The sequence below is a fragment of the Ciconia boyciana genome, chromosome 3, assembly GCF_034638445.1.
Source record: "Ciconia boyciana chromosome 3, ASM3463844v1, whole genome shotgun sequence".
Taxonomy (NCBI): domain Eukaryota; kingdom Metazoa; phylum Chordata; class Aves; order Ciconiiformes; family Ciconiidae; genus Ciconia; species Ciconia boyciana.
In genome coordinates this window covers 14482292-14554380 of record NC_132936.1, presented here as the reverse complement: position 1 = coordinate 14554380, position 72089 = coordinate 14482292, and positions in this window count along the sequence as shown.

Here is a 72089-nt window from a genome sequence, read left to right as displayed (position 1 = left end):
ATTGGAAAAATACTAGAATGATCTATCAGAATAGTGTGTGAGGTGGCTAATTGCACTAGGACCATATTTCAGCTAAAAAAAGTGATATGTCATATCGCTTTATGTTCAAGTCATTTATCTAATAATGTCTTTTAATAATACATTTTTAAAGAATGTAGAAATTGCAATAGCATTATTACATATCATACATCTGTGTACAGAGAAAAACAACGTAGTGCTGAAATGTAGCACTAGCAAAAACTGTCAAGGGGTAACTTTTGGGTCACAAAACCAAAAGATTCTAATGCCAGAATAATTTGTGTTTCTCAGACTGTGATATGTATTTAAGAAACAGCAAGCTACAATAGTTTTCTGCGTCAGTTCATAGGATACAGATTATATTCAATGTACCAGAGGAAAGTAGTGAACTACATTGACCTTTTTAGTAATCTGTGTCTACATAGTACAGTCATTCCACATTTTATTTCTAAGAGTTTTTATAATTATTATTATATTTGCATTCTTCTATTCTGGCTCCGTAGATGAGTTGACACACAGCAGAGAGTCTTGGTGAGGCTGTGACACAAGCTTTTACAACAAATCGCCATTTACTCAAAAGGGCTGAATGGATAGAGTTGTGTAAATAAGAATTTCCAGGCCCCTGCTGTTCACACCAGGTTGTGCTGATGTCTTTCTAGAGCAAGCTGATCCTGTCCTGCTGCTCAAAAAAATTTCTTGCCCAGCACAGCTTGGAGAATTTCCTTGCATAGAACAAAATTTCCTTGCTATAGACAGTGTGTTTAGGAAGTGTTAACAGATAGTGCAGCATAGGCTTTGGTTGTTTTTCCCTCACCTGAAAACAACATTGGATATTCCACTGGTGACTGGTTAATATATCATTTGTTAGCTACCTTTGGGGACTAGAAGAGTAACACATGACTTCAATATTTATGACTGCCACTTTCTTGTTCTGTTAGTGATAAGACCTGAGCCCATGTTCTTTCTCTATAATATATTTGAGGTAATTTGCACATGAAAGAGCTGTAAACTGTCCCATATTTGTTATGCAGTAAGAGTGTGCAATGCAAATGTGTCATATATTGAATTACTTTTCAAAGATGCAGACACTTCTAAAATACTTGTAAGTGCCCTGTCTATATCTTTGGACTTCTGAATTCCATGTTAGTTTAGCCTAACTTCAAAGAGAGAATAAAATAGACCATAATCATGAAAATAATATCCATCTACTAATTACAAAATTTAATCTCTGCTGATCTTCTTTTTATCTTTGATTTAATGTCTTCATTTAATTCACCATTTCTTTAGAAAAAGAGAACATTCGCATCATTGTCTTTATTGATAACACCTATTAACATTTAATATTCACCATTCAGATACCCAAGGACATCACAAATCATAGCTACCACTGAGATGCAGTCACTCTGCCATGACGCTCCTCAGTAACCTATAGTCATGCTGCATTGTGAAGGAATACCTCATTTAACCCAAAATATAGGGAAGTTTAATACAACTGAAAGTCAGGGCTGAGCACTATCTGTCCAAAACTGAGCGGCAAAGAGGGAACTCTGATGAAAATAATCCCCTAGACTAAATCCTCTCACATTTGACCCAGATTGGCTCAATGGAACAGTTTACAACATGAATTAATGGACAGCTCTACAGGTACAGTGGAGGGAACACTAAATTGAAGAATAAGGGCAGAATAAGTGGCAGAGGAAAGGAGGGCAGGAATTTTCTAATTGGCTTTGTCGCTGAATATGGCTTTTTCTACAATGACGGCCAAGGCTGTGCTCAACTTTGTCAGTGGTTTATAAGCCTGGTTGTTCTTTATATACCACCCTAGCCTCAGCCTTGAGAGCTTGGCACACACACCAGGCATGTGTATTCTCAGATTGTGGGAAGCTATAATCTTATGCGGCATTCAAATCTTATTAAAAATTAAATATTTCCAAACTCTCTCTGATAATATTGTCTGGGGAACACTTCCTAGTCCTTAGGCAAGATGGCATAGTGCATCTTGCATCCACATAGCTAAACTCTCTTGGTCACTAAAACAGGGTGGTTACATCCATATTGCACACAGGGAAGTTCGGTGGCCAATGCTAATTCCTCAGGGAGTGCTCGCTAACTCAGGCAAAACCCTTATTAGGGAACGGGCTAACAATTTATCAGCTAGGACTATTATAAAACAATTTTTGAGCCTACGCTCTGACTGTTTATTTTAAAAGTGTAGATGTAGCTACCTGGTTTGATCTCCCATCTCAGGGTGAAGTTGTCTTACTGCACTAAACCCCATTATTGCTCATTCAGTTCTAAATCAACATAGATTCATAGGAGAGAGACAAAGCTCACCACAAACCTTCACTTCACTGCTCTGCCTTCCTTTTCTCTCCATAACCAGCCCCAGTGGAGCACAGAAAAATACAGGTTTCAAGAACCTAGAACTGGATTCCTTTTCTGATTTGTGATCAATGGAGAAAAGGGAGCTCTAGGACTCCTTGCAAGGTGGGTGGGAGCAAACACAGGAACCAGCTGTGGAAGGTGAATGGTATTCACTGAGCAGGGGCAGCTTCACAGACCTTTTCCCAATAAATTAGCTGAAGCAGAAGGTACATGATTTTTCCTTTACATTTCTCTGAGAAACTATGAGTCTCCAAACAGCAAAATTCCTCTTTCATTGAAGGGAGGGGAGAAAGGGGAAAAAAGAAGTGATTTTTTTTTTTTTTTTTTAGAAAGCTGGTTCTTTATTAGAGTTTTAGTCAGTGATCTAGATTTTCAGAAATCATCCTTTTAAACAACCTCTCATAATGTTAGGTGATCTAATGCCTGGACCTCTAAAGCAGAGCTTAGCAATGGCATGGGATACTTACGTTAGCTAAGTGTTCCTCCAACTCACAGTGCATTGCTCCAACATTTTCTTTATTCTGACTGGGTGGTTCAGTTTAGGTGGATTTGAGTTGCAAATTTAGCTAAATTTTTTTTAAAAAAAATCTTTACTGAGCACAAAAAAATAAGAGATTTCTCACTTTTTCATCAAGTTTTGTAGACTTGATCCCACTTAAAGGATATTCATAAGAGTGATAAATCATTTATTTTTTTCACAGAAAAGCAACTATAAATTTAAATTTCTTCTTTCTACAAATGAAGGTGCTAGACCTTCTTTAAAAATGTTTGCAATAATTTTTATAATATATGAAAACAATATTTCTGTATGTCCTATTGTTAGGAAATGGAAGAATTGATTTTGTTGAAGCAAGCAAGCAGGAAATCAACCTTATGCAGTCGTTTGGCAAGTAAATTTTTAGCCCCTGTGGTTACGCTTTGTCAAAGTTACAGGCCTTTGAAAACAAGGTGTTATAATAGAAAATGTCAGTCAACCTTAATAATAGATAGACTTAATAACTCTGCCTATAATGTAGAAGATTGTAAAAGAAAGAAAAGAGGAAAAGAAAGCAAAACAAGATTTTAAAAATAATGTCAACTTACAGATCTGAGAAACATTTTGAAATTCTCACAGGATCTGTTTAGCCTCTGGGCAAAAACTAATACTAGAAAAAAAAATTACTCTCTCATCTCTGTAACACTATGAACTAAATTTTTAGCAAAAGCTTAGACTAACAGAAGTGGATGGCTCTCAAGAGGATGTGAAATGTACTTTTGAGTCTCATTTTTCAAAAGGAGGGTTAAAAAGCAGAAGAGATCCACGATACCAAGATATTTTACCTTGGTAGCTATAAAAATATTCAGTGTTTCCCAAACATTTGTCATATTTTACTTGCTACGTCATACAAATAATATCCAAGACATATTAACAACACCTGGAGTGTGGTAAGCCGTGGGAACTGAAATGAATTTCCTTTCTAGAAAGGTAGAGAGATCCTTCAGCTGAGGCAAAAGAATATTAGATAATTTGGGAAATTATGTACTATTACCCTCCAAGCTATAATTTCAGCTGATCTGTAGCCCTTAGTCTCTGAAATTCTTAATCTGGAATGGTATAACATTTTTGTGAAAAAAATAACTTGCAACTATTTTTGGAGGTTGAACTTTTTCACTTACTGTTAGCTGAAGAAGTTCTTAGAGAATATCAACAACCTTGTTTAGGAAACTGAAATTAAGATCAAGGGACTAAATATGTATACTTTGGGTAAGAGATTTCCACAATTATAACATGTGTCATGAATGAGAGGAACTATTTTGTGCAGTCTAGGAAGGTACAATTAACAGTAATCAGAGGTCTGAAGACAGGGAAAAATTAGACAACTTCAGATGATAAGTTAACAGTAATATCCAGTAAGTTCTGGATCAGAAATTGAGGGCAATCCTATCACTGGTTCCTTTATTCACAAAATGAACAAAATACTGTAAATCTTCCTGCAGATGAAAGTTACACACTGTGTGATTTTCTCTGGATTTTAGAAGGGCTCAGAACAATGCAAATACCTGTGCATGCTAAATGCACATAAATGTGTAGTTAATTTCATTGATTTCCCCCAAAATGATGAGCTTTACTGCAATAAAAGGGATTTACATCAGCCATTTCAGGGGTAATGATACCTGTCTAAGGAATAGATTGCCAATGTAGTAGATAGCAACATCATCATTAAAAAGGTTTGGGGTTTTTTCCTTTTTTTTTCTGAAGGAGGTTAGACAAATATCTGATAGGAAAAGCTTAGCTGTGGTTGATTCTGTCTGGATACAGGGAATCAACTATATGACCTTTATGATTTTTTCAAGAGTAATTAATGATTATGTAATGGTATAATTCACAATAATAGTTGCACTAAGAACTTGCAGATGTGACAAGTTGCACCTTTTATTTTGGTATTCTCTTGGACAGCTGAGCTGTGAGAGTGACAGAGAACATGGTAAAAGGTGAAAGGCAAGCTGGAATTTCTGTCTGATTGTGCTGGCAAAGTACAGCACTGGGTCATACCATAGAAGAAGAAAAGAAGTAATAATGATATAAACCACTAAAATAGGAGAAATTGAGTCAGTAGGAAGGGAAAGCAGCTATTGAAATAATATGTATATAAAGATTGCAATGATATCATTAATATAAATTAGCAAGTGGAAAGAAAATAAATATCTTGATACCAAACAATGGTATATATTTAAAACATCTAGAATGTAGTGCTAAATTCCTCAAGTATTAGTTTTCTTCTGTAGCTCTGAGTTTGCTGCCTACACAGAATCATAGAATCATAGAAAGTTTTGGGTCGGAAGGACCTTTAAAGGTCATCTAGTTCCAACGCCTCTGCCATGGGCATGGACATCTTTCACTAGATCAGGTTGCTCAAAGCCCGGTCCAACCTGACCTTGAACACTTCCAGGGATGGGGCATCCACAACTTCTCTGGGCAACCTGTTCCAGTGTTTCACCACCTTCATCATAAAAAATTTCTTCCTTATATCCAATCTAAATCTACCCTCTTTCAGTTTAAAACCATTGCCCTTTGTCCTTTCACTGCAGGTCTTGGTAAAAAGTCTCTTCCCGTCTTTCTTATAAGCCCCCTTTAAGTACTGAAAGGCTGCAATAAGGTCTCCCTGGAGACTTCTCTTCTCCAGGCTGAACAACCCCAACTGTCTCAGCCTTTCCTCATAGGAGGTGTTCCAGCTCTCTGACCATTTTCATTACCCTCTTCTGGACCCGCTCCAACAGCTCCATGTCTTTCCTGTGCTGAGGGCCCCAGAGCTGGACGCAGAACTCCAAGAGGGGTCTCACAAGAGTGGAGTAGAGGGACAGAATCACCTCCCTCAACCTGCTGACTACACTTCTTTTGATGCAGCCCAGGATATGGTTGGCTTTCTGGGCTGCAAGAGCACATTTCTGGGTCATGTTGAGCTTCTCATCAACCAACACCTCCAAGTCCTTCTCCTCAGGGCTGCTCTCAATCCATTCATCACCCCCCCATCTGTATGACGCTGGGGATTGCCCTGACCCAGATACAGGACCTTGCACTTGGCCTTGTTGAACTTCATGAGGTTTTACCGGGCCTCATGAGGTTTTCATGGACCATTGTTTGATGTTTGATAAGTACATTGTTTGATAAGTATGGTATCCTGGGCAGTAAAGAGTCAAATACAGACAACTGGCCTTCTGGATGAATAACTATCTAAAAGGTGCAACATATAAACTGTAGGGAATCCATTTGAAACTGGACACACAAATTAACTTCAAGGAAGATAAATAAATGGATTAAAACTCTTGCGTTCTCGTGAAAGGATGGATACTAGACAAAACAGGGGTAAGAAGTTAGTAATGAATACAAGGAGAGGAGATAGTAATGAAAGAGGGGAAATGAAGAAAAGGAATGAAGGGAGTTAGATGTAAAATTAGATCATTTCATTTTGAAACAAACAAACAAAAAAGTGTTCTGGGATTTCTAATGCCCTAAACAGGTGTGAAATGTCATCCAATTAATCTAATGGAACTGAGAAACTGCACAGTCAATTTGCTGGTGTAAACATCAGTGCAGATTTGTTAGCAGAAATCATGACTGACTGCTCAAGGACAGCAATACAACACATAGCCTCTCTCCTTTCCAGCTTATGAATTTACAAGATTCTGAGCATGAAAGGTGAGAAGAGAAACGAACGAAGGCATCTTTTAATATACAACGTCCCCCCCTCTGAAGTAGGTGAATTCTGAGAATGATTAGATAAAATATAAACAAAAAAAACCCCAACAAATTCAAGACATAGTGAAGTAAGCATAATAGCAGTGCTGGTTTGTAATGGCATTTCAGCAGTCATTTATCACTCAAAATATATTCTTACACCTCTGCTGCACCATTACACCTCAGTTCAGTTGCTACAATGGGTTTATAATCACTGAGGGGGTGTGGAGGGGAAGAGAGGAAAATTTTTTAAAAAGTGACAATCTAAAAAAACCTCCTTTGTTCCTATTCAGTACACAGTGAAAAGAAAAGAAGAAAAAAAAAAATCTATAGAGAGAATAAGAAATAAGGAAAGTAATAATCTTATTATAATCACTGTATCACGGGCAACCCACAACCTTGATTAGCTTTTCCAACATCAAGACAACAGGAGACATAAGGAATTTCATATCACTCAAAAATATTACCCAAGAATTTCAGTCATCGTATATCAAGCCCTACAGAGTTGCTAACCTGAGCTTCACGTAATAAAGCAGCCCCAAGTCATGTGTGTGAAAAAATCTGGCCCCTGTTACCTACTCCTCACTCACACACTGATTCGTCATATGATCCTGAAAAGAGAACTAAATGAAGCTATTTGCACTATTCTCAAACATAGTTTATCACAAATGAAACCCATTTGATCCTCCCCTTTCCCACATCTGTTTGCTTAAGGCTCTGTAGAGGTACCAGCTTGGATTATGACTACATGGTGCAGGTTTTTTGAAAGTTTTTATTTATTAGTACTGTGTTCATAAGGCTACCAAAAAATGTCACTTTTAGAAAATAACATCCTTTGAGTCAGGTAGCTCCTACTTTTACAGACTCTCAAAATAAATAATAATAAACTTACTCTTATTTTCCTTTGAAATTAAAAAAAATTCCAGTTTGGTAATTTTGATTTTATTTTCTTACTGGAAATTGCAGAGTCAATTGTGGGGACAGGTGTACTAACTCACTAACAGAGCCCTTTATGCAAAGTAATGATTAGCCACTTAGAGTTTAAGGAAAAAAAAAAAAAAAGTAGAGTTTAAACTTCAAACAAAAAGATAGTTGGGAAACATATTGCCTTTGGAAGTACCCCCATGGTAATATATGGGGCTGAACTGGATGGTTCAAACTGATTTTTAAGTGGATGAAGTTAGGTCAGAATAATTCCCACCTCTGATGACTTGGTTACAGAGTAGAGGAGAGAACCTGACAAGATCTAGATGAATGACAATCTTTTAACGGTCTGTTAAAATGAAACTTTTTTCCTCTCTCTTAAAAAAGTAGCTAGAGAGCTGAAACATTAATCAATTCTATTTGTATGGACATGGTGCTCAATCTCTACTCAAAACACCTAAGTGGCTGGTGACTTTTAGTCCCTCCCTGTTTCCCATGCTTACATTGTTAATTAAGAACCTCCACAATGAGGTAACTCAGTAGCCAGGCAGTTATGGAGATCGTTGTCGATAGCCACATGATTAAGCCAGTCTATAAAAAGCCTATTCCTCCCTTATTTTCATACCAAAATTTCATACCATAATGCCAAATTTATATTAATTGCTGATAATAAAGCATGAAACAGCTGCACTTCTCCATTCCAGGAGGTAAATAGTTTTGTATCTCTCAGTCCATCTCAGATGTAAGGGGCCAAATTATAGCCAAAGGTTTCAGTTAAATGAAACATTTTCCTAATCTTTTTGGTACTGTGCCTTATTACCCTTTTTAATGAGAAACTGGCTTTTATCTCTGTGACTGATAATTGATAAATTGATAATTTAAGCAAATGCAGCTAATCTCAAGTCACTACAGCAAAGTCTGTTCATTTGGAAATACATGCAGTACCAGGTTACACAATGCCTTTATCCAGTCTTGGCAAGTTGTGAGCAGGTGAAAAGTTAAGTTACTGACAGCATCTTAGAACTTTTAGTTTTCTCAGATAGAAACTATTGGGCTTTACAGTAGTGGTAACTTTCAGGTGCTCATGTAACCAATGAAAACCAGGTGCTTTCTGTGAAGGCTATGCTGTGGGACATGCCTTTGCTGCGCTGCCCATGTCCAGTCAGAGACAGAGCATGTATCAGGAAAAGGCAGGAGGAGTGCCATGATTTCCTTGCATATAGGAGTGTAGATTTCCCCTGGGATACTTAAGACAGTAGGTTTTAATATGTCTCTAAAGAGAAAACAGTTCTGATGGATGAAGCCTGTCTGTGTGAGAAGCAGAAACATGCATATGAATTAATGAAAGACACACCGTACCTGCAAGCCAAAATTTATGCTGATGGGGAAACTGTTTTTCTGCCATCACAGATGTTGGAGTGATCATGGAATGGAGACTCAGTTGCTGCTGACCTCACTCCCTGACTCACCTGACCTTGCTGCATGACCAGGGTACATCACTTCTACTCTCACATACTCATTCTTAGAGAAGTAGGTGACAATATTTACTATACTTGCTGTGGTTTTTGATGATGGAAAACATAGTAGCTGACTACCTGTGCAGATCATCAATAGAGATTCACCAAAGTGGGGATCAAGGGGATCTTGTCAGCGTCAACAGCTTCAGGGGCATTTTTATATCTGAATATGATCCCATCAAATTTACATCACGCATAAAACAAGGGGGAAAAATACACATCTCTGTATTTATACACAAAAATTTTACCCTTATAAATCAAATAATCTTTCAATTATCACACAGGGATGCATGCAAATGTGGACTGTTGTTAACCCAAAAGAGCAATCTTGACAGGAAATATGATTCCAGTATGAGTAAAATGAAACAACACTATCTTTGATATCACCGGATATTTTACCTGACTTTATTGTGGAAAAAACATTTGCCAGACTTCCCAGTAACAGTGAGGAATTATTATGTAAGAGGGAAAGAATCAATCCGTCCTTTATTAAAGATTGTAAAAACTTTCATACAAGAAAAATTTTAAATCTGGTGTTTTCTTACTCATTGATGGTAGTATGGAGTTGTGTTCTGTCCTTACCTGAAAATGATCATTTATGGTTTATACTGAAGTAGTACTTGTGTGACACTATGGTTCATCAGAAATATACAGAGAATAATGTTTGAAACTTTTTGAAAATTTAAAAAAGCTTTACATTCTAGAAAGTATTAGTAATTTGTTAAGCAAAAAAAAATGTTTTCTAAAGTAAAGGGGAAAATCTGTCTTGGGTGAAATATTACACACTCAAGGTACAGCATCTAAATAATGGTACTAAGTCAACTTTTTTTTTTTTTATCTTTGTCAAATCAATCCGGTGTAAGTTACATGTCAGACCACAGAATAAAGTAACTAACTCACACTGGGTTTGTTTCTTGTGAGAGTTAATTACAAGCATGGGATTTTCAGTTAAATAATAACAAAAAACTCTTTCCATTGGGCATTGACCTTATCTCATACAATCCCCATAGAAACTGAAAGGAAAGGTGTGAGTGTCATCTACTGCTTCATGCATGTCACATAACCCAGGATTTTTCCATGTGCACAGTCTCTTTCATCATTTCCAGTGTTATGTTTTCATTCACCATGGCTGGATTTTGTTCCTATATTCTAGGAAATAGAGAAATGAATGAAAGAAAGTGGTGTCATCTCTGTCATCAGCCACAGGAAGCTAGGCAGCAAATAAAATTATCAAACTAGCTTATAATAGCTCTTTAGACTGTGCAATAACAACTAAGAAAGATGATCAAGCAGAATGAAGTTCATACCTATTTCTTATATTGCAGTTTCATACCATAGAAAGGAATTGGTGTTACGAAATCATAGAGTATCTTCATTTTTCCCTTCATGGAGATACACATACACTATTATTCTCACTTTCTACCAGCTTTGCTTTTGCTGCACAAATCATTTGAGATTAGAGAAACAGCCCAGGTTCACAGGTATAGCTGGATGTTTGGTTACCAAATGCCCCTTTCATTCTCTTGACAGCCATTCCCACAACCTGCTCATTTCACTACTGTGAATTAATAGCTTCCTTTCCTAGAGCAGCAGTGATGATGACAAATTTGGCTAGCCAAATTTCCCACAATTCGCAAACCCCTCTCACCACCTCTGGCTATGGTCCAGGCCAGTGAAGACTCCACCAATGTGCAATAAAGAAGCAGAAATCAGTGTCTTTCTGGAGCAATGCTTCCCACTTTGCAAAATTGCCTTGTACTGCAATATCTTGAAAACCAAACAGCAACATTCTATATCTGAAATTCCTGAAATATGTTTTATTTCAGTTGGCATTAATTCATTTTAACATTGAGTAGGTGGTGTATGTTAAAGAACATACTAAACCAAAGAATAAATAGCTCAATAAATATTTACCATTAAAAACAGTCTTTGTTTCACATCACCTCCAAAGCTCCTCTAATCAGTCTCTGATTTATAAGTCAAGAAGAAAAAAAATGCACCTTGTCAGCTCTTACTGCACCAGGAATGTGTCTGATAAGAATGTAAAGAGTGCTGGTCTAAAATTATTCTTTACTTATAAACCAAGTGAAAGTACATTATAGGCACTTCTTTTATCCCACTACAAGCTTATTTCAGGTCACCTGGCACAATATCTTTCAGGTCTGATGAGGGTATCACGCTGCTTTTTGTACTTGAATAACTTCACTGACTTCAGAGAATTCTTTCTGATTTACACCCAAGTAACGGAGCAGAAGATCAGGCAGCTGTTCTTTCCCAAGAGACTAGAATTAACATTCCAATTTCAGGGAAAATCTATTGCAAGGCAAGTAAAGACCTTGCAATGTCTTCATGTTAATGTGCTGTATCCCCTCCATGCTAATCATACCAGAAGAGAGTCTCAGCTGCTGCAAACGATTGTAGCTTTAAGATTTCACCTGAGTTATACCCTTCTGACTAGCTGAAGATGCAGCTAATCATTCTATAGTGTAGTACGCAGCACACCAGAAGGTGTATAATCAACTCTTTACATAATTAAATGGCAAAAAATACATTAATGGAGCATTATGGCTATGGTGTTATGCACACAAAAGACAACATATTTAAAATTATAGTCCCCCAAGCAATTTTAACTCAGCTGCTTTGTATAAATATATTAAAGCATTAAGGCTAATATCATGTGCTGCAAAACAGAATGCAACTTATGTGCCAGGGGATTGAGGTATCATCACAGTGGGAACTGTAACTTTTAATTTGGTGATTTTGGTGAAAATAAAGGCTAACCTTTGGCATTATTTTCCTTTATTTATTTATTTATTATTTTACCTTTTAAGTTTTATTATAATTATTTCTCCTTTACTAGGAAAAAATTGTCTATTGATCACACACTTTGTTGCCAGCTCTTCAGAGAAATTTCTTTGATGTAAAAATAATTTATACAATGTGAACATGGAGGATAACTCACAAATCAGCAACACGTCAGATACTGGAATACAGCTCTAGGCAGAAAAGCCAAAGTCATATGGCCCTTTTCAAGTCAAGGTCCTACCAGCAGCAAAATTTAATTCTTAAAGACCAGTGGTATTAAATGCTTTGTTTCTAAATTGTTACTAGTCTCTAAGACAGCCTAAGTTGGGGAAATTCTCTGACAAAATCAAAGCAATTAGAATTTAATCTTTACAGATTTCAGAAAATATTTGTAGTGCACAATATATTATGCTAATTCATCTAAGACTCATTTCCACTGAAGAATGTATGAAAATATTTATGACTCAACATGATATAAAGTTATGTGGTTGCCATTTATATTGAAGAAAATGGCAATAAAAGATTCTTTTTTATTATGGAAAGCAATAAACATGGAAACTTATAAAGAACGATTTGTGGTTTGCATGCAGAATAAACTCTCACAGAATCAGTGCTCTATAACCTTTCAGATATCTTTTATCCTAAGTAGCCTTAAGCAAAGATAAACAACCTCTTATAAGTTAAAAAAAGAATTTATTCAGTTCAGCAAATTGATGGATGATACAGGGCTACAAGGCAACTAATTATTAACTGTAACATTAAACAAGTAGTTAACAAAGATTAATCTTCAAGTCAGTTTACAACAAGCACAGATAACTCATTAGATTGTTGTATTTTTTGTGCCAGAATAATAGGACTGATGCACAATTCTCATTAATGAGGATGTTATTTCCTCTCTTCATGAAGACTTCTGGTTTTTTTTTAGTTTGAACATCATGTTTGATATGCGCAAAAAAGGCTATGAGCAGATGGATCTTAATTGGACAAGAAACTAGCATTTAGAGTTAAACATGAATTACTAATTACTTTTCTTTTTTAAGATTAGCCTTTTCTGTGTTGCTCTGCAAGATTGTAATTTCCGATTAGAATCACCGTTTTGTCATGTTGATGAGATATTGATTCAGTGTTTATTCAACAAAATTTGTTTTTAAGTGTTAAACATACAGATCCACATATTATCATAGAATCTTTCAACAATCCACTGAAAGGTACGCTTTGCACCTGGAACAAAATAATAGCTTTGAAAATTTGTTGTCTTCTGAAATGTTTTGAACCATAAAATGGATTAAAAATATCATTCCAATACTATTTTTACAAAATTTTAAATGTGTAAAGGAAAACCTCTAGGAAAATCATCTAGATATGGAAACTGTTCTAAAAAAAAAGAATGTCTTCCTCTTAAGAAAAATAATTGCAACAGTATAATTCTGTTATAGGATGGATAGATTGCAACTATTTTTTCCTGTCTCAAAACACAAATATAATACTATGACAATAGGCTATGTCTATGATGTTGAGCTATTTCTTGATGTTCAAAGAAACCATTTTCAGTAGTACCCTTCTGCCAAGTTGACACATTACAATACATTTATCCAGTAGTTCAGATCGTTACACAAACTATTTTGCTGCTTTTCTGCTTTGTACTTTTCTAATCAACAGAAGAAAAGACTCTCATTTTCTTCCTTTTTTTTAAGCAACTTAAACACAATTAAGTCATGCCTGAATTACAAAAGTCTAGGAAACAGTTCCTATCAGATAACGCTTTACTGCATAGGTTTTAATGAATTATTTTTTAAGACAAAATAAAACTATTTACAGAAAACTATTTATCTACATGTGTGACCTGGACAATTCAATTTGTTTCTTGGCTATATGGACACTCTCCAGCTATGCTTCAGATCCATTCTCAGAAGTGCCTCTCATTTAAGATTCCCCCGATTTTAGTCTTAACCTCTAGCTCAAGCTGAGAAATATGTCAATTGAGAAGAATAAGCATGAATAAGTCATGGGCATGTCAGTAAGTTTGCTACATACAGCATATGGCACAGCTAAAATTTAGCAGGCTGTCTGAAATTAAACCTGCACCCACATCCTTACTTAACGTTTCATATTGCAAGAGTTAGAACCCAAAGAACACAAAACATTAAATTAGATGGTACTATTATACAGAGATAATGTCCTCTACTCCTCTTTACCCAGTGGAGTGCAACCACTGATATACTACAGTTTCAATCTTACAGGTAAGGAAATAGTTCTTCGGGCTTGACTCGGAGCATCCAGGAAACTGTATCAACCATCTGTAGGACATATAAGAGCATAAGAAAGTTTGTAGAAGAAAAAACAAAGGTCTCTTTAGCCTAGTCTCCAGTGAGACAAGGCCAATGAAAGGGAACCAGTCTCTAGCAGTTAACAGCTCATGAACTTCCCAAACCTGATTTCAACTTTTGTAATGTATCATTACATGTTTTTCTCTCCTTTGAACCTTAGTTAGCTTTTACGATCCAAAATATCCTCTGACAAGCATCTCATCTTGACTGCACATTGTGCAAAGCAATTTCTTCTTCTGTTTGTTTCTGATGAGATAAGAACTGTTGTTCCCTTTTCACTTTCTCCATGCCATTCATGATTCTACAGATTTCTGCAGTACATCCCTCCTGAACCAGTCTTCTCTTTTCTTGCATGGGACCCTTCATAAGGAATATTCATAATGTACCTTTAATCACCTTGATAACCTTCTCTGTACACTTTCCAGTTCTACCTTTTAGACATAGAGGACCCAAACAGCACATACCATTCAGGATGTGCATCACTAGTGCATTATATTTTGGTTTTCTTCTTTGTTTTGTTCTCTTAATAATTTGTAATATTTTTCAAGTTACTGGGCATTGAGCTGGCATTTTACTATTACAAAACTAGAATCTAATTCCTCTATCATAGTAGCTGGAAATGGATGGTCAGTTCAAAGCGCACCTCCATGTAAATAAAGATAGATTGCTTCCCCATGCCTCACTTTCTCACCCATTTATCTGACACTTTATCACTCAGTCACTCAGCATCGAGAGGTCCTTCTCCAGTTCTTCGCTGTCAGCTTCTGTGTTTCTAAACAACTTGACAATCAGAATAATTGATTACCAGCAGCTAATATTGTTAACACCCCATAGAGCCCCATAAAATGCCATAAGTGCCTTCCCTTCACAGCAGAGGCCAAATATTCCCACAGTTTGCTTCCTATCTTATAAATGTTATCCATGGAAAGACCATCTTTCTTTTCTTACATCAACCTTATTAAAAGACTTTGTTAATGGTGATGCCTTTTAGAAACCTGAGTATATAATCTGCATATCCCTTAATTATGCTTATTCATTCACTCAAAGAAGACCAATAGATTCATAATAGATGAGTTCCCATTACAAAAATGGTATTAACTCTTTTCCTTGATCCATGTGCCCCGTAACACTGTTCTGGCTAATTTATCTGATACAGATTTCCCTGTCTACAGTAGTTTGAATTCTCTCTGATAACATTTTTAGGAATTGGCATCACATCTGCCACCTGCTAAATCACTGGTACTGAGGTAAATTTAAGCAAGAGTTTGCATACCATGATCAGTAATTCGTCTAGTTCATACTTTAGTTCCACTACAGCTCTTTGGATCTTTCAAGCTGTTATTGTTTATTCTTTTCATTTGTAGTATAGCATCTTTTACTGAAATTTCCACATTAGACAAATCTCCAAATTCACTTTGCATGAAAAAAGCTCCATCATATTCTCTTCCCCTTCTCCTCCCCACTGAACACAGGTGTAAAAATTAGTTTTTTGCCAAGGCTTTATCTTTTCAAAACACACTTTTTAAACATTGATCTTTTTCGGCCCTAAAGACTCTCTGGCTTCCCCTAATCTCAATGTATTTGAAAAATATTTTTAAAAATTTGTTTTATGCCTTCTGTATGGTTTTCTACATGTCTGTTTTGACTGCCTTGCTAAGGTTTTTATTGCATTTAATATGCTAGATTTTAATTTTTTAATTTTTAAAATTTTCCTTATTGAATACAATTTCTGCTTTCTTAAGGGTACTTTTTAGATTTAAAAATCTCTTTTGCCTTAGATCTTAGATGTCTTTTGCTGTGTTAGATCACAGCAAGGATTTTTTGTTGTCGTTCTTTCTAGGATTTAGCTAACCATTTAACTGTGGGTTTGTTTGGGTTTTTTTCTTCTTTTTTTCCCCTAAGATCCATTTACTATTATTTGTATTGATTCTCAATCTGTTTAAAAATACCAATATGGTATCATTATGACACAACAGTTTACGTGTGACGTGCAAATATATTACCCTTCTAGCTGTTCCTTCTAATTGATGTTTAACATGATTTTCTGTTTTAGGCAGCTGCTCTTCTTAAAATTAAGGGTTACCACAGTGGGTGGGTGGTCTTTGTTCCTCTTTCTGGAATGTATGTACATTATGGCCACTGATACATAGTGCTTTTGTAATAGCTACATTTGTAACCAAAGCATACACACTGCTCAAAACCAAGTCTACCTTTGTGGGCTACTTTGAGCTGTTCCATTAACAGTTAATTTGAGAGGTTTAAAAATTTAGACTCAGTAATTTGACATTTATCCATGTTATATGATGGCCTTACATATGGTCCTGGGAACATTTCAGAGATCACTGCCAGGACACTTCTTCATTTGCCTCAGTTCTTCCAACAGAATCAATCTCCTTTCCTTCCCTCTGTGACTAGTACCCACATGAATCATGACCAACAATCGTGAACTTATCCAAACCAAGTTGATGTCATAAGACATTCCTTCCCCTTGGTAGCATTGGGGCTGCTATCCCAGAGGTGGAAACGATTAGTGACACCTTGAAGGTGACTTTGATCAAACTTGCTACTGCTCAGATATCTTCCAGTTTCGCTACTACAGCTTTCAGAATCCATCTACTGCTTCCTCTGATGCAGTACTTTATCTCTGAGCACTTTGAGATGTGTCTTCCATGTACTGGCATGTATCTTGTCTGTGCCATCTGACATACAGGGGAATCTCTGGTGGAAGAGAATTGAATGCTCAGCATTGAGTATGGCACTGTGTTAGGGTTGAGAGGAGACATGAAAAAAGCACTGAAGTGTTGAACCTAGCAGTTGTGCATTGATACTATGTCTACCATGCATTTTAAGTACTATCTATCTTGGGTTTTTTCTCACGTGAAAACTTATTTTGTGTCCTACTTACTGTAAACATGTTCACACTAAGACAAAGTGAGATTCAACACTGTGTGAGATTCAACAAGGCCAAGTGCCAGGTGCCACTTGGGTCACAACAACTCCATGCAACGCTACAGGCTTGGGGAAGAGTGGCTGGAAAGCTGCCTGGCGGAAAAGGACCTGGGAATGCTGGTTGACAGCTGGCTGAATATGAGCCAGCAGTGTGCTCAGGTAGCCAAGAAGGCCATTAGCATCCTGGCTTATGTCAGGAATAGTGTGGCCAGCAGGAGTAGGGAAGTGATTGTCCCCCTGTACTTGGCACTGGTGAGGCCGCACCTCAAATACTGTGTTCAGTTTTGGGCCCCTCACTACAAGAGAGACATTGAGGTGCTGGAGCATGTCCAGAGAAGGGCAACGAAGCTGGTGAAGGGTCTGGAGAACAAGTCCTGTGAGGAGCAGCTGAGGGAACTGAGGTTGTTTAGTCTGGAGAAAAGGAGGCTGAGGGGAGACCTTATCGCTCTCTGTAACTACCTGAAAGGAGGTTGTAGAGAGGTGGGTGTCGGTCTTTTCTCCCAAGTAACAAACCATAGGACAAGAAGAAATGGCTTCAAGTTGCACCAGGGGAGGTCCAGATTGGATATTAGGAAAAATGTCTTCACTGAAAGTGTTGTCAAGCATTGGAACAGGCTGCCCAGGGAAGTGGTTGAGTCACCATCCCTGGAGGTATTTAAAAGACATGTAGATGTGATACTTAGGGACGTGGTTTAGTAGTGAACTTAGCAGTGTTAGGTTAATGGTTGGACTCAATGATCTTAAAGGTCCTTTCCAACCTAAATGATTCTATGATTCTATGAAAGATTCGATATAATTTTGGAGAGAAAACTTAATTCATGCTGCAATTAGTTGTGCATTTGGTCACATTAAGGCATAGTGTGACTCTATCTCATATGCCATCTGCTTTTGTAAGTATTTAGCATATCTAGATGGACTTTCCTAGAAGGATCGTGGTATCACCTGTCATAAGGACAAAAGGAAATTGCAGAAAAAACTGTACTGGACATGCGGTTACACGCTTCTAAATATGGTATAGAAATAAGTATACTGACCCCTTGAGGTTGTTCCTAATTCATGTTTAAGAAGGATATAATGCTATGAATCATTTCTGAGACTGGACCAGATTTCAGAAAGGGTGAGTTTCAGGAAATGCAAACAAGTTTCTTCAAAGTAATTTCCATTCCAATCCCTACCCCAGTCGAGCCCATCACAGGTAAAATGAGCCTGAGATCATGCTTTTCGACTGTTTGCAGATCAGATTCCTTCACAACTTCAAATTTTCAACTCATATTTTACTTTCAGATGTTTATGGGGCTTTTTACATCAATTTTCTGTTCTCTCTTATCCAGTGGCTTCCATGTCTCCATGACTTTTTAATGATGGGCTTAGGAAGCCTCCATATACTGGCATTTTAACCAGGGCTTGCCAAAGAGTGAAATTTCCCTCTATCATGTGTTTGGAAAGCATTGATATCCTGAATTGAGACAAAAAATAGAGGAGTTTAAATTTTTCAATGAAAGACAAATTACGGAAAATTCCATATTTGGAGAATGAAATGGGTTTTTTGTTCTTCTTCAGCTGCCCAGTCCACAAGGCAATCAACTGCCTGGAAAATCAGGCTGCATGAGGGAGCAACTACCTACAGAGTTAGTCATATTACCACAGCTAGAGCAGGGGCTATAGAATCTGGGAGCTGAACTGTGGGAGGCAACAACTCAGAATACAGAAGTTTTGACAGACAATACATTATCATGAAACATTTACATTGTAAGACACCAGGTGGTTTTTGTGTTTTTGTTTTTTATAGAAGAGTATGTGTGTTAAGGGCTGGGTTTTAATCGTAACTTCTGAAGATGAATGTCATTTGATTGTATTCTGCTATCTTATATTTTTTCCAAATAGAACATTTTTTTCTAAATCTGTTACAGTCAGTATTTGTTAAAGCCTTCACCTTAGCTGTTTCTTTTTCCATTATTTTCTGTGAATTGCAAGAGAATAGGCTGAGAGAATTTTTTAACATAAGAAATAATTGCTCTAAGAGGTAATTGTTTAAAATCCTTAGGAAACTACTTCTAACATTTATTGTGATATTTGATCCATTTGTGTGTGTACCATTGAAATAATTTATTATTACTGCTCTATTAGTTTTAACTCTTTTAAATGTCTCGCAACACACTATTCTCCATTTGCTCTGATTATGAGGTCAACAGCACAAATCTATCACATTTTCTAGGCTCTCCTGAACGTTTAGTTCCACATATCCATCTTTATTACCCACATCCTTTCTCTTAGGAATAGTTTATGGCTAGATCACAATGTACCATTGATTCTTTTCTTTCAGCTGTATTTCAGTAACATGTATATTTCACACGGCCAAGTTTTCTCATTTGGCCAGCGTTCCATTTCAAAATTTCCTTTTGATGTTCAGACATGCAACACATGCTGCACTAAATTTGGCTCCCATTACTCATGATCACCCACTTGGCAGTTTAACTCTTTCACTGATTTTACATGGACGCACTATATCTTATTGCTTTTTCTCCCTCTACTGTGGAAATAAAAGTGGATGCTGTATATCCTGATTAATTGTTTTCAGAATGGAATTAATCAATGTCAGAAACTCTTGCAGATCTCCTTTACAGTTCCTTTCCAAGGCAGAAGCACTACGGAATTTAGCAGACCATGAACTAATGTTTAAAACAGCAACTATATACCTAAATAACAGATTAGTTTGCTCCACTAAACTCAGAATAGCATTTCTGCTCTTCAGCACCCATTTCCAGGTGTAACAGGAGTTATGACATTTTTAAGGAAATTAATCCTCTAAAATTCAAAAAATTCAACTTTAATTTCTAATTAGCTCCGTGTAAGTCTGTAATTACCACCAAAAAAAAAAAAAAAAAGAAAAAAAAGATACAGGAGATAACTTGCTGACAGATTCAAAACACATCTTAGAACATTTAAAAGCAAGGACTGTTCAACACCCACTGTATAATGCCAAGTATTATTATGCCTAATTAGGCTGCTAAAAACTTGCTGATCATACTTCTACAATGTCTGATTTCCTTTTTTCCCTCTGTGCTGATTACACATTTATTTCTATTCATTTTCTATTTTTTTAAAGCTAAAAACTATTATCACCTTCTGAATGTAGTGTTCTCATTTCACTTTACAATTATTACTTTATTCTGGTATCTGGCTTATTTTCTTAATTCCTTTTTTCCTTCTGTGAATGCAGCTTGTGGGGTTTTAACTGCTCTAACAAAGCTCACCATTCAATTTCTTTTATTTCTCTTGCTCAGCAACACCTGCTTCTTTTTATGATATTTTAGTGCTCAGAAAGACAGTAGATTGACAGCCTTGGAAGTGGAAGTCCCATTTGTATGTTTACAGGATTTGAGCAAGCTGGAGCAGTAAAAGATTTTATCAAGGTATGCCAGCTTCCCTGGAAAGGCCACTGATAAGGTATTTAGTCCAAGTTCTCTTTTCTAAGTCTTCTCAGGAGGTTGCTAGTTGTAAAGGGATTTTGTTTTTTAAATGGATCACTGCCTACTGGACTTAGATAAATTGGCAATTTCTGCCTTAGGAACACAGAAGTTCTCTCTTAGGCCAGAAAACATCTGTCAATTGCCTGGTTACAACTCTTGCATTCCATTATCAATTCACAGTACCTGTTCACCCACCACAACAGCTAAGAGCTTCACAGTATGTTCCAATGCAGCTCTTGTGCAGTGAGGAAGTGCTTCCATTACCCTTTAAGAGACAAGTAAATAAGGTAAAAGAGATTAAAAATGAAACTTCATATAGTATTTAGGCACCAGAGTTTATACAGCTAAATACATTTATTTGATGATCTGGGCTTAAATGAGTAGCTCAAGTCCACACAGGCAGGCTATCAAACAGAACAAAGTGTTTAATCCAGCTATACCCACCATTATGACACGTCCTAAATGACTAAAGCTTTTTTCTTTTTTTTTTTTCATGTAGGTCCAAGCCACTGAGTATAAAGATAAATTTTGTACCCTCAAATGAAGAAGGGCACATCATTAGAAACAATCTCTGGAGTAAATTTCTGAAATCATTGTCTTATTTGAATTAGAGAAGTTTGAAATATTTGGTCAACTGCATTAAAGTTGTCACAGCTTATGATATTTTAAATTCTATAGTTTCCCTCATAAGAAAATCATTATTGGCAGCATTTTTTATCTTGAATACTTGAAAGATGGAGGAGTCATGTAGATCTTAACACTAGCCTTATGATACTCCATATCCTGTGGCTTAACAGGGAGACTGGTATTTAAAAAAAATGCTAAAGAAACCTGCAGTCCATTCACAAAGAGGATCTGCTCATATCTATTTAACATTATAGCATCAAAGCGCGGTTCACTCAAGCACAAAGAAATTGTCAACTTTTCTGATTACTGGATTAGCATGTCAATATCTTGGACACTTAAGAATGACAGAAAGGATGTGAACATGGTGGTCACAGATGAGATAATGCAAGGTGCCAAAAGGAGAGGTAGAAATGATTAAAGTAGCCCAAATGGAATTTGTTACTTTCCTTTACTGTGATACGAAGTTTAAACTGAGAGCTAAACTGCTTCTGGCTGGTCAGGATAGCTCAGAATAGCCCAAGGATAATTAGTATACCTTGTTCTGAGATTCACTTTATACGAGAAAAAATGTGAAAAACTAACAATGCTTCTCTAGATGAATCACATAACATTGTCACTTCAGATCCAGAATTGCATGGATGAGGCACTTCTGAATCATAATCTTTCCGTTTAAGACTCATCTCAGTTCCCATGACATAAAGTGTTTGTTCCAGACCATAACCACTAATCAGTTTTGTTTAGAGCACCCAGAATCAACCTTCTTGTTAGGAACCAATAGCCCTTGGCTAAATTAAATGAGAGGTAGCCACCCAGCTCAGCTGATACTGATTAACAGATCACCTTTCAACCTGGGAATATATGTCTTCTTGTTGATGTGCTGTTGTGGTTTGCATGGAATGAACAGTACAAGTTCTGAGATTGGCATTGATATATGAAATGTTTCTTTCCTAGTTAATAATAAAGAAGTCTTTTTGATTTTTTTACCTGTTCTAGTATTTAAGTTATATGAAAGCTGCAAATTTGATAGGGTACACTTGTAACAGAAGAGATGAAAAAGAGTCTATCTACCCACATATTCACTGTCCCATTGCTGTAACACCTAAAGGTTCACAATCTTCATTCTTTCACTGTGAATATCACTAACTCTGGAGCAGAAAGTACAGTGTGCCGCTTTCTGACGTGCTGTGGGAATTAAGTATCTATAAGCACTGTTGTCATTTCTGAGTCAAAATTCAAGGTAGAATATACTGTGGAATAAATATCATCTGTTCCCCATGACAGATTCATTGTTTGTCTTCTTCTGAGTTGACTGTTCATCTAAAAAAAGAAAAGTTTTAAAATCGTGTAGTGCCACTTCTGATCGGATTCATTTCAACTAGATTTCATTGTTCACTGTGCAGAAGTCTAAATTTGAACTGATTGTCTAGATTCCTTTTACAGTCAATCTAGTCAATGGAAAGTGGCACATTTATTCACAATTCATTTACTATATTTTAAATTTCTGATTGAGAATCAGATGAATATTTGAATTGAATGTTTTTGTTGTCCATATTTGTTGAGATGAATCCTCTGCTTTACATATAAAAATACTGATAGGTTCCACACAAAGACATGGCAGGGCAGGGAGCACAGGGTCTGGACAAATTGTTCCAAAGTGTGACTTTAGAGACACTAAAGTGATCACAAACTGGTCATAGCACTTGTCTGTGATAGGAACTTCATTAGCGAGCAAAAAATCTTTGGCACATTTAAAAGCCAGAGGTCCTCACAGCTGCACCTACCTAGGAACGCCCCCTTCCTATACCTATAGCAGATTAAGAACTTTGTTTTACAAGAGTACACTGACAACAGAAGAAACTCAAATATTTAGCAAAATACATACAAGAGTCTTTCATCAGTTTATGTGCCTTTGAATCTTCAGTGACTTATAAAGCAGAATTTAAAGTAATACAAACAAAAGTTAGGGAAACACACTTTGTATTAACTTTTTTTTTTTTTTGCACAGTTACTAGAATATCAGTAACTGCTGATTATTGGCACACTTAAAACAAGATTTGCCAGTGATACTACTTCAACGCTGCCAAATGCATAGCTTCTAATGCACCAAATGCCACTTTAATATTTCTTGGCATTATCAAACAATCTGCTTTCAGCTTTCCCAGACAAAAAAATAATCCTCCCTCATTGGAACCCTCTGATTTTGCCTACATATATACAAAAGGAACACAAGAAACTCCATGCAAATCAAGCCAACTCATCCTGTATGGATATAACAAAAACAAAGCTGAAATCAATGAAAACCAGCTGAAATAAATTTTTAAATATTTAGTTAACTTCCACCAGTTATTAGATTTCAAGGGCCTTCCAACAGTCTGTACTTAGGAATATACTTTCCTTGAGTGAGATACCTTCCCATTTCTAAGGACTATGAAAATGCAACCTTGTTCTGGTTGAAACTTAAAGCTGGTGTTTACATGGAAAGTTCATAAACTTGAGGAAGAAAAACTGGATCTTAATTGCATGATGCTTTCTTGTCTTTTCAGAATAGTTTTGCATCTATTTTTTTTTTATAGTCTAGTTATGCTGATGTTGAGGATTTCATGGACCTACATAGTCATTTAGATATATTTCATTAACAGTTACAATGTAGGTGCGACCTTAACACAGTGAACCTATAGCAAAGGTAAAATGGGAGACAGATCTAATACTTCACAGAAAGAGTTCTGAATAATAATTGTAACAAAGAGTGACTTCCTGGGACTGTCTCACCGAACCCCTTTGGGGTTTTAAGTCTCTACCTCTAAGAAACAATTGCAGCTGCAGCTGTAGCTGCAGTCTGAATGCTTGTGGTATATTTTTGAAATAAAGGTTTATTTTTCCAGATTCACTTGGTCAGGATCATTACTTATATCTCAGAAGGGAAAATCTTAATATTAAAAACAAATTTTAAAAATCACATCTTTTCTCTTTTTTCTTGAAAAGGAGATGTAATTCCTTAAATTCAGTATGAGTTCTGTGTCCTTCTTATTCCAAAACATTTAATTTACTCCTAGCAAAACCTTTCTGATGTTTAGGTCAGTTAAAGAATAGGTAGCCCCATTGTTTACAAAAGTTGGTATGAAACATTACAATGAGCCATAATATTTAAGCTATCCCTTTCCACAATTAAATACAATTGTAGTCTGCCTTTGTTGAAAGCACTGAGGGAGCATCAGGAGCCCTTCATAATCACTACCTCCTGCTGTGGAAGTAATGTCACAGTGCTACTGGCAGTAGTATAAGTCAACAGTTTAGCTCCTTGTTTTTTATTATAATTTGTGAAAAGCAGAAGGATAACATAACATCTGTGACTGAATTAGAGGTAGGTTCAACAGAGGGAAAACAGAGCTAATGTGGCAGAATGGTTCATAATGGTTTGCAGGAATCCTTTTCTTGCAATATGAACTGTATTTTGGCCACTTATTCTAGCACTTCCTGTCATGCAAAATCAGCCCTGAGAAACAAAAGGAAATGACAAATCTATGACACTAAAAGCATAACACATTATGAGGTACAGTGCTTTGAAATTACTAGCTCTGAGAATATGTAACACTGATACCACAAGAATTTTAGTGTTCTGTACTCAGAAAGGTCTACTATTTGAACAGGCATCTTAAAAAGCCTTAAGAGACATAAATAGAAATAATAAAAGACATGAATTACAGCCAAAAGAATGAAGATACAAAATCCAATTTAAACCTTCAGGTTATTTATTTACTCAGGACAGTAATTTGAAATGACATTATTATTTAAATGTTGTATTAGTTTTCAGATAAAAGAAACATGTAATTTAAATATATTGCTCATGTTTAATATTTATAAATATAAATCTTCTAGAAGGATACTATTAAATATTTAATTTTTTTTAGTATCTGAAGTCAGCGTATTTCAACCAGCATATAATGCAAGCTCAAAGCTAAAAGAGTTGCATTGGCCATTCCCAGTTCAGTATCTATTAGAAATATTAAAAAAAAGTCAGTTCTCACCAGGTCCAATTTCACAAATTGTGATGCTGTATGTCCAAAGTTCCACATGTGATCTTGTTCCTTGATCTTGCTTATATCATAATTGTTAATAGAATTATATTCATGCAGAATTTCATGTATGCAAAATGAACCCAGGATTAAGTGCTAAAAGATTTTCTGTGGATGTGGAGTTGAGATACAACAGAAATTGAGAAAACACAGAGAGTTCTCCTGAAGACTAGGAATTGTTTTCCTAGGAAGGAGGAGCTTCATCATAGTTTATATTTGCTCCGGGTTTCCCAACTCACGCTTCTGTCTCTTTTGAAGTAATTTTGCAAGCGTAGAACAGGTTGATTGCATGGTTCAAACTCCATTTTCTGGTGACCTCACAAGAGTGACTTTGTGAACCGTAACCAAGACAATAGCTGACAGAACTGCTGGCATGCCATGACCTAGCTAGTTGTACCTAGACAGGATACATCTATATCATCAAATTATTTAAATCCCCAGTTCTCCTTTGGATCCTGGTCCCTGGAATATTCACACTGCTAATATATTAATTTGCTCTCAGATGAAACCAGAATACTGGAGATAGCTTACTCCATGCACCACTGCCTAAAGGCAACATTGACCAGAGCAGAAGATACGCACATTCTCATTCTATATTGTCATCAACGCAACACGCAATAACCTTTACCCCAAGGAACTTGTTGTGCCTTTCCAGGGAACTCAACATCAAGTGGTATAAAAGTACTACTTCGAAGAATTGTGACACAGCCTTATGTTATTTCACTCCTCTGAACTGGAGAAACCTTTTTCTCTTTTTTCTTTTTTTTTCTTTTTCCCCCTGAGAACCACTGTCACATGAAGCCCAAAATAGCAACCATAGTCATCTATCTTCTCTGTTGAGTAGGCATGGCTTTTCTGCCTAGAAAAGGCTGATTCTGAGCAATGTGAGTGCAAGACACTTTGTATCTGGGGATACAAAGAAATTATCTAGGGATATTTTCTAGACAGGAATGAATGCCTTTAGCAATGCAGACATAAACACTGAGTGATCTGGGAATGAGATTTTAGACAGGTGAGGACTCTTCTGTATCTAAGAAATTTTGTTTTTATCAAGATGGACAATTGATAGAACTGCAATGATTAAAGCATTCAACAAAAGCCCGAGTGAGTTTTGTTCATGTTATTGAATGTACTGACTCCCTCCCTGTCCCCTTTGGCTGCTTTTCTTTTCCCTTCAAATAGCAAGTCCTTGTTGTTCTTTATCTCCAAGGACTCCTGAAGGCTTGCAAGTAGGTAAGAACCACTTTCAACTAAAGACTCCTTATGCTGATATACTGAGGTAAAAGGAAGAGAACGGCTATGAGTTTGAGGAAGGAGCAGAAGGGGGGGCTCAAGCTGCAGTTTTATTCACTTCAAAAAAAGGGCTCTTTTGTTGAACCCTCCCTCAGGAGGATGCTTTTACTGAACCATCCTTGATGATGCCACTAATTACTGGCAGAGGGCTCCTGTGATTTTGAGGCATCCCTGTGAAACTCTTTGCTGATATATTTTTTGGTTTGTTGAATAACTGTTCAATGTAAATACACTGCAAGGGAACAGTGGCTGCAAAGCTAGGATCCAGGCTCTCAGCCAAGTGCCCTCAGCTCTAGGCTAGAATCATGCTCTTTAGATTTGTTCTCCTTCACCTTCATGACTTGTATGCTTTGTTGCAAGGTAGTGCAGACTCAGTAGGAAGAGCTATAGTAAAAGGTGCTATAGTAAAAACCCTATAGTTCTAACATGGTCCTGAGAAATAAAAGCTCAGGGATCAGTCTCTCCTTGGATGCATTTCCCAAGTGAGGACAGCCTGCAACTCTGTTCCCCTAGGCTACCACTCCAACAACCAGGGTAGGTCCAAAAAGGTAGATAACACCGTCAGCACCTGCTGTCACAGAAAAAGACATCAAACTAATTTGATACATATTCCCAGAAGAGACCTTTACTCTTTGGATCTTGAGTGAATGGCAGCATTAATTTGCAGTGTTATTCAGAGTGGAGCCAGATCTCTGACAGATTCCTACATCCAAAGGTAATGGCTGGCTATAGCAATATTTCTGTACAGCATGCTAGCTTTCTAAATCACCTTTGGAAAGCATATTTCTCACTATCAACTGGATAAAAAGCCTAACTATTTCAGCAGGTATAGATTGCCCTGTCAAAGTGACTATTGACTGTCTTAACAGGCAACCTGAATCTCATCATAGATATAAAAGCTTACAGACTATCCATATGAATTCAAACAAAACTAAAATTACCCTATCCAAATACCAGGAAGAACAAACAGAGATCTAACTAGAATACCCATTAAGTAATTTTTCCATTACAGTTCTCTATGCCGGGGCCCTGAGCACCCAAGGATTTGACTGCTTGGGCTCAGGGTCAGCCTCAATGGTGCAGCTGTGCAGCCTTGAATCAAAGAGCTGTGTAGAAAAAGCTGTGTGAGGAAATGCTCTGACAAGCAAGGGCCTGTCCCCCTCAGCAGGAGCTGCACTTAAGCTCAAGCCCTTGCCTTTGCTCCTGCTGTCATGGCCATGCCTGGATGTGTACCTCACTGATCGAGACTGGACCTCAACCTGCTGCCTTGATTTCCTGGCTTGATCTCAGATGTGCCTTGTCACTGTGGCTGTGCCTAATGATCTGGACTCTTGGATGGCCCTGGTTACTCTCACTAGATCCACTCTGCCTTTCTTGTTCAGGTACTGTGGGATTGTGCCCTCCCTGTGACCGTGAGGCTTCTACCCTGCTTGCCTTGTCATGGCTCTTGTCTCCCAGCTCATCTTCCCGTACAGAGTAGCTGTGGCACACAGATGCTTCATTCTCCATCAATAAAAGCAAAAGTCAGGTCATACTGTTAAAACTGCTGTCACTCAGCAATGATTTTGTGCAACACATTGTGCCTGAAGCTAATGATGGAGCGCAAGAAAAGTCTTTAGCAGGTGTGGAGCACATTACGACCCTTCTCAGCACAATGAACCATAACAACATTGCTCCCTTTAATCTTCTTCTATTACCACCTGAAGACTTCAGTCTGGTTTTCAACCATTTGTGTTTGGAAAATCCAGGTATCTCAGCAACCACACTCTCATCCTCCTATGACATGCTAAGGGAACTTTTTTTCTTTGGGATATAACAAACAGATGCCCAAACACTGAAACAAAGCTCCAGTTCAGAGAGGGAATTTAAACATATATAACCTGAGGCATGTCTGCTGTCCCCAAAAGTCAATGAGCTACTGACATGCTTCAAAGTTATGCATAAAGTTTAAGCACCTTTTTAATCGTGAACAAAATAGGAATGATAAAGTGTTCATACTCAGGTTTGCTCAGCTGTAGAATGAGCTGCCAGAAGAGATTTGACAATCTAAAATATGACAGCTTTTAGAGTGTTCTACTACCTCCTTTTTAAGTTTCTGTTATATCACTCAAATGGCAACAGAAGAAGAAATTGTCAGAAGCAGAGAAAGGAAAATGAAAAAAACCTGTTGAATAGACTTAGCTGTTAAATAGCTACTACAGTAATAGCAATTGTAAAATAGAAAACCAATAAATAATAATAGGAAAGAAAAAAAATTATATTTGCTGATGCTGGTTTCAACTGCTAATACTTTGCAGAAACAGCCAGATTAGGCCTGCATTTCATGAAGTCCCTGTAGAACATATTGGTACACAGCATGCTGCTAAGAGGTATGTCTGTAAGGGGCACGAGTTGCAAGGATGGAGTGATTAAAAATATGACATGCAGCTCCTAATTTCAAAACTTTTTTAATAATTAAAATGTTTTCCATCAAAGCAAGAAGTAATAGTTTCCCATTTACTTTACATATTAGCCTGTAGATAACCAAAGAAAATAATTACACCATATCACTCAGGTAAATTTGTCTTTATGTTAGTACTTAGCATAAGACTCTTATTACAATAAGTCTGCATTAGCAATTTCATTAACACCACAAACAAGACAATAAAAGGGAACAATACAAAATTAGTTACAGAACCTCTAAGAAATAAAACACTTTAATCGCCATGTCTTCTGGACACTAAAGCATGCAAACAGCAAACATAATGCGGGACTCTCCCAGTCAGCTCTATCATAGCCTTAGGAACCTGCAACTAATTGCAAATGACCAAGTTTCCACTCCCACCCCTCTCAAAATTACAGCCACTGTTGATTTCCTTACTGGAGCATCAAAATGCTGCAGAGCACAACTACAGAGATTTGTCAAGTCTTGCATAAAAAGAGGAACTTCAGACAATTGGTATATCACATTGTTTCCCCCACATGTAGGCCTGCATTTCATTCACTCGCAGTGCTGAGCTATGACCTCTCTTCTGTTTGTGATCCTGCAAGATCAGAGCATGGGATTTCCCTATCTGTGAGCGAGAAATCTGAGAGGTTTGTCTGTGTGCCTAGGAAACATCAAAAAAAGGTAAAAGAGAACTAACAGTAAATGAAATGCAGACTTTGGAAGACAGTAGTCTGTTTGAACTAGCAAAATTTCCTGAACACCAGAAAAGTTTAGAGAAAAAGACTACAAAAATCATATATGCCTACACAAAGAAGTAGTGCTTTAAGAGTTAAGCAGCTTGGCCATTTCACTCTTTTGACTATAGTCCTCTCATTTTATTAAAGTACAGTTATAAGTCCTATAGCTTGTCATTCAGACACCAGAGAGCAAATTATTCACCAGCATACCCCTGTCATCTATAGGACCAAATCTGCAGGGAAGAGGAAAATTGTGCAGAGTTCATTCAAGACGCAGTAGAGAGAAACACAGCTCAAGGATGATTGTGAATACTGTGCTAGAAGAATAGTGTGGATTGTAGACTGTCTCTTTAAACATCACGTAAGAAGAGTGAACCTGAAAATATGTTCCACTTTTTTTTTAAGAGGTACAGTTTCACACACTTGAAACATTGAAAAAAATCATTAACAGTTATTGCTTGGAGGCAGCTTGGGAATAAATTGGCAAGTAACCATGTCTGTGTTAGCCACAGAGCTGAAACAGAACTGTCTGTAACTGATGGTATACCACTTAGGAGTTAGAGGATAGTGGGACCAAAGGTAATGACACACTTCAGAGAAGACTTAATAGACATAATGATGCAGAAAAATGTAGAAGGTCTTTCAAAATGTACTATATATTTGTCAAAAAGGGCCATAAAACTGAGAAAACTAAAAATTACATAATCTTATGTCTATTTTATGTGGAAGTCATGGTCACCAATAGGAATACATTTGTGTATACCAGCAAAGATTGCATTTAATACACAATTATTATCCACATTATCTTGGTATTAGAGAACCAACATGCTATAGTGAATATAATTGTGTGATCACCACATATGGAACCCACTGTGGTATTTGAGAAAGGTCCACAGTTCAGCCAAACCTGTGCGAACCCAGAAAACTTCAAGCTGAATACACTGGTGTAAAATGCCTTCAAGATAATAAAAAGATTGTTAAGAAACCCTATGGAATAGGAAACAGATTCAGGCCATGCTGGAGAGCAATATCCTAAAACATGTGCTATGACTGGTTGAAAATTTGCACAAGTGAAAGCTGAGAAACAGGCCTCTTGGGTTAAGCAAATCACTAACAGAAATTAGGACTCATCTGATCTATGTAAAATTTTAAAAAAAAGAAATCTGATAGAGAAATACCAAAGTTAAGACAGAAATTTGAGACTCTTAGTAACACTTAGGTGTAGGGATGCAGTTAACATACTTACTGACCCTTTTTTGGCTCAGAATGGTGCAAATACTATGTACGTTGTTTCTCACATGAAGTAAAATATACAAAATAATATATTTTTAGGGCAAAAAGGTAACATTTGTGAGGAATTCCTTCACAAAAGGCGATATGGAATTAGAACTTTCTATGTGAAAGTGAAATCACTAGAAAGAAATATGTCTTCCAGTAAAACATCACAACAGGATCCAGAAAGTGAAGTAGAAACTGAGACTTCCACATAACCACTAATAGCAACAGTAAAAGGGACAGAGGCACAATCCCAGTTTAGCTGGAATCTGTAGAGCTACTGAAAGCCTTACTAAAATTAATTTGCTTCTTATAAAAATGGCCAGGAGCGGAGGAAGTAGTGACGTGAACAAGCTCCCTCTTTGTAAAATACAAAGAAATATAAAAATTAAGGATCAGGAGCAACGCAAATCAGGAGTGTAATGACCAGGGATTGCCCAAATATAAAGAAGCTAGCTATATGTATTCTTCTGGTTTAGGTTGCTGCTTTAGTCAGAAGAAAGCTTTCGTACTCAAAGTTCTGAATAAGGATTCCTTCTTTAATGGAATCAAATATCACTATGCCTACTCTACAAACCACACCAGAAATTTGTGAACAGTAATGAATGGCAAGACCCCAAACCAGACAGAGCTGGGAAACCATCCATATTTCTTCTTTAAAGTGAGCACATCATCAGGCTCTGTATCTCAGCAGCATACCATATGTCTGTATCATCAGGCACAATATTTTGGTATAACACAACTTACACAGTGGAACAGCAGAACCCTTCAAGTAGAGAAAACAGGACTATGAGGTTCGACTATGGGGTAATCCTAAACAAAGGATTAACAAAGGTCTTGCTCTTTCCACCTGCGCCTTTTCAAGGGCGGTATCCTCCACAAGTCTGCCTTTCTAGCAGACTTCAGTGACTTTCTGGGTTTATATAAACTCCAAGAAACTCTCACTAGTTTCTTACCAATTCTCTGTATTTTAGTCAACTCTAAGGAATTCTGTATCTCTATTTCTAGATGCCAGCTCTTTTCACCAGCAAGGTGTCTGCCAGTTTCTAGCAGTTCTGATGGTTCACTGTTTCCTGTGCTTCTCCTATTTCTTGCCCATATTTCCCAGCTTAGCATATCCAGTTACTTGTCAGGAAGGCAGTTTCCTGCCCCCTCCCTATGGCTTTCCCTGGCCCTGATCACCGCAGCCAAGACAGGCAAACCAGCAGCCTCCCTCCCTACAGTGTGCAATATACAGTATTTACACAGTCACCTATGAAATCAAATCATGCAGTTCAACCATTCACTACAGTTTGCCAAAGGCAAGAGAGTGTCATGAAGTCAATAGGCTTGTAGAAAGTGTCAATAACGATGATTAGAAAGGACAACCTCTGTCAAAGGACAACCTCTGTCATAATACGTTGTTCAGCACATCCATGGTCATCCTGCAGTAACATAGTTACAGCATCAGTACAGTGGAAAACAACTAAGCAGAATCTGAACACACGTGTGCCAGACTTAATTAAAACTGATGCAATTAAAACTATATCACTGGAGATATTGCAAGCATTCATCTGGGACACTGATATCATTCAGATTCACCAGGATAACTGGATTAGTTTCATTGTAGCCACTAGTTTTAATGCAACTATATTATTTTTGGTGCAGTTTCACCCTGCCTTTAAGTGGTCTAGATATCTCACAGGTCATTCTTTCAGCACAAGGTTCAGTGCTTGCCCATCTCCCCATTTTAGTGATGGCATCTCACATTTTAGGCCACAACATGACCTCTCTCCCACTCCAAGACCCATATGACATCTGGTGTCAGAGAGATGATAGAAAACTGTACCGCACTTAGGCAATGTGACACTTTGACAGTCCAACACTAAAAGGAAATTGAAGCCCTATTCTCCAACTACCACATTTGGGCAACATACCCATGTCTTTTAATATGACACAGAATAAAAGATACTTCTACATTTTTGGCTTGCTACCCCTTAGTTTTCTGACGGAGAAGTCAGGCCACTGTGGTAAAGACAATTAGTTATGCCAGTCTAAGGCATTGCTCCCAGCTTCATCATTCTTCAGAACACTGAACTTCAAACCAAGTCTGCAGTGTTGGAGCCTCGACAACTGTTCCTCTTCAGTGTCATAATCTGTAATAGGAAATGGGCTTTTTTAATGAATGAAATCATGCAGGCCATTAGTTCATAATTTAAATAAAGAATGTGGTAGTTGAGAAATTAATGTGGCAAAAGAAGCCTTTTTGTTGTAGTGGTGAATGCAGGATTTCAATGAATAGCAGAGTCATGTAGCTTACTCATGTCTTAGCAACCTTCCTATCTTATCTCTCTGGAAGGAGTTTTTATATCTTTTACCTGGAGGGCAGTTTTTGCCATCAAAGCTATTAATGTTGACTCAAATCTATGGATTCTTCCTACATAACTTTAATCAGATGACAGTATTAGTTTTACCTGCTTGTTATTTTCACAATATTTCCTAAGTAACAATTTCAAAACAAAAGAAAAATATTTTTAATGCATACATTCAGGTTATATATTGAGTTAAAACCATATGATATAAATAATAAGATAAACTTTGAGAAAAGCATAGTCAATGCCTATCTTCCCATCTTCAACAACTTCTCACTACTGTCCTAGAGTTACAGTCTAAAATTCACACAACTAGATTTTTTCCTTTAGATATTTCTCTCAATTCAGATTGCCAGAAATTATTTAGGAATAGAGTTTTCCTTTAAATGCTTAAACAGAATCATTTGGATCTCCATTCAGTTTTTACTGAAGTCAACAGAACATGTTGACTAGGATTTATAGAGGATTTTCTATTTTCTCTTCCTCTTCTTGGAGTTAAAGTTATACATATTAAGATGTAGTCTTAGATGGATTCAGCTACTACTTTACATTTAGTCTTAATGGAATTAGCTGCTTTTTTATCAAGGTACACATTCTCACTCTTGGCAAAGGAAAAGCATTTAATTGTAACAAACTAACTGTGGCTAAAGTTCTACCTATTCCAGTGGAAATCAGTTGTGCTTTCACCAGTAGAATTTACTGAAATTGGCATTTTTGTAGCCATCATCTGCCTTGGTGAAACACAGGAAGGTTGTGAGTAGGTACTGTCTCCCCGTCCTACTGGTTGCTCCAGGAGGGCACAATTCCCTCCCCTGCCTCCCTGAAGTAAAGGCTTACCCAGCTCCATCTTGTGTGACAGGGTCTCCTTCAATACTTGAGGAGGAGCAACAGATACAGTGAGCAGGAAGAGATGAAGGCTAACAGAGAGAGAATGTCTATGTTTGCAGCAGCTGTGGATAGTCATAGGGCACACTACCTTCTTGTAAAGTATGGTCGTAGGACCTCATGCTTTGAGTGGACAAACAAGGAAATCATGGCAGACAACAAATGTTATGAAGTGAGTAAAGTGAGTAGAGAAGCAGACCTGAAGTGTTGTCAGACAGGTAAAAAGCCAAGATGATGAGACTGGACTTGCAACTTAAATGATTTTTCCCACTTGGAAACTTGGTGTTCCTGAATGAGAAACACCAATCCAGTCTGAAGTTCTGCCACCACGTACATATCCTTACCACTGCCCAAGTGCCAGCGTTATGCTTATATAGCCATGGGATGAGTCAGTTCTGTGAAGTCCTCCATTGGAAAATATATTTTAGGAAAATACATTATAACTTTCCTGATGAATCCCTTTCTCAGTTTCAGTTCAGTTGTACTCCATGTAGTACAAATATTAAAGGTGTGAATGTGCAGCTGCAGTTAAGAGCAAGAAAAGTACCATCCCATCGGCATTGACCTGTGATTATATTGGCCTGAAATGATCAGGAAACTTCAGCTTATGCATATGCACTTCTACCTTTCTGCTTGCCTTGTCTGCATGTTCTCAACCTCCACCTTGCACAAGTGCTGTGGGTGTGGTAACTAAAATTGACAGTCCTCTACCACCAAAAAATAGGGTTTATTTTTCCATTGTCCCCTCTCTCTGTGAGCCATGTGGTGTAATTCCTCAAACCCCTCTGGTGTTTCTCAGCACCTTCTGTGATGTAAACTCACTTATTAAACCCAAGAGGAATAAAATAAAACAAAAAAATAAAAATTTCCACTCTGAGCTCAAATGAGCCCCAGAATAAGTAGAAGGAAAGCAAGATTGGGGTAAAGGAAGAGGTACAAAGTGGTAACTCCCTCTTTCAAGAGCAGCTTCAGACTATCAAACTGACTTAGTCATTTGTGATCTCATTTAAAAGACTCCTTTCCTACCCTCCTCCCCAAGAAAGTACTATCATCCTTCAAGCATGTCTAGGTCTCTGAATACCAACTGTCATATCAAGGTAAGATCTGCAGCATACAACTGTACTAGAAAACTGTTCTGCACAAGTGAAATCTGAATGAAACCTATTGTTAACATTTCATCAGCACTTACTTTTCTCTTCAAGGATTTCATTTTTCTAAGTACCTAAGTATCCTAAGTATTCTAAGTATCCCCTTACTAAAGTGGGAACACTTTTTAACACAAAGGCTCCACTTTCTGAAGGAATAGTTATTCTGACTTCACCAGCAAAACAACTTTGAGAAATTTCAATCCTGTTCACTACCCTGTCTTATCATTCCTGTACCACTGATGTGATTTACCACCTCTTCAGTTGTGCTAACACAGCAGTTTGCTGGCTGTGCTGGTGAACCAGAAGACTGAAACAATCTAGATTAAAAGTAGCCCTCCGAAACAAAGGACTGTATTTAATCCAGGGCATTGCTGTCATCTGCTTCTATTACAGACTCATAAACAGTTGTCTCAGCATGATGGGGGAGGTAGAGAATTGTGGTGTGGAGTTAGAGAATTTCTTAGGATGGCTTCACTCCGTAAATCAATTTATTATGTATAGTCCAGAGGTAGATTTCTTAAACATTCTTAAATATCTCTACAGTAGGGCTGAGATCAAAACTTCTGAACTGAGGTATCTTCTTGTATGTATCGACATGTGCACTAGGTGTATAAACTCTAGGGCAGTTAATGGAGAGAAAGTCAATACACGCACAGAGTGATTCAGCTGACTTCAGCCAGAAGAGATACCTTAAGGCACCTATATCCATTGGATACCTATGTTTAGCCAAATTAAGTGAACTCTAGGAGCCTGCCTTAGGGTGAACTACATTGGTGTCCAGCTCTACTAATTGTGTTGACTAGCTAAATGGGAGCTTAGACAGCTACCATGAATTGGGTAAATGGGAGCTTAGACAGCTACCATGTACGTGGAGACCTATGCTGCAGATGTACATTTAAATTTTGTAATCTTAAACTGAATCCTAAGCCTAAAATGTTATGTTCTCACAGTAGGTCTTCGATTCTGTGCCCACTCATTGGTGACCTCCTATGGCATCCAGGCTGCCTGGGACTGGTAGATATGAAATTCGGCCTGTGGCTTGATGTCCTTCAGAAATGCCAGACAGGATATTCAAATAGCATTACACATCAGTGTTCAGAAGCAAGGCCTAAACCCTGAATTCTTGGTAGACACGTCTCATATGTTCACAGACATTTCTATAATGGCACTGCCACTGTGTGTAGTCTTCCATCCCATGTCACCTCTTAGTTCTGCCAGGAGGATTCATTGTGGATTTCCCTGCTGAATGGACCTTCAGGCAAGTTGCAGTCTTTCTCTGAACTGATTTCCCCATGACCCCAAAGCCAACTGTATTGACAGAAGTGATGTGATGATACAAGGAGGCACTCAGCAACTGGACAAGGAAGGGACAGAAGTGGAGAGAGCAGAAACTTAAGCCACTATTACACCAGAAAAGATTCCTGAAAACAAGCAAATTTTCTATATATTTAACAAAATCAAAGTGAAATGACAGAATAACCTGAAAACTCTGTAATGTTTAATACGTGAACAGCATGCTTCACTACTGAACATGCCAACCAGTTAAGGTTTCCTGCTTTCAGACTAATTGATAAGGCATGTGCATACTTAACTAATGCTTAGGGAATGTAACATTATGTTTAAAATTGTATGTAATCTTTCCTTTTCACTTTGTATATTAATTTATTCAAGCAAGAAACATACAAGAGGATGGTAAATAATGAAAAATATATTCTATGTTTCTAATACCTTTAAAAATATGTACTTCAGTAAGGCTTCCTGAACTACAAGTTGGAAATTAATTTGAATCAAAATATTTCAGTGTAGCTTATATATAACATTCTTGTAAAAATGACTTATCCACTCTATGACAGGATACTATAATATTTATTTTCACCTCAATATATGTTCGGTTAACAGCCCTGCAAAAATGTTCCTTACATAGTCACCATGAATGAAAAATGAAGATGAGAATCTGAAAAGATCTATAATTAGACTAATGTGGTTGATTTTGTACATAATTTTTGGGGTAGAATACGGTGTGCTGTGTAGGAACGAGTCTTTCAATTTTTGCTTTCAGATTTGATGTCACCAAAATGGAAAATTCAAATTTCTGTATATTTTGATTGATTTTGCATTCAGTTGAAAACACCTGTTTTTAACACTTACTTGAAAGATCTTGTTTAAAACCTACTTTGAATTTTAAACTAAGTTGATTTTTGTAAGTGTAAGATTTCTAATACCAAAAATCAGCTTGGAAATAAAGTCTTTATCCATTGTAATAGACCTAAGAAAGCAAGAGAGCAATATGAATCTCTCATTTAGAGCCAGAATAATGAGTCCCTCTAGTTACTTCCTGGATGTTAAAAAAGTTATTTTTTTTTTAAAGCTTCTTGAGGTATGCAGTTTCTATAGGCAGAAAAAGGGTATGTTTTTCTTTTAAATATTTTCATCTTAACCTTTTGATCTGGAAAAAAGGCGGAGAAGATTGAGTTTTTTGGGAGACCAAGGAGCTGTTATTTATTTGTAGAATATTTTAGATGTGATTCAGGCAGCAAAAACTTCACAGATGTTTTGCCCTTATGCTTAACCTAGAGATTCCTCAAAAAAGCAGTTGAATTTTGCAACTGTAGCAATGGTGATTTGGGATCAAGGGAGTGAAAAGAATGCAAGGTCAATGGCATTGAGATACAAAGGGTAAGTGGGATGCCAGGATGTGGAGGACACATGAAGGCGATTGAAAGAGCTTTTGAGAAGAACTTTATTTGGTTAATATTCTGTGTCAATAAATGCATAAGGACAAGGAATGGGACAGTCTGCAGACTAAGATGCTTGATTGGATGAGTACATTTGGAAAGGAATAGGGCTGGAAGGTCTCAATAAGGTCTTTCTGCAGAAGCCTGGATGTGGAGGCCTCTTTTTTGCCTCTCCTCCCTCTCCATCCCAGCCCTTCTTAACCATATCCTTCCCCACCTTTTTAGGGTACAAAGCCTTCATCTCAATTTTGCATCTGCTGAGTGCTTATATGTCCTCATCAAGGCCACCTATTTCTATCCATGACTCTCCACAAGAAGTACTTCTTCCTACTCCTCCTTTTCCAATCCCTCCTACCCTCTCCTTTGAATTTATCATTGGATTGAATTCAGCCACCACGGAACTAAAAAAGAAAGTCATCTAGTCATAGATACTCTGATATGTCTTGGATCCCAGTCTCCCTATAGAGTGTATGGATGAGATCAGATGTGTGTATACTGTGCAGGGGAGCATGAGAGAAGATCTGTTTAAGACAGAATGATGAGCACTGTATGGACAGTGGCTTGGGTCTGAAAAACAGTCTGAATTAAAAATAACAGTTCTGCACCCAAGCTAATGACTTCCTATTTCAGGCTCATTTAACGGCAACCTGGGAACTCTGTCCTGCAGTGCAGAGTTGCCCATAGATGTCTACAAGTGAAGCACACAAAAAATAGCATAAACAGAACTTTGTCTCACAAGATAACAGAAATGCTTGGAAACTTCCATGCATTCATCCCCTCAAAATATCACTTACCTCAACATGGCTATGACAGATTCTTTCCTCCAGAGCTTTTACAGCTGCAGATGCAGACAGTGGGCACTGTTTGTCTTCATGTAGTTATTCTGGCATTTCTGTTGCATGTAGAACACAGGTATGTTTTTCACAATGCTTCTACCTTCCTGACCCAAAGCCACGTTCTTTGGTAGAGTCTGCAAAGTGGGAGATTAATCCAAAGCATACTTAGCCCTACGCAACCCAAAGTATAAACTATTTTCTGTTTTTCTGTAGCAGTGTCTTCTCTCTGCTATGAAACTTAATTTGTTGTTGCAAATCTTGAAGAAGCAGACAGAGTGGGATTTGAAACAGTTCTCAAGGAAACAGGGAGGAAGGGGTGTCTTTGGACAGAAAATTACTGTTGAAGAATGTCAGTGAAAATTCAACAGTGAAAATGTTGAATGAAGAATTTTCAACAGTGAAAATTCTTTATTCCTGCCTAAAGAATAGACAGAAAGGCCTGCAGTTCTTTGGACAAAACTGCTCATGACACATTTATGATACAAATCAAACATTCTCTGTGACACTGCCCACTATCACTTCCTACAGACATCAACAATCTCTGTTGTGCACAGTCTGACAAGGTCCTAATCCTTTTGCTTTAGAAGCCTCTTTGGACACCTATCACTCTCAGCAGTTAAATATGGGCTTTGTTGGCTCTTAGAGATATTCAGTAGGATGCACTGCGTAGTAAGGCTCCTAGGAAGAAAACTTGTGTGCATATCACACTTGAAATCCTATTACTATACACTGAATTCCTTTTTATGTGCTTTGTGAGAAAGGATGCTGTGAGATCTTGTATTAGGTGAGGCTGTACAGGCAAAATACAAAGGAGAACCGATTGGTGAATTCTTTCTGATTATAGCAATGTTCACTGGATTTTGGGATAAACAGTAAGAGAAGGACTCATTTGGCTAAATGACACCATAAATTGCCAACATCTAGGCTAGTTATTCTACACTCCCTTGACAGCCAGCGTTGAATAACGGTCATTTCTAGAACACAATCCATCGCATTGTGAAGTAGGTATTTCAGATGTCTGCTACAATTAAGAAAAATTGCATCCTAACATTCTAGGAGTTAATGCTATCTTAGACTTGGCTTTGGTTACAAGGAAACAAATTTCAGAAAAGCTAGTTAGAATAAATAACCTTGGAAGCAATAATCACAAATTTAAATTAAATAGTCTGTAATTAAGGCACTCCTTTTCAAGAGGGATGACTTTGAGCTATTTATTAAATTCAGTGTAACTGAAAAATAAAGGACAAGAACACAGTGAAAGTTTGGAACTTCCTTTAAGGTGCCATGGAACTTCTAAAATTACAGGGGGAAACACTCCATAAAAGGACTTCAAACTGTCTGTCCAGTATTCCAGAAATAATACAGGGAATAAACAGAAAACCAAGAAGTTAAAGAACTGGGGATTCCACAGGAAAAATAATTTCTTTCTAAAAAATAAAAAAAAAAAAAGAAAATGAAATAAAATAGGTGCCATAACCCAACCTACTTCAGCTCTTATAAAATAAATCAAAACAAATAGTTAAAGGTTATTCACTAAAAAGTGCAAAAGAGAACAAAGCAAGTAGAAGCAGATATTAAGTGGGAATGGAGTCATTATTTAAAATAATGTAGGTATGACCTACTAAACAGGTGACTGGTGTGCGTCAATTTTCAATTTGGCTGATAATATTGACTATGGAGGAGAAGACAGAACAGCTACAGACAGTGAAAGATAGTAACTTAAACTAAGGGAATATAAAATTTGATAATGAAAAAATAATTAAAAAATTCTTGAAGGGCAATCATGACTGGAGCTATATGCTCACATTTTTCCACTGTTTAGAAAAGACAGAAATAAAAGTAAAAAGAAGGAATTGCAAACTGTAGGCAAGGAAGGAAATTTTATTTTTAAAGAAGTGCTTTAGAAGTAGCATGGATTAATCAATATTTATTTGGATAAAAAAGACTTTGGGGGGAAAAAATAATGACTTATTTTGGTAAGTCTAAATGTTTTTATAATGTTAGTATAGAGAACAATAAATTTAGCTTTAATTATGGTAAACTGTATCCTCCAGGGTATAAGCAGGAAAACAGTAATGGTAGGGGTATACCTGTAAGTGACAGTTACAACTGTAGTTACACAATTTAGTGCCCAGATTTTGGCTATGTGCCCAGACTGAACACCCACTCCCATGTTTCAGCTCCTTTCCTTTTTTCCTTCACGCTGTCCCCTCTTAATCTTTCCCATGCACTCTTTCTGATGAGCAACGTCAACAGCAACTGTATTTTAAATACAATTTCTTAATCCATGCTGTTGTTCTGATGATAGCCACCAAATTTCTCCACCAAAGAGAACTGAACAAACTAAAGGGAAATTGGAGTTGATCTATTCTGCACTGCCTGAAACAGTTTTCACCCCTGACTTCCACTGCACAGTAAGGTGTTTGGAAACCAGCTTGGCAGCTGAACTGAGCTGTTCAGCCCCCAAGCCCAATCTATTATGGAACTTGACTTTAGCCATTTATACTTAGACATCTGTATTTAGCAAAGCTTTAAACAGAAGCTTAAGCCCCACTAGCACCAGTGCCTGAGTTGATACAGGTGTTTAAGCGTTACCTTGAACTGAGATGCTTCTCTGAACTATGGTGTTTACACAGAGTCCTGCAAACCTCTTGGTACAAAGTGCTGATTATCCTCAGTTCTTTCTTTTCCAAAGAAATTGACGTGATTCAATTCTCTGTAAGGAATGAGTGCTTGGTCCACTCCTGCTCCCATTAAAGTTAGTAATCAAACAATCCAGTGTCTTGGCTTTACAAACCTTTTTGACATATTAGACCTAAATCTGTAATCATCTATGCTTTATGTCTATGTATATATCTATGTAATAATCTATGCTTTTATAGTATTAGTATGGTATAGTCTGGTTATTTATAAATAGGCTCTGTTTGTTGGGAGGAATTGCTTATGGTTGAGAAAGGTGGCAGGATTGAGGACTATATCCCCACAGCTGTTCAAAGTAACTATTATTTCTCTGTCACACATTTCTAGAAGTATTAAGAAGCTCATGGATGCAGATTAGTCACAAAGTATGTACAAGAGAGGTTTTTATTTTAATGTACAATTAAGTAGTCGAATGAAGTTACTTAGGAAGTGGCTAGTTGAGATCAGCAAGTTACTTTAAGAATTCTTTTAATAGAGCAAGCAATTCCTTTTAGGAGGATTCAGGGCATTATTGTTACCCAACTATAGTTAGGGATCAAAACAGTATCATAAAGACAAGAACGAGAATTGAGTACTCAAAAAGGGCTAGCCCTTTGCAGTGTACCAGAAAATGCCTTGAGGTTGTTTCAGACTAAGCTCTCAAGGAATGCTCTGGCAAATGACCTGACAGTGGTCATGATTTATTCGTATTTTCTTAGATATTTCTCTTGAGTCATAAGAACAGATTATAACCTAGTTTATCTGTGACATGAGATCATTAACGCCAGGAAGTAACAAATGATACCTTCTCCTGGGCAGAGTTCTTTAAAATGCTATTCCTAACAATTTACTGGCCTCAGAAAGTTCACTGCTTTGTCATATTAAAGCCTTTCACACATGTCATTTTGGGGGTCAGATAAATGGCTACATACAGTATTATAATATGGTATGCCAATTTCATGTTCAGATCATTGTAAAACTGTATTTTAATGTGGAATACTCCTAGATAAGAGAAGTGATATTTAATGAATGTTTTATATTTCCACTTTACACAGATTTTAAATGTTTGGCAGCACAGCTGGTGAAATCAATAAGACAAAAATGTCTGAATAGGATGGCTCATTAATTATCCTTTCACCCACAGACAGAGTACTGCTACAGAGATAGACTTGCAAGAAGCTGAACTGAAGAACTAAAGGAGTTAGTTTTCCTTTTACCAGCAAGGTATTTTCTTGAATATTGTATTCATTTAAAGTGTAAATTAGCCAGATGTTCAAAATAGTTTTATTGATTTTTCTGGGGGAAGTATTGGTTTTGTTCAATTTGTAAGGAAAAGTCCAAGCCCTGGATCTACTGAGATGCTGTCAGTCTGATAAACAGACTGATAGGTAACTGATAAAAGGATGCAAGAAAGGCATTGTTCCAGAAATAGTGGTCTTGATGGCAATCAGCATTTTATGAATGAGCTCTGTGCCCTGTAGAGACTAGTATCAGTTATTGTAGTGCAATAAATGTTGACCTGCTAAGTCAGTGGGACACTTTTAACTCTAGGACTCTGAAAGTCTACCTCCAAAAAAATTCTCTGGATTACTTATGTAGTCAATGAAGAGAGCAAGAGAGGACTACCTATGAAAGGTAATTAGATACAATTATTTTAGACACATATGTTAAGATAGGGTGTATCTTCTTAGGGTATCTATCTACCTTTCTCCACTGACAAAAAAGGTGAAGTGTAGGAATGACATTCACCTCTTTTAACTTTATCTGTGTAAAAATTAGTGTTCTAGGGCTTATTTTTCTCTATTGACTACAAAGACATCTAGGTTCACCTTGATTGACATATTTGCACTGAAGACATGTGAGTTTAGGTGAGATGAAATCCACCCCAATGGCTCTATATCAGGAACTCTTTCTCACATATAACACTCCATGCAGTGTTCCCTCCTTCCTGGCTCTGAGAAATTTCACAGATTTGAAGAAACCTGCTAATACTAATCCCATCATACTACCTAAAACACAATTATGCCAACACTTAACAAGAGATTCCCAAGCAAGGATCCAATCTACCTATAGAAACATGTGACTTGAGACTCCATTTTAGGCACCGAACAAAATAAGTGCATCATCTCTTTATTATTATCAGTAGCTGGAGAGAGAGAATCTTTCTTTGGAGGCGTAACCTTATTTCTTTCCACTGACTGTATAGATAGCTTAGGCACTTATTTAAGGCTGGTTCACTAGAGAGGGGCTCTATCTTGTCAATCTTTATCTATTTAAAAGTTAGTTAGTTACTCACTTACTCTAAGTTATGCTTTTTGGTTTTGTTTCCTTTTTTGTAGTTGGTGGAGACAGATTTCTAGAGGATGATTCATCCTGAACCAGTACTTATTTCATCAGTTCACTGGTGAAATGAATCCTACTTTAGTTATTTAAATTTCAGATGCAAGTTAATAGAATAGAATAGAATAGAATAGAATAGAATAGAATAGAACAGAACAGAACAGAATATTTCTTTTGGAAGGAACCTACAACAATCATCTAGTCCAACTGCCTGACCAATTCAGGGCTGACCAGAAGTTAAAGCATGTTATTAAGGGCATTGTCCAAATGCCTCTTAAATGCAGACAGGCTTGGGGCATCAACCGCCTCTCTAGGAAGCTTGTTCCAGTGTTTGACTACCCTCTCAGTAAAGAAATGCTTCCTAATGTCCAGTCTGAACCTCCCCTGGCACAGCTTTGAACCATTCCCACGCGTCCTATCACTGGACACCAGGGAGAAGCGATCAGCACCTCCCTCTCCACTTCCCCTTCTCAGGAAGCTGTAGAGAGCAATGAGGTCACCCCTCAGCCTCCTTTTCTCCAAACTAGCCCAAAGCCCAAAGTCCTCAGCCGCTCCTCATAGGACATTCCCTCCAGCCCTTTCACCAGCTTTGTTGCCCTCCTCTGGACACATTCAAGGACCTTCACATCCTTCTTAAATTGTGGGGCCCAGAACTGCACATAGTACTCAAGGTGAGTACTGTGTTAACTGAACTTGAGATGCTTTCTCTGGGTACCCTGGGTCTTTCATTATTTACTGAAGATGAAAGGCACCACCACAGCGTTTTTGCATTCTCTTCTCCTTCCATGGAGAGAGATGTTTCAGTTGGCTGCCTAAAGATATGTAGAATGAATCCAGCCCAAGTGACTTGCCTAGGTAAACTGGAACTATGTAATTCTCACAAGGAATTACACAAAACAGAAACTCAGACTAAGATTTCCTAAATTTCCATCTCATGAGGATGAGAATGGTAGTTATTTATAAACCAGTCTTAATTAATTTTTTTCAGGAAGTTCATTAGATTTTTGCCTATAGAATTAAAATATGGAAATTATTTATCAAATTTACATCCGTGGGAAATGAGCTTACATACTTTTCACGGATTCATTTTATTCTGGCCAAGTAAGCTATCCTTGAGTTAAGCTAATATTGAAGACTAAACCTGGCTTTCTTGGAATTTTATATGCAACTTCCACAATAAACCCTGTAATAAATTAAAAAAAAAAGTTAGATTATGCTTTCAAACCAGGGGAAAAAAATTATACTTACAATAAAATTTATTTCCATGAGAAACTACATAGGGAAACTCAGTATGACCCACCTGAACCAACTGGGCTTCTGGGAGTCTGTAAACACAAGTAGGAGCAACAATAGCCTCCAGAGCTGTAAGATAGTTCAGTCAGTGAATTACACTAAGGGATGGAAATTCAGATGGGTAACAGCTTCCCCAGACGAATGTAGTCCTGACATCAGTCTAGTGGCTTAAAGTTTGTGGAGCCCTACAACAAACTGCAGCAGGAAGGTACTTAGCATTACAAGGCTGTAGCTGGGAATAGGGCTGCATATAGTTCTGAGGAAAGGGAAAAGCAGTCTCTTCATCCTGACATCCTAATCCTTAACCTAACATTCTCCTAGGATCCCCCAGAGGCGTCATGCACTTGTAGGTGCTAAAGCCTGCCAGAGATGAACTGAGAACTGCGGTTGAGCCCTCCATTTTCCTTGGAACTACTTGTTTGATTCTCTTCAACTCAGTGCTGTGTACTGAGTCCTAGCCTTTTTCTTCTCATCCTGTTACTGGGTTAAAAAAAAAAAAAAAAAGAAAAAAAGTACTGTAGCTTGTTTGCTTGCTTTCATTCATTTTGAAGGCCCTCTGGAACCTTCTGCTTCCTTTACTTACCATCTGAAAAGAAGGATTCTTCCTGGTTTAGTAATGGGAGCAAACATGACGGCTACCTGCAAGTTCTGGGGGCCTATATTTGAGAGCTGCAGCTGCAGATGAGACTCTCTCCTTTTTGCTGAATAGGCTCTGATGGGAAAATCTGGCTTAGAGAAAAAATATGCCTGGGAAGGAAGGTGAGGTAGGAAACGAGAAAAGTCACATATGCCTTATCAAAACCACATTTTCACAGCACCTCAAATTTGTAAGCTTTCCACAAGAGGTAGAAAAATAATAATCAGATATTCTTTCCATGAGGTATTGACTATTCTGTATCTTGAGGGAGATCCACTAGAAGAAAATGAGCCCTAATGAGGAATGTTAAAGAGAAAGGAAACAGAAAAATATGGAAACTGGATCTTTTCTGTAATAATTGGATATGTTCGTTTCAGATAGACTGTTGTGTGACCAAGCTTTTCTATTAGCTACCTTTGTATGAACTGCCTTGTAAACAAGATAAATGATGCACAATAAACATAACAGCCTCATATGCACCTTCTCAAAATTTATCTCTAACAACCTTACCCTTTTCTAGTTAGGGACAGATATCTAGTACTTGATAATTGAAATTTATTTTGTCAATAAACTTTTACTGCTGATTTTTAATTTACACTGAATATATAATACTCTCAAGTTGGCAGTCCTCATCAGTGGGAAATATTTCATACAGACTAAATCTAATCTAAATGACATAATGCTTTTCATTTAATTTCAATTATTATTAAAGCTTGCTTAGTTAATCCATCTGCTATGTCCTTTATGCACTGTATTTGATGAATTCATTCAGAAATGGCTGTATGAAGTGGTCTAAGTAGACAATGAATCAGAAAGGAACTCTTGTGCTATACCTACAAGTCTCTCAAACTGTCAAAGTGGGTAAAGCATGTCATTAGTCATCAACCGTAAATGGAACCTATTTTCCCACTATCATATCTTTGGGTAGAATTAGTAGATACTTAAGAAATCGTAATCTCTAACCTTTGCAATAATGAAAATGTCTAGGAAATCCCAATTTTGTCCAAGGAAATAGTCTATAAGTACTATAGGGTTGAATTGTTCAGTCTCAGGTGTTTAAATTTCTTGTAAGTATAACTTGGATGCAGCAAAATTGGAAAAAAAACCCAAAATCTTATGTTCAGTCCCTCCAACAAAAAGATAGGGGTTAGTGGATCCCATTATCATTATGGTATTAATATCTCCTGCCAACAGATAGAAAGGCCCATTAAATCCACAATATTCCAGCAGTAAAACACATTTAGTACCACCAAGTAGGATCTTGCTGAAAATTATTCTCACACAGTGAATTCTTCACTCTTCCGAAGGGATGTAAACTCCAATGTACAGTGCAATGCATTCACTTAATGAAAGAAAAATTAATTTTCCAGTAATTCTGTTATTCTCTTAATCTTTCAGATCTGAGCTACCTGACCTGCAGAAGGTTTGAGCTACCCTCAGTTTTTATTCCATGAATCTGAGATGTTCATGCTCAGCAAATTATATGTTAAACCACTTTCTTTTTAGGAAAAAAACCCCAAAGCACTAACCAACAAAGAAACGAACAAAAAAACCCCAACCACCCCCCAAAAAAAAACCCCAAACCAAAAATCATAACAAACCAAACATGGATTATGACTGCAAAATTATCCCCTGGTAATAATCTCAGTATAAAACCTATTAAACTCTTTATTTGGATCTAGCTTTATCAGTACTATAAGATGAAAATTCACTTTCCTACCTATAAATGTCACTTTATAATCAGCTTCTTGGTATTTTCTTTCACTGTTTAGAAACATTGAGTAACTCTTAGGCTACTTACAGTTTAACTAAATACATTGATCTACACTGTTGCTCTGTTCTATTGGAATTAGATTTTTTTTTAAGTTCCCCTAGGACAGAAACTTTTAATTTCCTCACAGTGATTACCTAGATACTACCAGAGTATGCTAATAGCCTAAACCTAGTTCACAAAGAATGTGGGTTTGTTTCTGCCTGAGGCCATGCAAGCCAGTTTTGCAGCATGAGTTTTTAAAGGTAAAGGTCCCCAATATCAAGAGGGGACCATGCCAATCAGTTGTTCAAAGAATGTAAATTTCTAAGCCATGGGTGAGAACCTCAGATCCTTTCCAGTCTTTGAGTAATACTGATCGCTGGCCTAAACATCTCGGGGTTTGCCCTAACATTCATACCCGTTCTTGGCTATGCGGTAGTGCTCAGAGTCATGATGGAGAATAAGTACAGTGGGAAACTGGACAGAAACACTGATACTTCTGTAGGCAGAAATTTAAACATCTCAGAAGCTGCTGCAACAATCAGGTCACAGGCTAGAAAGGTAGGAGAAAACTATTTAAATGTCTTCTCCAGAGTATAATGATCACCACTATGACACACCTGAACATCTGGAGAATTATGGATAAAAATGCTTACACCAGTAGCAGTTGAGAAAGCACAGAACACTGCTACATACATGGTTTTTAAAAAGAAAGTCAGGAAAAACTTAGTTTTGCAAAGTTGAAAAAATTAGAGAGATTTCTTCTAAATAAAATACAAAAAAGTTCACTATATAAAATAAATATCAATTATTACATTATTAATTGCTAATTGTGATGGTGATTTTCAAACAATATGAAAATTATATTGTGACTCTGTATTATGAAGTATTGGGATAATATTGAGATACTATCTGTCACAGATCTTTCCTGGTCCAAGATTGTGACTCTCAAAAACAAATAAGAAAGGAGTGAAAATGACAGAAAATCAAGAAAGTAGCAGAGGCAGTAATTCTTAATATTAAGTGTGGTCTTGATAATCTCAGGTATCCTACAGTCTAAATGGTTTTAGAGGAGGTAAGCTATTATTTATTTATTATGAATAAATATGTGTTTATTATAAATTAGAAAGATAGCATTCATCTTTGAACACTGAAACCTGAGAGGGACAATATCATAAACTGTAAACCAGTTAGCTGGCATATCACAAATTAACTGATTTGTAAGGAATAATGAATATTAATGCAAGCATGTGAAAACAAAAAAAGAAAAAAAATTAGGAGCTAGGATTAAATTATTGCTTACAAAATGTCTTATTGCTTAGAACACTACATGACATGTTAATTCCTATGAATCACAGAATGGTTGAGGCTGTAAGGAACCTCTGGAGGTCATTTTGCCCAAGCCCCTGTTCAAGCAGGGCCACCTAGAGCCAGTTGCCCAGAACCATGTCCAGATGGCCTTTGAATATCTCCAAGGATGGAGACTCCACAACCTCCCTGGGCAACCTGTGCTAGTGCTCAGTCACCCTCACAGTGGAAAAGTGTTTCCTGATGTTCAGACAGACCCTCTTGTGTTTCAGTTTGTGCCCACTGCCTCTGGTCCTGTCACTGGGCGCCACTGAAAAGAGCCCGCCTCAGAAAAGACTATAGATATTCTTAAAGCTGAAATAATACAAATAGCCTCTAGGGTAAAATCACAACGCACTCAAAAACAGAACCTTTCTAGCCAGAAAAGAGCTTTTCACAGATGCTTCATATTATATGTATCATCTGAGCAGAAAAATGCATGTCATTATAGTGGTGCTTCAGGCTGTTTCAGAATAGAGTTAGAGGAGGGGCTATTCTTCTATTAACTATAGAATAAAGTGGCTATTATCAAGAGCCATGGAGTTTTTACTCTTTGTTAAATGAGCTTGAAATTTATGTAAAGTGCTAGAAATGAACAAGAGCAGACAAAGAACTTTTTAATTATTACAGAACAAAATACAACACTAGAGTTGTAACAATATAGTTCTCCATTTTGATTCACCAAGATGACTCATTCTAATAACAGAGGGATTTATTTTAGGGCCTAAAATGTAGTTCAGTCTGCATACCCATGCAGGTCTAGCTTAGATTATTTATCACTCTTTACTGTAATGTTTGAGAACGTTTCTTTTATATATTCCAGAAGGGTTGTTAATTGTAATGGCAACATAACACCTCCACTTATGACATAGCCAGAACCTGATTTATTTCTCAGGGATCATGTCCTGGCTTTGGCTGGGATAGAGTTAATTTTCTTCACAGTAGCTAATATGGGGCTATGTTTTGGATTTCTGCTGAAAACAGTGTTGATATAACACAGGGATGTTTTAGTTGTTGCTGAGCAGTGCTTACACAGAGTCAAGGCCTTTCTGCTCCTCACCCCACCCCACCAGCGAGTAGGCTGGGGGTGCACAAGAAATTGGGAGGGCACGCGGCTGGGACATCTGACCCCAACTGACCCAAGGGATATTCCATACCATATGGTGTCATACTCAGTATATAAACTAGGGGAAAAGCTGGCTGGGGGTCTGTTGCTCGGGAGCTGGCTGGGCATCAGTCAGCAGGTGGTGAGCAATTGCATCATGCATCACTTGTTTTGTATATTCTTTTACCATTATTATTATTTTCCCTTTCTTTTCTGTCCTATTAAATTGTCTTTATCTCAACCCACAAGTTTTACTTTTTTTTAATTTATTTTCTTCGCCATTCCACTGGGGGGAAATGAGCAAATGGCTGCGTGGTGTTTAGCTGCCTGCCAGGTTAATCTACCACAGATCATCATCAAAACAGTATGTTAATAATACCTTGCAGTCATGAGCAATGGAGACAACAGACTTATTTTTAAATGTGAAGTTACAGAAGTAATATAGGTAGGATTAAAAGGTAATTTTTGAAAAGCTAACATTTCTCACCACTCAGAAAAAGAACAGCTAACAAGCGATAGAACACTAAAATTCTATTCATTATGAGCTATGATTAAGTATGGTTTGATGATAAAATAAGTATTATTGTTTGTTGCTTTTACATGCCATATCTACTAATTTTCAGAGACTTTCAGAGAGCAAGTGTGACGTTACAGATAAATATGATTCATAAGAATGATTTTATAATAAAGCTCGAATTCATTTATTAGTTAAGAGAATAAAGTATGCTCCATAAAGAGCATCATCCAGAATTTTCAATCCAGGCAGTTAAAGAAGTGTTGGGGTTTTTTGCTGTATATCACTGAGTCTGGAATAACTTTTTAGGCTTGAATGCCTTTCTAATGGTAGATGCAAACTGCATGCACATTAAAAAATCCTGAGGTTAATGAGTATGCTAAAGAAGATCCTTTTGATATGTTACAGAAGTAAAGCAGCAGCAACAGATACTATATAAAAGGTCAGTGTTCACACTGACTTAACTGACTGTATAAGCGACAGTGTGGTACAATGGAAAATTATTCTATGTTGAATTTTAGTGGGAGAAAAAGAAATGAGACTCCAAACACCATTTTGAATATGGTTCACATCTCTTCTCTGAACTCGATGATCCTAAAATCAGAAGATATTACAGGAAAAAAAAAATTGCAAACAAATCTTAATGCATTGAATGCATTTGCATTGTACTGCAAAAAGGCCCAAACAAAGCCTAGAGTCCATGCAGAAGAACATTAGCTGGTCTGTCACAACTTTATGTGTATATAGGGGACAGAGAAAGTGTCCCCATGAATGCACCTACATGCGTGAGAGAGAAGCAGAAATACTTGCAACCTTCCAAATAAAGTCTTTGCTTTATTATGTTGAAATGATCATTTTACTGCCAGTTTTCTTATAGATATGAACTATATGAATGAACTATTGTTCATTTCTAACAGGTCATAACTGGAAATCAACATAGAGGAACAAAGACAATAATTATAGGGTGAGTTTTAATTTTCTGGTATGTTTAGAAACTTCGTATATGTTGGTAACAGTTCTCTACCACACCAAGATAGTAGAAATCCATCGAAATAGAGATCTACCAACTGAGCCAGCCACAGATAAGTGGGGCTCTTGCAGACATACGTCTCTTCAAAGTCCTTAATGGTATATGTAGATGGTATAATTCAGTGCCAAATCGTTTTCACAGATCCTGGAATCACAAGAAGCTGGACTCATGATCTTTGCATATCAAAATGTATGCTAAAACTCTTAGTCTCCCACATCAATTAGATAATACAGTGCCAAAAATAGATAGCTAAGATATCTTTCAAAATATAAGCTCTGTGTGATTTTGAAAACTCAACCCCACATGTAATTAGCTGAGTATAATCAAAGTTCAGATTCAAATCTCATAGCTTCTGCTTTTTTTTCTTTAACCGACAGTAAAATATCTGTTTCAAAATTTATCACAGTTAAGAATCCCTACTGACTGTCAGAGGAGGTAACAATGTGTCATACCCAGCAAAGAGTTATACTTTCCACATCTCAGCTATCTGAAGGAGAGCCAGATCTAGGCTGTATAAATAATTACGAACACAGACATGATAGAATCATAACAAAGCATACGAGCATTTGTTTGGTAATGATTGATGAGAAGAGGTATACTACAGAGAGTACCACTCTTTGTCAGGATGAATTGCCTTTTCTTTCACAAGCATTTATTTTTTGAATCTATTGTGATATTAAAATGTAATATCATGCATCTGAATGGCCTCATTTAAAATAAGGTGCATGTAATCTATCCTGGGAATAAACAAGCTAAATTTAGGTTGAAAGGCCAGGGAGATATAAACGCAGGTAATGGAAAATTGTATTCTGCTCAGCTGACAATTTATTTCTAATTCTGTTTTTTATTGTTGCCAACAACAAAAAGAGACTTAAAGGGACTTTTTTCTTCACTACTTAGTTTTATTAAATAGGACTTAGGGCTACTGCTGAAATTTTTATAAAAATCCAGTATGTGTCATCCTGAAAAAATTGTTTCAAAATCTTTAAAGAAAGAGTAAGTGTATCTTGAAATGATCTGCTCAATCATAGTGTTGAAGCTGGGCATTCTGTTCTGATAAAAGTACAGAATCATAAAAGTAGCAGGCCCAGAAGAAGTAGCAATGGATTTAATACCTCACTCGCTTGTTAAATTCTATGGCCCATGTTATTCAGGTCAGAATACATGCTTTCAAAAGTGTACCAAATTAAAGTTAGAAACCAAATCCAGGGCATCTGAATTTTGTTACTCTCTGGGCAGTGCAGAAACTTTATGCTCTTAACAACAACTAAGAAAAAGAAAGCCTAAGAAATTTTCTTGACCAAGGAACAGTCATTCTTTGGGATTCCACTTCACTTGCCAGAAATGAAAGTAGAATAAAATATTTAAAACCCAGAGACTGAAATAGCAACTGTATTTTGAAATTGGCCGTTGTATGTACATACAGATACAACAGTAAGCAGTCATACATTTTGATTCAAAACAGCAGTACTTAAACTTAGAAGTAATTTAAAATCCAGAAAACCTCACTTTCACCCTTGAACATTCCCATAGAAAGAAAAGACAGTGCAAAACATATCCTATCAAAGCTTCTTTAGGGTACATATACAGAAATAACCACCAAGACATTCCTAAATATTTAGAAAATAAGAAATTAACGGACAACTTAAATGACACAGGTTCTCACTGAAAAATTCTTGTATAACTATTCAGACTGTATTCTAAAGTAACTACTTTAGGCATCTAAAATTTAAGTGCCTCACCTGAGCAAAAAGGGGGCAGTGAAGATCACCTTCCTAAGGCACAGTCTGAAAATCAGTATGCAGTAAATGGAGAGCAGCACATATCTTTGGCAATTTCTTTTGTATCTACCTACAAGGATTTCCACCACTCTGGATTGATCTGAGGGACCATGAGGAAACATCTGATGCATTCATAAGCCTGGAAGTATTAGAGTGTAACAGTGAGAGCCTTCATGCCAGATTCAGGATTTTGAGATTTTCTAAACTAATAATCTAGTACTAGCAGGAGGAAAAAAAAAAAAAAAAGGCACCAAAAGCTTGTCCTCAAGAAATACAAGGCTAAATGATAATTTTTGCTAGGCCTTAGTATAATCAGGGAGGAAAGAAGACGAAAGCGTATATTTATTTACATAAAGGTTTGTACACTCTAACAGAGAGCTCCCAGCTTGCACCCAGGCAATCCACTGATTCACAGACATACTGGCTGAAGCAGAAGGTCAGATCCAAAGCTGTAAGGGTTAAACAGTAAGGCTGGCCCAACCATGCCTAAGGGTGAGTTGGGCAGGAGCTGCTAGCAATCATAGAATCATAGAACCATTAAGGTTGGAAAAGACCTCTAGGATCATCTAGTCCAACCCTCAACCCAACACCTCTATGCCTACTAAGCCATGTCCTGAAGTGCCACAGCTACACGTTTTTTGAACTCCTCCAGGGATGGTGACTCCACCACTTCCCTGGGCAGCCTGTTCCAATGCTTGACTACCCTTGCAATGAAGAAATTTTTCCTAATATCCAATCTGAACCTCCCCTGGCACAACTTGAGGCCATTTCCTCTTGTCCTATCGCTAGTTACTTAGGAGAAGAGACCAACACCCAACTCACTACAACCTCCTTTCAGGTAGTTACAGAGAGCGATAAGGTCACCCCTGAGCCCCCGCTTCTCCAGACTAAACAATCCCAGTTCCCTCAGCTGTTCCTCATAAGACTTGTTCTCCAGACCCTTCACCATCTTTGTTGCCCTTCTCTGGACACGCTCCATCACCTCAATGTCCTTCTTGTAGTGAGGGGCCCAAAACTGAACACAGTCTTCGAGGTGCAGCCTCACCACTGCCAAGTACAGGGGCACGATCACTTCCCTAGTCCTGCTGACCACACTATTCCTGATACAAGCCAGGATGCTCTTGGCTTTCTTGGACACCTGGGCACACTGCCTGCTCATGTTCAGCCGGCTATTAACGAGCATCTCCAGGTCCTTTTCCGCCAGGCAGCTTTCCAGCCACTCTTCACAGAATCATAGAATCAGAAACACAGAATCACAGAATCGTATAGGTTGGAAAAGACCTTTAAGATCATCGAGTCCAACCGTAAACCTAACACTACCAAGACCACCACTACACCATGTCCCTAAGCACCTCATCCAAACGTCTTTTAAATACTTCCAGGAATGGCGACTCAACCATTTCCCTGGGCAGCCTGTTCCAATGCTTGACAACCCTTTCAGGGAAGTAAAATTTCCTAATAACCAGTCTAAACCTCCCCTGGCGCAACTTGAGGCCATTTCCTCTCGTCCTATCACTTGTTACCTGGGAGAAGAGACCAACCCCCAGCTCTCTACAACCTCCTTTCAGGTAGCTGTAGAGAGCAATAAGGTCTCCCCTCAGCCTCCTTTTCTCCAGGCTAAACAACCCCAGTTCCCTCAGCCACTCCTCATCAGACTTGTGCTCTAGACCCTTCACCAGCTTCCTTGCCCTTCTCTAGACATGCTCCAGCACCTCAATGTCTCTCTTGTAGTGAGGGGCCCAAAACTGAACACAGTATTCGAGGTGCGGCCTCACCAGTGCCGAGTACAGGGGCACAATCACTTCCCTACTCCTGCTGGCCACACTATTTTTGATACAAGCCAGGATGCCATTGGCTTTCTTGGCCACCTGGGCACACTGCTGGCTCATATTCAGGCGGCTGTCAACCAACACCCCCAGATCCTTCTCTGCCTGGCAGCTTTCCAGCCACTCTTCCCCAAGCCTGTAGCGTTGCTTGGGGTTGCTGTGGCCCAAGTGCAGGACCTTGTACTTGGCCTCGTTAAACCTCATACAATTGACCTCGGCCCATCAATCCAGCCGGTCCAGGTCCCTCTGTAGAGCCTTCCTACCCTCAAGCAGACCAACACTCCCGCACAACTTGATGTCGTCTGCAAACTTACTGAGGGTGCACTCGACCCCCTCATCCAGATCATTGATGAAGATACTAAACAGAACTGGCCCCAGCACAGAGCCCTGGGGAACACCACTTGTGACCAGCTGCCACCTGGAGTAAACTCCATTTACCACCACTCTTTGGGCCCGGCCATCCAGCCAGTTCTTTACCCACCGAAGAGTACACCCGTCCAAGCCATGAGCAGCCAGTTTCTCCAGGAGAATGCTGTGGGAAACCGTGTCAAAGGCTTTACTGAAGTCCAGATAGACAACATCCACAGCCTTTCCCTCATCCACTAGGCGGGTCACCTTGTCGTAGAAGGAGATCAGGTTGGTCAAGCAGGACCTGTCTTTCCTGAACCCATGCTGGCTGGGCCTGATCCCTTGGTTATTCTCTACATGCCGTGTGATAGCACTCAGCATGATCTGCTCCATCAGCTTCCCTGCTACCGAGGTCAGGCTGACAGGCCTGTAGTTCCCCAGATTCTCCTTCCGGCCCTTCTTGAAGATGGGCACCACATCAGCTAATCTCCAGTCAACTGGGACCTCCTCAGTTGTAGCATTGTAGCATCTTCCAGTTGTAGCATCTTCCCCAAGCCTGTAGCGTTGCATGGGGTTGTTGTGACCCAAGTGCAGGACCTTGCACTTAGCCTTGTTGAACCCCATGCAATTGACCTCAGCCCATCGATCCAGCCTGTCCAGATCCCTCTGCAGAGCCTTCCTACCTTCGAGCAGATCGACACTCCTGCCCAACTTGGTGTCATCTGCAAACTTACTGAGGGCGCACTCAATCCCCTCATCCAGATCATTGATGAAGATATGAAACAGAACTCCCCCCAGTACTGAGCCCTGGGGAACACCACTTGTGACTGGCTGCCAACTGGATTTAACTCTGTTCACCACAACTCTCTGGGCTTGGCCATCCAGCCAGTTTTTTACCCAGTAAAGAGTGCACCCTCCTAAGCCATGAGCCGCCACCTTCTCCAGGAGAATGCTGTGGGAGACAGTGTCAAAGGCTTTACTAAAGTCCAGGTAGATAACAGCTACAGCCTTTCCCTCATCCACTAGGCGGGTCACCTGGTTGTAGAAGGAGATCTAGAAGGTCGTAGAAGGTTGGTCAAGCAGGACCTGCCTTTCATGAACCCATGTTGGCTGGGCCTAATCCCCTGGTTGGCCTGCACATGCCTGTTAAGCACACTCAGGATGAACCACTCCATAATTTTCCCCAGTACCGAGGTCAGGCTGACAGGCCTGTAGTTCCCTGGATCCTCCTTCCGGCCCTTCTTGTAGATGGGCGTGACATTGGCAAGCCTCCAGTCATCTGGGACCTCCCCTGTTAACCAGGACTACTGATAAATGATGGAGGGTGGCTTGGCAAGCTCCTCCGCCAGCTCCCTCAGTACTCTCGGGTGGATCCCATCCAGCCCCATAGACTTGTGAGTGTCCAGGTGTCATAGCAGGTCATTAACTGCTTCCTCCTGGATTATGGGGCATTTATTCTCCTCTCCATCCCTGTCATCCAGCTCAGGGGGCTGAATACTCTGGGGATAACTGGTCTGACTACTACAGACTGAGGCAAAGAAGACAAGTACCTGAGCCTTTTCCTCCTCCTTGGTGGCAATGTTCCCCCTGCCCCCCGCATCCAATAAAGGAGGGAGATTCTCCTTGGCTCTCTTTTTGTTGTTAATGTGTTTGTAAAAACATTTTTTATTATCTCTTACAACAGTGGCCAGATTAAGTTCTAGCTGGGCTTTTGCCTTTCTAATCTTCTCTCTGCATGACTTGACAAGATCCCTGTACTCTTCTTGAGGTGCATGCCCCTTCTTCCAAAAGTGGTAAAGTCTCCTTTTTTTCCTGGGTTCCTTGTTCAGCCAGTCTGGTCGTCTTCCCCGCCGGATCGTCTTATGGCACATGGGGACAGGCTGTTCCTGAGCCTTTAAGACTTCCTTCTTGAAGAATGCCCAGCCTTCCTGGACCCCTTTGCCCTTCAGGACTGTCCCCCAAGGGACTCTCTCAACCAGTGTCCTGAACAGGTCAAAGTCTGCCCTCTGGAAGTCCATGGTAGTGGTTTTGCTCACCCCCCTCCTTACTTTGCCATGACTCGATAACTCTATCATACCATGGTCGCTAAGCCCAAGACGGCCTCCAACCACCACATCTCCCACCAGTCCTTCTCTGTTTGTAAATAGCAGGTCAAGCGAGGCACCTCCCCTGGTAGACTCACCTACCAGCTGTGTCAGGAAGTTATCTTCCACACATTCCAGGAACCTCCTAGACTGTTTCCTCTCTGCTGTGTTGTATTTCTGTCAGATGTCTGGTAAGTTGAAGTCCCCCACGAGAACAAGGGCTAGCGATTGTGAGACTCCTGCCAGCTGTTTATAGAATGCTTCATCTGCCTCTCCATCCTGGATGGGTGGTCTATAACAGACACCCAGCAGGATATCTGCCTTGTTGGCCTTCCCCTCATCCTTACCCATAAGCACTCAACCTTATTGTCATAATCGCCAAGTTCTACACAATCAAAACACTCCCTAACATACAGAGCCACCCCACTGCCTCTTCTTCCTTGCCTATCCCTTCTGAAGAGCTTATAGCCATCCATTGCAGCACTCCAGTTGTGAGAGTCATCCCACCATGTTTCTGTGATTGTGACTAAGTCATAGCTATCCTGCTGCACAGTGGCTTCCAGCTCCTCCTGTTTGTTGTCCATGCTCCAATTTTCAGTGTATAACAGCAGTGTAAAAGGAACCAAAACAAAAGCATATTTGCACTTGAGTGTAACTTCCTAAATAAGATATTTAAATAGTTGAATGCATTCATTATCCTCTGTTAAAGTGTCATCCATCCTTAACAGTTGATGTTGTGAACATTTCATGATTTTACTTGATCACCAAGGATTTGGGTAATCATCTCACTGACCTTGACATCTAAAACATAGAATTAGTCTAACACACCTGACACAATTGACACACCTTTCTAGTCTGTGGAAGGAGATGAACACAGTCTCCATCCAGCACTGTGGAGGGATAGATACAAATCAAGTTCATAATTCTAGCATAGGTACTTAATGTATGTTGGATGAAATGACCCTTGGAAGTGTCTGTCTGTCCTAGATGATGACTTGAGAGATAAGGGATAACTCCCAGTTTAGATAAATCTGACTTATGTTGCTAAATATTGTTTTATGTGTTCTTGATAAGTCTTTTGTCTCCTTCACACGTTCCTTAAATAGCTTTTGTATATAAACTCTTGGAAAAGTATTGATTCTTTAAGATTTCAGGTCGATTACTCTCAATCTTAAAAGTTCATTTGCTTTCTCATTTTGTCCCTGCCTTGAAATTAGACAGGTTTCTCAAAGGCCTTGCATAAGCAAACAACTTCCACCTCCTTTTCTAGAATGAAAGACATCTGTTAGACAGAGAGAAAGGCACAGCTATTAACCTGTCTTCCCTCTTTCCTCCAAACTTTCAGACAATTGGGAGTCAAACACTCTTCAGCAAATAATTTGGAACTATATTATGCCTTCTCACGAAAGTCAGGCAGGGATAAGTAAAATGACATTCCAAATAAATTGAAAATGCCTTCATGTATAATCAAAAGAAGAGCTTTTAAGTGGTGAGATAAAGAAAGTGGAAGGTTGGCATGCAATTGAGAGGATTCTTGGAGATTAGGTACACTTCACATCAGAAATCTGCAACATTCTAACACCAGCCTTTTTAGGCCTGTGCTGAATATGACATCTCCACGGATTCCTATTATTATTTCTAATCCCAGCTGATTTCACCTACAAATCATATTTCAGCATAATATGATCTGATCATATTTCAGTTATATTGGTCTCATTTTGCCAATATGTCTATAAAAGCACAGTTGTAAAGCAAATTAGATGCTTAGGCTAGAATGTTTCATTTCACTTAGTCCAAATTTAATCCATTTAAAATACTTTCTATTACATCTAACAGGAGAACTCCCTACTGCCTGAGTTTAGGTAATATTAATTGCATATTATGCAAAAGCAAATTATCTAAACTTGTCAACTCAGCAAAGATGTCTTCAAAAGGACTTGCATAAGCCCTTGTAACAGAAAATTCTACTCCAAGTTGCATTTACTTCATAAGTTTTGCTGCTTCCTTCAGGAATGTTCATCTTGTAATATTTCTTTTTCAGCTCTATTTATTTTTGCCAGATAAGGGAATTTCAGCCATCAAGCTTATCAACGGACTATTCAGTCACTGAATGAAACAGTAAACATCCCAGAAATTGTCCCAGAAAACATTCCAAGAGAAAAAAAATTGATTGCATGGGGTGTATAGAAGGTTGACATTGCTTTGTCTTCACCTTACATTATGCAAATGTTTATACTTTCCATGCTGCTTTAAGCAGTATCCCCTCTACCATCTCAAAAGCACAGTGGTGACTGGGAGAGAAGCTCAATGGCTATGGCTATACCATAGCCAGGATCAGCCATTATTCAGTAAATAATGCCAGGATCCAAAGCTGAACACTGGACCTTGACCATCTATATTGTTAACGTGTTATGATGACTTGCTGTTGGCTTTTGTCAATCAAATTTTAGGTGTGTTTTGAAGTCAGACTGGGTGAGGGTACATTGCCAACAGTGGTCTGCATGTCGTAACCCTCTTTTAGAAGCTCTTTTAGAAGCTAAGAGACCTTAACAATACGTATGTAATCAGTGCTGTGTCAGATGGCCTCAGTGCCTGAGAACCTGCCTTGGCACTATCTAGTTTACTAGTATAAATGTAGATAACACCCACCAGAGGCAATAAGTCAGATTAATACAGATGTACTATATTGAACTATACAACCTCTCAAGAGCCATGAGAGTCTCTCCTTTCTGTGTGGGGAGTTTAATTCCCATGAGATGTTTGAAAGCCTGGGAAACTTTTTCCTCAACACGCAAATGGCCAAATCTATGTGGAAACAGACACTCTCAATTATTGTGGTATTGATTATTGTTATGCTGTAATGTCAACCTTTTTTCACAATCCCTTTCCAAAGGACACTCTTGGTGTTGTCCCTACCTTGGCATAGGGGTGTCCCTGCCCTGCATGTGTTGCCCGTGAGCTGCTGTCCCTCAGGAGTGTGCCTTCCCTGGCATGGGTCACCCATGGCTGTGATCTCTGAGGGATGTCCCTGCTCTTCCTTGGAGCCTCTTCTTCCAAGAGCACATCTCAGACCATACCTCCAACAATGTCTTCATCCATATGTCTCCTCCAGTTCCTCCTCCCTTGTCTCCTCACGTGTGTCTTACCTGGGCAGCTACCACTCAGCAGGAGCACCACATGCTCCTCTCTTTGGTTTAAGTTTTGGTGGGTGTTGGGTTGTTTCCATCCATTTTGGTGCTGTCTGGACCTGGCTGTGGCTGGCACAGGGAAGTTCATGGCCTCGTCCCACACAGGGCACCCTGCATCTCCTTCTACCAAACCCTGCCAGCTATGCCTGATACATGTGAGGAAGCTTATTCCTACTCTCATTCAGTTCCCAAAATTTCAGAAAATTTCAAAGGTGCTCTACACAGAAATAAGCTGCACATTAAAGCTAGCTTTTAGAGCACTATACTGTAAGAAAAGCTATACTGTTATGTGTAAAGCTTTTGCAGGTGACTGAGAGCCTCATGTGCACTCAGATTGCAAAAATGAAAGTGATTTGGGGAAATTAGTTCAAGTGTCCTCTGATTTCTATGACAGGCTAAGGGCTGCATTCCCAGTGAGTCACACACACGTGCATGCGCACACACACACGCACACGAGGATTTTCATAAATTCATAGTCTTTTTTGTCAGAAAACAAAATACAGCCACAGAAATGTGCTATCATACATATTTTGTTATAAGGTATCCTAAAAATAGTAGCTGACATAACAGGATTTCTACTATGAACAAAGAATCACAACTTTAGTCAGTCCTTTTTCATTTAGAAACTCCCAATTTCATTAAACAGGGACTATATCCCAGTAATTCCTATGACAAAGGCGTCCCCCAGAATCTGGAAGATTATTCAGTGTCAATTTAAGGAAATTTACAGCAGGGATGACTGACTAAAGACAGAAGTCTCTGAGAGCAATAGGAAAAGCAAAAGGAAGAGAGTGAGAGTCTGGGTGGGAGAGCAAGTGCTTCACTTTCTCATATAACTAAAATGAGGACACTTATACCTGTCCTTAAGTTTTGTGGTGAGTGGAGTCAAGGTCCCTGGTGTCAGGTTTGGCCCTCTGTGCTTTCCTTTCTTCCCTTCTTTGTTTCTCTCTTGCTTGCTCCCCTTTTGCTATGTGCAGACCTCATATTTATTTGAAAAATTTACATTGATTCTTCCGGAGTCCTTTTAGACTTAGATGTGTTAACAAAAAAGGTCTCTTAAGTTAAAAAACCCTGGGGCAGTGCCACCAGTGAATAACAGATTGCTGTTAGTCCTGGGCTGAGTTGGGTATGGTAGAGGCTGTTTCTGGTACCCAAAGGGAGTTTCCAGGGAGCCATTACCTTGGAAATCCTACCCAGAGCAGGATCATCAAGAGCTACCAGATCTTCCTATCTCTCTCCCTAGGTAGAGGGATGCATTCCCATCCCATGCTTGACCCTGAGCTCAAGAGTGTCCTATTGATTCAGAAGCCTTTGAGATTAACTGCTGATCAAGCCCGTTTACTCATCTTCATTCAATCCTCTCTCTTCATGCAGAGAGAAGATTAGAAAGGCAAAAGCCCATCTGGAACTCAATCTGTTTAGTCTGTTTAGTCTGGAGAAGCGGAGGCTGAGGGGAGACCTTATCGCTCTCTACAACTACCTGAAAGGAGGTTGTAGTGAGTTGGGTGTCGGTCTCTTCTCCTAAGTAACTAGCGATAGGACAAGAGGAAATGGCCTCAAGTTGTGCCAGGGGAGGTTCAGATTGGATATTAGGAAAAATTTCTTCACTGCAAGGGTGGTCAAGCATTGGAACAGGCTGCCCAGGGAGGTGGTGGAGTCACCATCCCTGGAGGAGTTCAAAAAACATGTAGCCGTGGCACTTCGGGACATGCTTTAGTAGGCATGGAGGTGTTGGGTTGAGGGTTGGACTAGATGATCCTAGAGGTCTTTTCCAACCTTAATGATTCTATGATTCTATGATAATACGATTCTAATTGCTTCAGAAAAGGACATCATTTAATACCGAAGATCACAACAATTTCCGTATCAAGCATTTAACAGTTAATAACCAAGTGTGTTACTTCTTAATCACAAGCCCTTCAGATGAGATACAAAGTCTGAAAACCTAAAGTATTTTGTATAGCTAACAGACCACTAAGAATAGGGATTCAGCAACTCAAACTTATTATTTTTGATTCTGTACATGTAGGAGGCTAGATAAAATTTTTCTATCACATACTTTATTCCACCTATAAATGAAAAGAGTAAACAAAGTTCTGAGTGCACGATTTATCATTCCAAACAACAACAAAAAGTAGTAAGTGTCAGTACCTGTTTCAGCTTTAGCTACATATTTGTGCTGTATAAGGACCCTCCCAAAATTTTTACCAACACATTTCTAGATTTTATTTAAGAAGTATAAAAAGGAGACAACACAGGAAAAGAAGTTATCATTTCCAGAGCTTAAATCTGAAGTCCGCTGATCTTCCCATCTGAAAATATTTATCTTGTAACCACTGGGGCTGCTGAATAGAAATCAGAGGCTAGAACTCATAGCTAGTCACTCACTAGGAAATACTTCACAGTAGGTAATAATCTCTGATATAGTTTCAGTTTAACAGAAATAAAATATACTTGCTACCTGTAGGATAAATCAGTTTCTTGAAGGTCATCCTATCATAGCTGTCCCAGCTGCACAAATCAAAATTCAATTGTGGTTTTAATAATGTGTCAAATACACACATTATTTTTTGTCTAAAAAACCCCCCCCAAACCCAAACCTTAATAGGTCAGGTTTTATGCACGTAAAAAGATGTCATTCTATGACATGCTGAATTTCTTTGGAGAGGTAACAGACCTTGTCCATTTGTAGGTGCAGCAGCAACTCCCCACAAGCTAACTGATTCCCTTACAAAATTTAGTAGATCAAGCTTTTAAACAATGATTCCAGTGGCAATTTAAATTTACACCCACATAAAAGATAGCAGAATCTATTTGTAACCAGAGGGCTCAAATACAAAAAAGGGGATAGTGAAATAAGGAAAATAGCTTAAGAAACAGCGATGGGTGATATAAGACCTTTTAAAATAATAACAACAACCCTCTACAAGTCATGTGATTATCTGTTTTTCTTTCATAGTAAAGCCCCTTCACAATGTTCTAATACTATAAAAACTAGTGCAATTGAGTACTTTTTTCATTTAAATTCACCCTAGTCCATTAACCTCATTTGCCCTTTATTGTTCATGTACAAACACCAAATATTCATATTTCAGGTTTAGCCTCAAGAATGTGCACAGGAAACTGCATCAGGCTTACATGTCATAACTTGAGACTGCTGGTGTGATTCAACTTCTTAAATGGCTCCAGGCCAAATAAATTTCAAGCCAAATCTTAAGAAGTTAGGCGACCTGCTTTTCAGCAATGGCTCGTGGCTCTACTATCATTCTTGAGATCATTTTGCCACTTTCTCTTATGGTCTGTGGGAAAAGTTATTGTGGATATTCCCCAAATCTCACTTTTGAGTGTACTGTAAGAATATTCTAACTCAGCTGGCCTTCTTGAAGAAGCAGTACAGCAGGGAAAGACTGGGAATACTTGTAAAGATTTTTTCTTTTTGCTGCAGTGCTCTATTTTTCTGGTATCTCCAGTGAGCTGGGATGGGTGGGGGAGGGGGGAAGCCTCTTGCTGTTCTTTCTGCAACTACAGAAGAAGAGTTTGAAAACTGTAAAGTGAATTTTCTGATCACCAATTTTGTTCTGCTAACATTGCAATTTAACTGTCAAATTAAACAATGGAGAATCTAGTAAAGAAGAGTGATTTCTGTACAGATAAAATTTTCCTAGGAAAATAATCTCTTCTCTCACACATACTGTTTTTGAAATAAGAGTAAAATAATATTTAGAACTCTAAAGAGAATGTAGTGCAAAAGTCATAGGGAATAAAGAATCATACACAAGAGTATAAAAATGAAGACCTGGGAGGAACTGCAGGACATAATGTACCCCAGTTACCTGCATTGAAGCAGGATTGAATACAGTCAGATAATTTCTTCACCTAGACAGACCAGTGTTCACCTAGTAGTAAGAATTTCCAGTGAAGGGATTGCATAGTCTCCTTGCTCTGCTATAGTGTTTCACTACTTGTGTAATGAGAAAGCTTTTCACAGTATTCAGACCAAATCTTCTCTGAGGCAAATTAAACTTTCTTCATTGCTGTTGCAACAGACAAGGAGTACAGCTTTTTATGTAAGATACTTAGTACATCTTTCTCTTCTCTTTCCTAGACTAAGCAAGTCCAAGTCCTTTGCTGTTTTCTCATACAGTCACATTTTCTAAACACCTTGTCATTTTTGCCTTTGTAGTCTTTTCATGCTTTTCACTTTGCATATTTTTTTAAGGATGATATGCAAAAATGGGTATATAACTTCTGTTGAGATTCTTGGAAAACAACTTAATTTTCAAGGATGTTGATTCCATCCAATTGCTACTGAGAATGATTGAAAAAATAACTATCATTCTTGAGATCATTTTGAGATCTTGAGACTGATAACTAAGATGTAAATTAATGCTAGGATTGCTTTTGGTTATTTTATAGTTCAAATCTTTGTTAAGGAGAAAATAGAAAAAAAATATTTAATTGAACTAGAACTGTGCAAAAAGATTATTGTCATTTCATTAACAGTATAATAAAATAGAAACAAAAGCATGTAACCTGTTATTATAGTTCATATGTTTATCAATGTTCATATGTTTATCAATAACATACTGTAAGCCTATTTGCTGAAGGACTTTTTCCATTATCTGCATACCCGAAGATGGTGGTCCGTCATTCTACCATAATTCAACTTCCAGGACCCACTTATTTAATTTTGAAAGAAGCTGGCCATCTTTTTCATTAGAATTACTCCTGCAATATCTATGTACACACTAATGTGAACAGAAATGGCATGATCATACAAATTTCTTTGTTTCATAGATTTCTTTTTTCACCATGGGCACATTATTGGTATATTTCATGGCATTGAATGGTTAGCTGGATGATTAGGAATTCTTAGTGCTCATTTCCAAAGCCAAAAAAAAGGCAAACAAAAAAAAAACAGCAGCAAAAAAACCCCATGACCGTAACCAAAGCTATGACTTTCATTTGTCTGAACAGAGACTGTGAACCTGTCATTAATCTGTTTAATTAAATTAAATCAGATTGAATCTCCTTGGTTATAACTCATTCCTCTAGTTGGTTGCTGACAAGGACTGTGTGGCTGCCATGTCCGTCTGCAGGTGTGGTGGTCTGTCTGTCTGCCTGCCATGTCCATCTGCAGGTGTGGTGGTCTGTCTGTCTGCTTGCCTTGTCCTCTCTCAGCCTTTTTTCTTAGCCAACTGTAGTAATTTTTGAACCTACTAGCTAATTTTAGTCAAAACTGAGAGATGGCTGGAGGCCTCAGTGATAACCACTGCCTGAAAATGGGCAACCAATTAAAAAAAGAGAAATCCAAATTATCATTCTACATCCTCCCTGTGGCTAAGGCTGAAATGTGAAAGTAGTTATCTAATTATGCACAGGAGAAATAAAACAGGAGAGAGCTACAGGAAACTAAGCTGTAACTGGTGCAGCACATAAAATTTTGCACAGCTCTAGATATGTTTAGAAGAATATGTTGAAATGAGTTGGGTGAAAAAGGTAAATTTCTAAAATAGTCTTTTTCAAGGTAAGGCTGCAGGTGAAACGGCACGTTGAACTTAGATGCCTGAATCCTGCTTTAAGTGTGCAAAATCTTTTCTGACTCTGGTTCTTTCTTTACCCTGTGTTCAGGTAACCATAATTTCCAGCTCTTACCTCTTTATGGAAGCAAAGTCATAGTGAAAGGCTCACAAATCTGTGCTGGTTTTGGCTGGGAGAGAGTTAATTTTCTTCACAGTAGCTAATATGGGGCTATGTTTTGGATTTGTGCTGAAAACAGTGTTGATAATACAGGGATGTTTTCGTTATTGCTGAGCAGTGCTTACACAGAGTCAAGGCCTTTTCTGCTCCTCACCCCACCCCACCAGCGAGTAGGCTGGGGGTGCACAAGAAGTTGGGAGGGGACACAGCTGGGACAGCTGACCCCAACTGACCCAAGGGATATCCCATACCATATGGCGTCATGCTCAGTATATAAAGCCGGGGAAGAAGAAGGAAGTGGGGCACGTTTGGAGTTGCAGTGTTTGTCTTCCCAAGTAACCGTTACGCGTGATGAAGCCCTGCTTTCCTGGAGATGCTGAACACCTGCCTGCCCATGGGAAGTAGTGAATGAATTCCTTGTTTTGCTTTGTTTGCATGCGCGGCTTTTGCTTTACCTATTAAACTGTCTTTATCTCAACCCAGGAGTTTTCTCACTTTTACCCTTACAATTCTCTCCCTCACCCCACCGGGGGGGAGTGAGTGAGTGGCTGTGTGGTGCTTAGTTGCCAACTGGGGCTAAACCATGACAGTCCTTTTCGGGCAAAAAGAATTAAAAAACCAGAAGAATATATTAATCTGTTTCAAACTGTGGAGAGTAATTCAATTTGCTCAAGAGTGTGTGCCTGCATGCATGCATATTTGAATACATATGCTCTTAGCAACTGGTATCATGCCCTGATTCTGTTTTTATTTTACCCCAGAAACATGATTCTGGGATAAAAATGCCTGGTTATAAGGATGATGTTGAATAGGCATCCGAATAGGCATCCAAATACTTGCAAACCTTCAGCCTGTATCACTGCCTAACTGGGGCAAAAACTAAGACAAATATATATTTTTAAAAGCAAAACAAAGTAGTGCAGAAAAAAAATCCCCTTTCCAGGTGGATAAACAGCTCAGTGGTTGAGGAAGCTGGAAGGTATACATCTAATTCCCTTATCTCTGTGATCCAGGCTGGAAATGTAAAACTTATACCAGATCTGTCAGGGCAAGGCTTCCTGTTCCTCTGCCACGCGCCTTTTCCTCCGGCTTCACGCTGCCACTGAGAAGTGCAGATCCATGGAGAAAGTTTCAAGGAAACTGGCATATTCCCATGGAAAGCTTCGCGCTTTTTTGACAAATCACCAAAGTCTTTTCACCAACAAGTAGGTTTTAACCAAGGCTCCGAACAGGACACTACAAGCCTCTTCCTTTCATTTATGTCAGACCTATAGAGCGTTTCTCACATATTAAGAGACTTCAGTGCTCCTGTGCATGCAGGAATAGTCAGGCTTCAGAAACTTTTGTACATTTTGCATCACACTGTATGCAATTTATAAACATTAACTATGAAGTCATGTTTTACCTGAAGAGAAGAGAGAAGCAGCTGGGCTTTTTTTTTTATTAGCTGCTTCATTTCTCTGTTCTGCAGCCAATATAATAAAGCTTGGTTGTAATCCAAGCTTTTAGTCTCTTTTTCTCTTTCCTACTTCTTTTTTACTTCAATATATTGATTGTGGAGTATGCTGGATATGGTATCGATCAGTACTCTACTCTTGCACACAGATTACCACTACAGTCATCTTCTTTCCAAAGAACCTCCTATGTCTTACAGTGGAGGTTTATAATAATATTATTTCTCTATCCAATAGAACCTGCTGCTTTTCAGAAATGTATTGTAAAAGAGGACCTCAGTATTAGTTTATCTCCACACAAAGTGGCATACGGTTATCACTAATAGCATTGAAAACTTCATCTGTATCCAGTTACAACAAAAGGACTCAGAATATTTTTCTCAACTTGCAGTAAAAAGCAAATGTCACCGTTAAACTGGCGGTTAAATAACCAAAACAGCCTTTTCATAGATTGCTGGAGACAAGGTAACATACTTTTTCTGTCATTGGAGATATACCCAGTAGTCATAAAAGCTCACTTCCAGATCCGTTGAGAGGTGTATGTAGCTTGGGTAATTGATACAGCTGATTTTCAAATCATATTACCATGCTTGTAAGTCCTTCCATGAAGGAGCAGGTTTGAGGAGATTATCTATGGATGTAGGCTGCAAGATTTTATCACAAATTAATGGAGAATAAGGCTCCATGTTTAGAAATCAGTTCATTTCTTATAGTTGTTGTTATTTTGAATGGGTTGTGCCCTGTGCCTACAGTCAAATTATATTTATTAACTGAATAAAGAAATGAAGTTACCCAAATTAAATGGATTACTATTTAGTGAAAAAAGTCAACGAAGCCAGACTTGATCAATTGAATACAAACATCCTCAGGATGTTCCGCCCTTTCCCCGCTTTGCTAAAAACCCGTAGAGACCAGTTTTATATGAGGAGGGGGAGGGTTCAGTCTGGAAGACAGCTTGTCTTACTTGTATGAGAAAAGTGACAAGCGGGTTATATGTATCAATTGTAGCGGAAAAAAACAGGAACTCTTATTTTCTTCTGCTATATAGACCCTCTACTGTGTAACCTCTTCAGCCATTAACTGTTACCAGAAACTACTCTCTTTAAATAGGTTCATAACACAGAGGTGTGTTCTGAGACAGTCCTTGAGAATTTGAAGAATCTGAGAGTCTTCTTTACTGTCTTCCTGTTTGTGGTAAATTACACAGGATGGAAGGGTGGAGGACACTGCTATTGGCGTTTCATGCAGGATATGCTGCTTTCCTGTTCCTGCCACAGTCTGCTAGATGATAATGCTCTGAACGCCATCTGGCCTCTTGATATATATCTGAACTACATCACAGAACCAAGGAAAAACAGGCAGCATGACATCAGTTCCCTCTCTTCTCCCCTGGAAGATTACCTGTAGTAACCTAAATAGCGACATATGTTTTCTTAGGCTGTTCATAGCGTCTTCCAGTGATGGGGACCTCACAATCTGCCCCAGCAGTCTTTCCACTGCTTACTTATTCCTGCAACTAGAAAGGTTTTTCAGTCTTTAAACTAATTCTCCCTTGTTGAAATATTATCTCATTACTTCTTGTACTATGCTTGGTAATTATGAAGACCACTTCATCCTCTCTGTCTGCAGCCAACTTTTCTGCACTTGAAGTCCATTACCATTACTCATTCATGCCTGTCTTCTCTAGGTAACACAGCTGTAATAGGTCATGTCTCCTAGACCTCTGAGTATTCATATTGTTCTCTGGTTTCTCTCCAAGTGGTCTGCAGTCTTCAAAATGGATGTTCCTAAGTTTCAAGTTGTCTTTTAAATTTTATTCTCATGAGCCATTAAACAACAACACTCAGAAGCCTGAATTGTTGTTCCCAGGGCCTGATTAGTGTAGCTGTGATTAATCTGTGATAAAACATTTTTATTTATATCCAGAACCTTTCAGTCCCACCATGACACGCAAACAATAAAATCTGTGGATATTAATCCCTAAAAAGTATTCCTAAGGGCATTATTCTATGGACAGCAGTGTCTGAATTTTTTAAGTGTCCCATGCTAATGGATATAAATTATTGTAATGGATGTGACAGAGTAAATATTCCCTTGTTCCAGAGAAAAGTAAAATAGCTGTGCTGTCCTCTTGCTTGCGGCCATCTGGTTGAAGGTCTCCAGATTATTTTATTCTGTGTTTATTTAAATATTTACATCTGATTTTTTTTCTGAATAATGTATTTTTTACAGTTCTACAACAGTCGCATTATTTTCTTCATTCCTAGAATTTTAGATACTACTATTGAAAGGAGTATAACTGTGCATAATATAAGGCTTGTCAATCAGTCATGTTGATAAACATTAAAGGATACACTTATAGCATCGCAATCAGCTGAAAATTTTTCTGCATCTAGAAACATAATGCCTCATTAAATTATTTTATTATTAAATCAAACCATTACTAAATTCTTTTTAAAATAATTTATGACAATTTGCAGTTAGATTGGAAGTTACAATAAGCTAACAGATTGATTGGTAATGATTTAAACCAACAATGTAAAATTTTAGATAAGTTTTAATAAAGATGCTATTGTTCAATAATTAAATATTATTTATTGTTTTAAGAAAATTAATTGAAATGCAATATGCAAATAAAGAGAAATTGAGTTTCCCGTGTGATTTAGCAATAGTTACACATAAAGTAGGGAATTAAAAATCTAATTTATGGAAGTATTCATGGAAAGTTTGGACTGTGCAACTGCTCATCTGCAGAAGCTGTACTAGTGTCTATAAACTCATTATGCATAATCTATTAGCATACAACTACTTCAACCTCAAGGTTATAGTTTTATGTGGCAGGATTTTTTTAAGACCAGAGGTAAAGTCAATGTTATGGGCTTTTTTCCATCACATCAAAAACAAAGACCAAAGGTGTGGCAGTTAAAAAATATATCTGGTTTTGTCTTTTAAAAAAGAGTTTTAACAGTTCTCCAGGAGTGATAAAATTGCATGCATTTGAAAATAACCTGAACTAGTAACATTTTGTTCAGATCACATAAACTAAACCTGTTTCTATGGTGCTGAAACTATTCCTTTACTACTCGTTACAGGACTTTCTAATACAAGAGTACCAACAGGAATGTACTATAGGCTGAGAACTTGTTATCATTTATAGTTAATGCAGAATTACTTCAAAATATTTATATGGGCAGTCCAAAACCAGGGAATTAGTGAAGTTATGCCTTTTTTTTCCCAAAAAATAATATAAATGAGGTGGATAATTTAAACACAGACAAGAAAGTTTAAATACAGCCAATCCAGATACTTTTAATATCTTTAATAACTTTCTTGCAGAAGATTATGTAAATTTTATTTGCCTGGACACTTTGGTTTTTTTAGCCAGGACTGTGTATGAAAAAAGTTGCTTTAAGTAAGGCAAGATGTCACTCATTATTTTCTGCTATATTTGTATTATTTCTTGCAGGCAAAGTTCTATTTTACTACAGATATTAATATAATGTAAAAACAAGAGGAGAGACTAAATGCTCTAGCATTTATTCTGGTGGATTTGTGTGAAAGATGCCTGGCAGTGGAATATTTCAGTAAAGTTACACTGCTCAAGAGAGTAATAAAGTATGTTATAATCTTCCTACCATTTGACTGTGTAGACTATAATTTTCTGAGGATGAGCTACAGGTGGGGAGGCTTTCTAACACTATAACTGTCAAAGTTTTTCTTTTTTTGAGTTTACAAAACCTATGGGGGGTTGTGTAAATGCAGCCATAAGATAGTAAAAAGGGCTTTTTATTAGAATTACAGCATTTAAAGAACTTTGCAGAGAGCTGACTGTGGCATCATTCCTGTTGAAATTTGTGAAAAATACACATTGTGTTACCGAACTGGTGCTCTCTGTGTTATATTAAGCTGCCTCCCAATTTCACCAGGTCACTGAGGAATGGCTTAGCACAGCACATGAAGAGCTTCATCCATGGAGAACCAGGCTGTTATGGGATCAAGGAAAATAAGTCT